The sequence below is a fragment of the Cibotium barometz genome, chromosome 16 (genome assembly GCF_041138505.1).
Source record: "Cibotium barometz isolate CiBa-2024 chromosome 16, ASM4113850v1, whole genome shotgun sequence".
Classification (NCBI taxonomy): Eukaryota; Viridiplantae; Streptophyta; class Polypodiopsida; order Cyatheales; family Cibotiaceae; genus Cibotium; species Cibotium barometz.
The window spans coordinates 48,162,541-48,234,629 of NC_141061.1; the positions used below are offsets into that span (position 1 = coordinate 48,162,541).

At 38.7% G+C, this 72,089-nt stretch overlaps 1 protein-coding gene and 1 long non-coding RNA gene across 4 annotated transcripts; both read left to right on the forward strand.

Annotated features, from left to right (window-relative positions):
* Window positions 1–12,546: 12,546 nt before the first annotated feature.
* LOC147630680 (uncharacterized) lies at window positions 12,547–20,848 on the forward strand. 3 transcript variants are annotated; one of them, XR_015267689.1, is made up of 2 exons: window positions 12,547–13,083; window positions 20,065–20,848. It is a non-coding gene; the product is annotated as an uncharacterized LOC147630680 (long non-coding RNA). The 3 variants fall into 3 exon arrangements; XR_015267687.1 differs by having other exon boundaries at window positions 20,072–20,799; XR_015267688.1 differs by lacking the exon at window positions 20,065–20,848 and adding an exon at window positions 18,776–20,010.
* Window positions 20,849–27,015: 6,167 nt separating this feature from the next.
* On the forward strand, window positions 27,016–28,165 carry LOC147630681 (thylakoid lumenal protein (Mog1/PsbP/DUF1795-like photosystem II reaction center PsbP family protein)). The gene is made up of 2 exons (XM_086810624.1): window positions 27,016–27,906; window positions 28,097–28,165. The coding sequence occupies exon 1, from the start codon at window positions 27,091–27,093 to the stop codon at window positions 27,895–27,897; it is 807 nt and encodes a 268-aa protein (XP_086666750.1). The 5' UTR covers window positions 27,016–27,090; the 3' UTR covers window positions 27,898–27,906; window positions 28,097–28,165.
* Window positions 28,166–72,089: the final 43,924 nt, after the last annotated feature.

Genomic DNA, 72,089 nt, shown 5'->3' on the forward strand with positions numbered 1-72,089 from the left:
TTCAACATTTTGTATGTGAATCCATGGAATGCGTGCATGAAGGATCCCCTTCTTCTTTTGACCTTGTATCCAGGTAAGAGATGGGAATGTGTCGGTCATGAGCATCACTGTCTATGTAATTATTCTCTATGTGGCCAATTTAATAAGTATTACAATCAACTTGGTGGTAGCTAGCTTGATGCTTTTTACATGGTTCAAGGGTATTTGGTTTCTCAATAATTATTTTATTTGGTTTCTAATTCAATGTTAATGGCCTTGTCATTTGGTCAGTGGAGACAATATATGTTGGAAGAGTTTAACATCTTTACTTCAACAAGCTTGCCTGATTTTTGGGTACCCTCACATGCATTTTGTTGATCCAAACTAGGCAAGAAGGAGCTCTCCATGTAGCCGATGAAATGAGCTATCCACTGGTGTGAAGAGCGTTGGCTTCTATGAGCCAAGTGTGCAAACTTGTTCCATCCTCGATCATGCACATGAGTGTCATTCGATCAGAGGAATAGATTCTTATTAGAATGACTACATTCCCCATGTGAGATAGAGTTAGGTCCCTCCATTTACTCATATCCTTGTATTTCCAAGAAATCGAGGCGTCATCCATCAGAAGCCAAGGGACTTAGCCGCCTAATCAAAAGGATTCCCTATTTCTAGCTAGGGAAAGGACCTTACAATTTATCTACTGCTACATATCAAAGAGCTAAAAAATCTCTTCCACCTACCTTAATACCATCGTGCAGGCACCTTTCACCCATAGATGGCTTTTCCTCAAAGTTTGTATGGAGTTAAAAGAAACTAAAATTTCACAAGATTAGACTTATGCATCTCATATTTGTGTGGAATAAGAAGATATTAATTTTTTTAGAAACAGTAAATATATATATTAATATTAACAAAGAAAACCCTTTATAAAAAGTTCTCTTACAATTCTTCTCTTAGATACTTCAGATTTTAGAGCCAAAAAAATCCTCATCCATACAAAGATCTTCCAATTTACAATTAAGTAATCTGCATATGAGGTCCCACCTTTTATCTTCCCAAACAAAGGAAGATTGACCCCAAGAAATGTGATATCCTAGCTGCATATAGGCAATCCTCATAGCTTCAAAAGTGCAGCCCTTAGGAGACTACTTCTCCAAGACCTCTCCACTTGATCAGATCTTCACAACTAGTTTGGGTTCCAGAGGGTTCTCAATAAAAGCCACAAAGGTGTAGACATGTTGCTTCTCCTTTAGGTACCATCTTCTTGTCTTTGCCCCAAACTTAGGCTGCTTTGCTCTCATATCACACCTTGAGTATCCCTGCATAATGTCAATAGTTAGGGTAACCTAGTATGTACAAGGGTCTTCCAATCTATGGAGCATATCATCTAATCCCAGCCTGTAGGGCCTGAATTAACTAAAACACATCAGCATCATTTAATTTATTAACATACAAAGAAAACCCTTTATAAAAAGTTCTCTTGCAATTCTTCTCTTAGATACATCAGATTTTAGAGCCAGAAAAATCCTCATCCATACAAAGATCTTCCAATTTACAATTAAGTAATCTGCATATAAGGTCCCATCTTTTATCTTCCCAAACAAAGGAATATTGACCCCAAGAAATGTGATATCCTAGTTGCATATAGGCAATCCTCATAGCTTCAAAAGCACAGCCCTTAGGAGACTGCTTCTCCAACACCTCTCCACTTGATCAAATCTTCACGACTAGTTTGGGTTCCAGAGTGTTCTCAATAAAAGCCACAAAGGTGTAGACATGTTGCTTCTCCTTTAGGTACCATCTTCTTGTCTTTGCCCCAAACTTAGGCTGCTTTGCTCTCACATCACACCTTGAGTATCCTGCATAATGTCAACAGTTAGGGTAACCTAGTATGTACAAGGGTCTTCTAGTCTGTGGAGCATATCATCTAATCCCAGCTTGTAGGGCCTGAATTAACTAAAACACGTTAGCATCATTTAATTTATTAACATAATATATTAACCAACACATGTGAATACATTAGCTCTAGGACATCTACTTCCATGTTAATCTCTTTCTGAAAAACTATAATGTTCCTTGAATTCTAGATCTCCCATAAACAACAAAATCTAATAACGTTAAATACTAAATCTATAACTCTCTCAACAGTTGCCAATCTGCCAAGGGCCCAATCTCCCCAAATTCCTTGAACCCCTATGCTATTTGAGACCCATTTCCTAATTCTACCCCATACCCCTCTAATAGTAGGACATTCCTAGAAGGCATGCCTCCCATCCTCTAAAGCAATTGTACTAGGGCAATAGCCAAAATTGAAGTTTCTTTGTAATGGCTTGAGTCCTATAGGCAGGGCCCACATACACACCGTCCATATAAGAATACCTGAGCTTTCATTGGGATGCTTGCTTCCCACATATTTTCCACCTCTTCCTCCAGATACTAGCATTCCATCCTACCTTCCAGATTCTATTTTGAAATATTCTACATTCACCTCACTCTTTCTAACTCCAGATATAGAGCCTTAGCTGCCCCTTTATCCAACATGACTCCATTATACCACACCTAGTCATTTATCTAGAAGGACTCATCAAAGGCTGTAGAAACCCAATCTTTTTGCACTTTTTCCAACACTTGCCCTACCAACTACCTCTCCCTTAGTAGTAATCCAAACTCTTCTACCATCTGGTCTAGCTCTTTCCATCCCACCATGACCAATCCCATCAATCAGCCAATCTTCTTAGACCTTTGTTGTTCAATTTTTTGACTAGAATAATGTCCAGAAATGCTAGAGTAGGGTTAAATTTATGAGTCCACAATAGTCCCAAGCTAAAAAAAAGTGTTTCCTATAGTTATAGGCATCCATCTCAAAACATCGGCCTCAGCACTTCCTTCCATCTACCACATAGAAAGTTGCAAAAGGAAGAACTTGTAATTTTCAGAGGAGCATAGGATAGCAGCTTGTCTTTCTAGTTTAGCCATAGCCATCTGCCTTTTACAAGGACTTGAAACTCTTTCACTAATTCCTTGTATCATTTTGGCCCATGACTCTTCCTGATGTAAACACTTGGGAAGGTATAGAGCTGCTCTGGCTATATAGCATGGGTGGGAAGATGCATGATCAAATTATTATTCTCTTCTCTCAGAAAGAGCAACAAATCATCAGCAAAGCATTGAATTACCAGTTGTTCACCACTCCTCAGCTTTAGTCCAATCACCCTCCCTTTTCCACTTGCATCTTCAAGGGCCACAATGAGGGGATGAGAGGAAATAGCAAAAAGCAAAGGGGCAAGAGGGCATCCTTATCTCATAGACCTCAAACCCTCCCACAAGTCTTCCATTCAAAAGCAAATTAGAGTGAGTGTCCCCCAAGAGTAAGTGTGTAAATATAGGATGCCATATTAAATCCAAAGCCCAGTTTCTCCATTACCCTTGCCACAAAAGACCAATGGATCCTATCATACGCTTTCTTCAAATCCAAGTGAAGTAGAATGCATTTCTGATCAGTCCTTTGGGCCAAATCCCTCTCTAACATAGCAGCAAATATGTTATCATATATGGATCTACCTTTTATGAAACCATATTATTTTCTAGTCATAATCTCTTGGAGAACATGAGAGATCCTCAAGGCAATGACTTTGGCTAGAATTTTGTAGATTATAGTTAGCAAAGTTATGGGTCTCCAATGATTAAACCTGTTGCATGTAGCCTATTAGGGGATAAGTTTCACCACTACATCTTTCAGATCTTTATCCAGGATGCTAGTGTTAAATGCCTCTTTGTAAATGTTCCATACACTAGTTCCTTTAATGAAGGCCAAAAGGCAATGAAGAACTCAACAAATATCCCATCCCAGTCAGGGGACTTCTCTTTCCCCAGTTTAATTAGGGCCAGCCAACATTCATCCAATTCTCTCTCTCTCTCTCTCTCTCTCTCTCTCTCTCTCTCTCTCTCCATCTAGCCTTGTCTGCATCAACCCTTTGATTGATCAAACCTAAGAGGTTGAACCTTCTTTTTGAACCATTTTCTTGAACCATTTTCTTTTAGGCTTAAGGTAGAACCTAGGAACTCCACCCATCTCTTTGCTACCTAGTCAATCTCCCATAAGTTCTGCCCCCTTTTCATCCATGATCAGTCCCACCAATTCCTTATTCCTTTAGCTTCTACTAGTGTGAATAAGTATCTATCAGGTTTCTCCCTCGTGTTATAGATTCTCCATCTTTGACCTCCAAGGCCCTCATTGGGGTGGCAAGCTTGTCATCTTCATTTTTGAGGCATGCTTGACATCTGGTATAGAGGCTAATCTCTTCCTCAATCAATTTCCTAACCTGTCTTTTCCTTTAAAAGAGCCTCTAATTGTTCACTCCACCTTCATGCATTCCCTCATTGGCTCTCAATTTTCCAACCCTTCTGATAAGGCCCTGCATATCATTAGCAAAGGATCTCTATGATCCTTCCTTGTTTCCTCTTTCTCTTTATCTACCAATGGCCTCTTCAGTGTAGGCAGTAAACAAATCATCCTTGAGCACGGAAAACTCAAGAAATATAGATTATGGTCCACCGAGTAAAATATCTTGGATAAGAAATCATGCGAAGATGCGTTGATATGGATAAAGATAGTGATAAATCATTGATAGGATGAAACTGTTTTAAGTGAGTAATCACACAATGAATCGTAATTCAATTATATATATAGGATAAGGTTATTGATGACTAAAGACTTGAGGGTGTTCAACAAATTTATAAGGACTATGAGGAATATTATTTTCCTCTGAGATTTAATAATGATGTTTGCATTCTTTAATGATAATTAGAACTATATAACAAAAGTGACAGGGATGATGAGGATGAGGATGTTGTATTACACACACACACATCATGATATTGATGTATTGTACATACATGCACATGGTCATAGTGATATGAATGCACATGATGCCACTAACACACATATGCACATGATGATGATGTATGTGATAGTGCTTTGGGTGAGTCAGATCATGTGGGCATAATCTCAAGGGTAGAGATGGTAGGTGAGCATACCAAGCATTGACACTTTCATGCCTATCATCTTTCCCAACTGATTATGTGGACACTCTAGTTGATTAGTGGTGACATTCTAGAGGATAGTGTGCATTTGATTAGTGATGCATCCATTAGCACACTTGGGATGAGTGTATCCATCAGCACACTTGAGGTTAGTGATACTCTACATATGAGTGACAGAGACACCTATGAGCATAGAACTAAATTCCTAGTGTTAGATACATCAGGCTATTCTTCTAAGATTTCTATTTGTGGAGATATCACTGATACGACCACTACTCTTAGTATTAATAGCATTCCTAGAAGCATTTTGGTGGATAAACTTTATGTATTTGAGCAATCAAGGATAGTGCATGAGAGTAGTGATGATTTTTCTAAGATTAGACCTCATAGGAGAGCTAGGATTATGTATATGGATCTAGAGAGCTAGAAGGTACACTATAGATAAGCTAAGTGTAGTAGTACTAGCCTTCTTTTAGTTCGTGGAAGCTTGTGTCATTTGTATTCCCCTTCTTGATACAAATGAATACTTTGGGACTTAAGATTATTTGATATGTTGTCACCATTAAAATGTTTAAAATTAAAAATTTCATTATAATTATCTTGTTATGTTTGTGCTGGGGTCAGCCTCGTAAAACACACACTCACACAACCTTAGGCGATTACACATAGGACACTTATGTCACTTTCTTTATTTTACTTGTTATGGTTCCATTATCACTTTATTGTCACTTTCTTTATTTTACTTGTTATGGTTCCATTATCACTTTATTGTCACTTTCTTTATCTTGCTCATTATAATTCCTCAATCACTTTATTGTCACTTATAATGTATTGTGTCTGATTTCTTATTATACACAGTAGTGTGACCTTTGACATATCCTGTAATCTTTCAACCTTCTTGAGCTTTCTTAAGTACTCATGCCATTCTCTCTTATATCAAAAGGCCCCGACTTTCATGCTTTTGAGTCTATCCAATGACAAACTCTTGATAATACGTGTTTCTTAGTGCCCTTCTCTACTCAATCATCACATGCCTTTCTGTGTAACCCCTCTAGTAACGAGGTTGAACAATGCAAACAAGGATTTTTCCTCATTGATAATTTTCTCTTCCTACTCCTATACATTACTAAGGTAGGCAACATGATCTAGAACCAATCTAAATAAAAAATCTAGCCAAGCTTGGAGGAAATGAGTTAGTAGAATTCTTGGTGCATTCTTTTCATTGACATCTACTTCATCAACTATCCTCTCATTTCTCCCTTCAGTTTATTAAAAAGTTAGCCACGCTTGGAAGAAATTAGTTATTACAACTCTTCTTGCATTATTTTTGTTATAATGATGATGTATGCTTCATTAAATAATCATCCCATTTCTCAATGATGGCATGTGCTTCATTAGTTATCCTCTCATTTCTTAATTCTTAGATCCTCTTGAACTCATGGGTGATCATAATTCCTTGTAGATTTACATATCGCATAGAACTACAAAATAGCAATGTTAATTTCATGACTCAAAGAGCCACATCATTAGTACCTATGTTGGAAATTAGGTGTGGGGGGCCAAGTCCCGAGAGATCACCCATCCTAGTTGTGTTCACACCAATGCGCACTTAACTAGCAGTTTTTACAAATTGGTTTAGCCATCCAGACTCCAAAACCTAAGGTGATGGAGGACCTCCAGTCTATCCATTTTATGGAAATCTCCTAGTTCTAAGCGTTGGTACCGCTTTTCTCAACACCCCCCCCGGTGGTGTTATTTGTCCACTTTTTATTAGCTCAAAGGTTGAACTTGTCCATGTCTTCCGGCTCAGAGGCTCAACTTGGCTTCTTTTGTGGCTCAAAGGTTACACTTCAACCCATGGCTTTGATACCATGTTGAAAATTGGGTGTGGGGGGCCAAGTTGCGGGAGGTTACCCATCCCAGTTGTGTTCACACCAATGCACACTTAACTAGAGGTTTCCACAAAATGATGGAGGACCTCCAATTTATCCATTTTGTGGAAATATCCTAATGCTACGCTTTGACACCACTTTTCTCAACAACCTCTCCCACATGCGTTAGTACCACTTTGCCTTCCATGACTATTAAAAGGTGACTTTTCCTCAAAGTTTGTGTGGAAAAAGAAGAAATTGAAATTTCACATGGTTGGACTTACACATGACTATAGTAATAGACCCAAAGTCTTTTGTCTCACAGGGTTTGTCTAACTTTCATCATTTCTCATCATCTATTCTTCTTTCAGTGATCCTACTCTAAAATTTTTCTAGGGTTTATGCTCCTATCATGGTTTAAATAATTTTTAATGAAAAATATTATTTTTGATTACCTAGGAAAATACCATTTTGTGGCCTAAGATGGCTTATTCAAGGCCTTCTTATGAACTTAGCTAGATAGTAGCTACTATCTCACCTAGTGTATGTCCATACTATGTGTAAACACACACAAACACACTTGTCCCTTCGATACCCCTTTTTTACCAAACATGACCTTTCTCTAATGTTATCATTCATCACACTACTATAAAGTTGAACTGTTGAATTCAACCACCATTATCATATGGGCTCCTTCATACTCATTCATGCACACAGGTCACCTTGACATAACTTATAATCGCTTTCTTTTTGCTACCTTTAACTTGCGAGCTCTAACACTACTGTGAGAAGGCGATTCACATTCAGGGTCCTTACTAAACATGACCTTTCTCTAATGTTATCATTCATCACACTACTATAAAGTTGAACTGTTGAATTCAACCACCATTATCATATGGGCTCCTTCATACTCATTCATGCACATAGGTCACCTTGACATAACTTATAATCGCTTTCTTTTTGCTACCTTTAACTTGCGAGCTCTAACACTACTGTGAGAAGGCGATTCACATTCAGGGTTTAGCCACCTGTGTGTGCGCATAAGAGGAGAGAAAGAGGGAAGATCCGCCACCATCCTAGAGCTCTTTGAGCTCTCATCGTTTGGCTGCCTGTGTGTGCAGAAGATGAGAGAAACCACCAACATTAGAGGAAACAAATAATAGTTTTTTTTCTTACCTTTAATCTTTATTTATTTTTTTCCTTTAGTCTCTTCACACTTTTAGTCCAAACCACATTACCCACTTGGCCACCCACACCCAAATACTTGGCCATTTCCATTAACACTTGGAGATTTCTTTTGATCTACCCATTCTAGTCATTAAAGTTTGTTTTGTCGTCCGCTACTGCTAATTAGTCATTCAAAATTTGTTTAGCTTGTTTGTTAGAAATTCTTATGTTGTGGTTCAATAAAGAATTTGTGTGTGCGTATGTGGGTGTGTGTGATTTAGTTAAGTATTTGTCTTGTTTTGTAAGTTATTATTATTATTATTATTATTTCTTCTCGGGTATTCTATATTAAGCTTTTCTAATTTTGATTTGTTTGTTTTTAGTGATTCTCTTCTTTCTTTTAAAATTATTTGTAAGTTCATATTCAGATGGCCTTATGATAGTATATAAAACTCTTGGATTGATTAATTAATCGCAAGGCTTTGCTTAGAAGTTATCATTGTTATCCTTATGTGGAAAAGTTACTATTTGGCAAGGTAGCCCATGACAAGACAATTATAAATATATTTGGCGATTTGGCTTAGATGTATGCAGAGAACCCCAAAGATTTAGTGTATCGATACTTATGGGAGAACAAGGATATTGAGGTAAACCCGATTAATCAGCACTTGATCCCATATCCTCCTCCGCAATATAGAAATAAGCGACCGGGTAGCTTGGATTCTCACTCATGTTATGAAAAGAAGAGACCTTGGCTTTCTTCGGTGATACCTCCGATTGAGAATGAAGATTTGGACAAGACCCTTGACTTACACCTTAGTTTTGGGAATCGGCCTCGTGGTACAAAGCCCAAGTGCAGCATCAAATGCAATGTTCGGTTTCATCTATTTTTGACAGCCGCCACAAGCCCGCGAGTTGTAGGCTTCACATCTAGTTTGTTAGAATTGTGCTTCTCTTGAACACATAATGGTGTTCTGCAATCTGTTAATTCTGAGTAGGATGAAATTGTTGGAGTATCTCGGGACATTTGAGATTTGATATTATCAGGAGCATGTAAGAGGATGATTTTGGCATAGCTTTATGCTATGAATATGTTCAAAACCTATGATATTTATTATTGATTTTAAGCTACGTACTAAAGTCGATATAAGTTGTACTTTTTTGTTGAACTCATATATATATATATATATATATATATAAGAATGATAACCATTCAATTGTGCTTCACATAAGTTTGGAACTTATCGTGCTTCATAGAATTCTCGAACCTCTTTATATTTCTCATTGGACAATACCATTTTTCCTATTTTCTCGATCATTTGGTTAGCCCTCTCATAAACCTTGCCATTAAGCGCATGATCGGCTTCATCACCGCATTGATAGTGTTGACTTCATCCTAAAATGCGAAGTCTTTTATGGTTCTTGCAACCTCTATGCCAACTCTTGACCAAGAAGGAGCCCATCCCATCTACTCATTACATACAACCAACGACTTCAAAGGCACATTCACTTTGGATAACCTCTTCATCGTGAGAAAGTTATAACCAAAGCGTGTCTCTGAGTACTTGAAGAGATCCTTTTGGGGAGATCTCTTGCAGAATTCATTTAAAATAAACTAATAGTTTTGAATAAAGCTTATTATCTCCTTGCCTTTTGAATGTGTGGATCAACCCATGGCAAGCTGCCAAATATCCTTTAGTAAGTTACTCAAACAATGAGCAAAGTATGGACTAATTGTGATATGTAGATACCTCTCTTCAAGCTTTAGGACCAACTACTCTATTCGTTGCCAAATATCCTTTAGTAAGTTACTCAAACAATGAGCAAAGTATGGACTAATTGTGATATGTAGATACCTCTCTTCAAGCTTTAGGACCAAGTACTCTATTCGTTGCCTCACCCCATCAGTTAAGAACTGAATAACATTATGTGGGCCAACTTTCACAATACCTTGGGCCCACTCTTCCACAAGTCGATCTACAGTTTTTTTAGTCCTAGAAGCATTATGTGAGGAAATGAATTGCTTTCTTCCTTGAGAATAAGCAACCATGCCATGAATGGACCATTTTTTCGAGTGTCACACCAGCCATTTGCACAATAAGTGACACCATTCTTTGCCCAACTTTCATGCACAGATTCTGAAGCACATTCAATTGCAGCTTTCTCCTTTTGCAACAAGGTGGTGCGTAGTGTCTCATAGGAAGGAGGCTTGTATGTTGGGCGCCATACCATGCAATCTCCTGGACCATTTCAATAAAATACGGGCTACATGATCATGATAAAAGAACCAGCATCTACCCTCTCTTTCTTGCGGGGATCCCAAGCTGCTCCCAAGGTTTGCTGCTTTGCTGGAGTTCGCACACACCCATAGGCTACGAATTGTGGGAAAATGCAAAGCTCCCAAGTTTCCCACACTGCAATCCATCTCCCGTGCTTACATCGTCCCCATGTGCATGGTTTCTTTCATGCACACGCTTTCTCATCTTCACTTGGGTACTTTGCTGCACACTCTCTACACATTTGCAAAGCTCCCAAGTTTCCCACACTGCAATCCATCTCCCGTGCTTACATCGTCCCCATGTGCATGGTTTCTTTCATGCACACGCTTTCTCATCTTCACTTGGGTACTCTGCTACACACTCTCTACACATTTCAGGTCTTGTCCCTGGACATTTGTTCACTTGTACTTTTTGCATTGTCAACATGGCATAGATGTGCTCTCACACAATTTGCTCCTCGTGACTTCTTTTTGTCACATTGCTTACATTTCCATTGTATTGCACCTCCCTTCTTAGATGAATAGCGTTCTAGTGTTTCAACCTTATCCCACCAAGTAGCATTTGAAGGCGAACGTTTCTAAGCCTAAGGAAGCCATGATTTTTACAAATTTAGGCAACAAATTGATCAACCTTTCAAAGCTATCCATGAGAGAGAGAGAGAGAGAGAGAGAGAGAGAGAGAGAGAGAGAGAGAGAGAGAAATTGAGTTCTTGTTTGTCTACTGTATAAGAGGAGATGCTTGAGAGGGAGAGAGGCTTGAGAGGAAGAGAACAAGAGGAGTTTTAATGTTTTTTGTAGACTGTAAAAGTTTCAAATTGAGAGAGAGAGAGAGAGAGAGAGAGAGAGAGAGAGAGAGAGTAGCCTTGCTTCCTTGCCTTGGAAAGTTGGAGTCGAAGAGACTTGAGAGAGGAGCCCACTTAGAGCTCTCAAGCACGCATGGGCCTAGGAAGTGGAGTATACTTAGGGGACCGTCGAGCACACGGGGAACAAAAGGTACACGTTTTCCTTTTTTATCCCCTGGCGCCAAACGTCAAGCCAACAAGGGGTTTTTAAAACGTTCCCTAAAGGGTGAATGGCAGCCACGACATTCCCTTGGCCATTCTCTAGTAGGGGAATGCCGTTTTCATCCCTTGGGAACGGTGGAACGCATTTCCCCAAGGCTCAGATTCCTAAACCACTTTGCTTGAAGTGTCTTTTTCTAGAATGCGCCAGGTCCAAAAAATAATGACCCATGCTTTCTTCCTTCCAAAAGTGGCTTGCTTGTTGCTAAAAATATTCAAACTTATACTGTCTTTAGTTAAAGATATTATAAGTGATAAAAGTTGGCCATCTTAAGTATCCATGCTAAAAGAATATGTTGCAGAGATGGGTGCATAGCTTTTATTGTCCTTGAAAGACCAAAAAGCTAGCCCACATGTCCACGCATTGCCCAGACCTCAAATATCGGTGTGAACACCTAACACCTTCTAAAGAGAAATGCTTTTATCCTTTGGTATCTGTAGCATACGCCAAGCTAGGATCGTGTGAAACAACGAGCCCTTCTTTAAACTTGAGTTTAGTGAGTCTTTAGCAATCCTTTAAACAACATACTCTTTGGCCTTGCATTTGGCTTTCTCTGCCAACTACTCGGCCAGTCTTGCTTCACGGTCTCGCTTTTCTTTTTCATTTATCCATCGACACCATTGTTCCATTGAGGAAATTTTTTATTTGGGTGTCTCTTTTTGCTGGGACAAGGTTTCCTGTAATTCTGCCAATTTTTTTTCCCATTTGGACTCTTTCTAGTTGCATCTAGAGTTGCCTTATCTACTCCTTTAACTCTGGTTGTCTTTGTCTTCTTTTTGTGGAAGCGTTTCTTCGAATGGTTCTTCTTTAGTAATGTCTTTGGAGCTTGATGCCATGGTAGATGGGCGAGTGGTTTTTCCCAATCTCAGCTTTACCATCCACAGGATGCTCTCACCCTAGGTTGCCAGGTTGAATCATGTCCCAAGCTCTGATACCAATGTAATAGCATACGCTAAGCTAGGACCGTGTGAAACAACAAGGTCTTCTTTAAACCTGAATTTAGGGAGCCTTTAGCAATCCTTTAAACAACATACATGAATCTAGAAGCGGTTGTCGAGACATCAGCAGATGGGGTCCCAAATTACCCACTAAAGAGGCTTCCTGCAAACAAGCAGAAGTATTTGCTTTATTTTCTTTTAAAGAACTAAATACAAGCTGAACTATGTTCGCAAGACTAAGTGGACGACTGAGTGGACATACTGACTGATTGGACAAAGCGACCAAACTCTGGGCATAACTATGCATAACCTGTAGGCAACTGCTGTGAAGCTATCTTCTAGAGAATACACGGGCCCGAGACTAAGGGTTGGTGTGCTGAAAACTCTGGAAGAGACTCAGCTTCATTTACCTTGGGCTGAAAGCACAAGAATGCTGCAAGTATGCAAAGGCAGTTCTTCTTGAACGCCCTGGCAGAGTGGGTGGAAGCGACCTTGGTAAACCGTGTACTTCGAAACTTTGGCGGGAAAACTCTATAATTTTTAGGGTTACAGGTACCGTCCTGCAGTGGAGGACACCACGAGTGAGAATGGCAAGGTGAGGCCCCTGAAAAGGCGCGCCCCGTTTGATGGTGATTACCTTTCATAGTACAAATGGAAGGCGGAAACAAGCAAACATATGTTGTGACACTGCAGCCCAGGGGACTATTCCAGGTCTTCCAGGAGTTGGCGAGAATCGCCACAGAAGGTAAGAAGATATTCAAAACTTGCAAAGAACTCTCCTTGGGGAAAACTCTTTTTGACATGCACAAAGCCCTTACATGTGGGCTCTTCTTCTGTTTTATGGGGAAACCTCCAACAGAAGAGGTCTTCGTTAAGTGGTTCCAAGAGTTGTATGGCACAAAAGCTAGGCTGGCTAGATTCTATTTTGCAGGCAAAGGATTCTTTCAAGCCATGGTGGAAACAGAGCAACAACAGAGAGATTATATGCTTAATATTGTGGCTACCTTCAAAGGAAATGTTGTGTTTGCTCTGCCTTGGTCCCCAAGTTTGTTCTACCTTGGTCCCCAGGTTTCAAACCTGATGATGTCCTCCAATACCAATGCCCTGTGTGGGTGGACTTCCTAGGCCTGCCTTACTTCGTCTGGGATTAAATGAAGGATATTGCAGCAGCTTCGGGCAGGGTTCTTCATGTTCCCAAACATGCTATCCATGAAGGAAGAGCCTCAGGAAAGCATGTATCCTCTGGGATTGGAGACAAGAAATACCAGAGTTCTTGGAATTTGATCTGCATGGATGCCATGTGGTCATTAAAGTTCATTTCCATCCTTTCCCAAACTCCTGCTACAAGTGTAAAGCTCTTGGACATTTTGCAAAGGACTGCCAGGCTGACTATTCTGAACCTAAACAAGTGGTTGAGCAAAGCCCGGGTAATGACCCTAACTTCAAGGCCCAGCCCTCTGATCAGGACAATGAGCAAAGCCCTACTAAGGATAGCATCTCTTACAGAAGAGCCCTAATTCTCAAGCAAAGGCAGCCAAGGCTGCGAGAGCTGGTGAGGGCTCAAGCAACTCTGCCAAACAAAAAGGAAAAGAGTCAGATGACTGGAAGACACCCACTCAAAAGTGGGGTGAGAAAGGCAAGATTCTACCCCAAAGAAACCCTTTTGCAAGAAATCACTAATAAAGTGGGAACAAAGAGTAACATCAAAAGGAAGCTAGGAACAGGGCCAAAGAGTTTGTTGTCCTGTTGGAGGGAGGGAATCAAGACATTGTCAAAGAACTGGATGGGAACCACTGATGCCTTCTCACAGATCATCGGGGCGGCCTCATGGAATATAAGAGGCCTATGCTCTTGTAGTAGGCAGATGTATGTAAGGAAATTCATCTTAGAAGAGAAAGCCTGGACATCCTCATGCTCCAGGAGACCAAGACGGGGGAAGAACCTCTGAACATTAGAGGCTATGATTGCATCACTAGTAATGCTAGTTAGACTATTGAAATGCCAGATCAGTTTTGATAACACCCAGTTGGGTTTGGTCTGTGTATATGCTCCAAACACAGAGATTGAAAGGAGCCTATTGTGGGAAGATATCTCTACACTACAATCTGACACACCTTTGCTTTTTGGTGGAGATTGGAACTGTGTAGATGTAGCTGATGACCCCCAAAATGGTATCAGCAATTTAGCTCAATGGAATGAGTGGAGGAATAAGTGGGATGCTGTGGATTTGGGGGAATGTGATGGCTGCAATGAACTCCAGCATCATACATGGAGTAATAAAAAACTCAATGCAAACTTTGTATCCAAGAGGCTGGACAGAATGTACGTGTCAGACTAAGGCTCCTAGTTAGGACATGACACTGAAGGTAGAGTGATGTACGGGCATGTAGTCTCAGATCATTTTCCAATCTTTGTAAGCTTCAGATGTAAGGTAGTGAGAAGAACCTCTGCACCCCCACCCTTCAAGTTCAATGTCTCTTTTTGTAGGACAAGACATTTTGTGAAAAGATGAAGGAGGCTTGGCTCTGCGCCAAGGATACCTCTTCTGACCCATATGTGGTCAGGCCTGGAAGCAGTAATTGCTTTAGCTAAGCAAGAAGATAAGAGGAGGGCTAGAGCCAAAAGATACGTAGAAAACAGGGCAGAATATGCTCTCAAATGTGTCAAACACCTATGTTCTGAAAATAAGCAAGATTGCATCATGATGCAGACTATGAAAGATCTCGAGGAATACATAAGAAGAACAGAATTTTAGAAAGCTGAAGCAGCTAGGATACAAACTGGTTTGTACTGGCTTAAGGTGGAGGTACTCCTAGCAAGATCTTCTTCAGAGCTCTAAGAACCAAGAAGGACCTAGACTTCATAGCAGCAGTTAAAACCCCTGAGGGGGAATGACAACCTCTGAAGAAGAGATCAGGAACTCTTTTGTGAGCATTCTATCAAGCATAGTGGGCAGCCCTCCTGCAGCTGGGACTGAATATGAGAGTAAGCTTCAAAAGTTTCTGGAGCCTGTGGACAACTCCATAACAGAAGAGAAGAGATTGTTGCTTGGTAGACCCTTCTCAGTCAATGAGATAGAGTATGTGATTAGGTCCCTCAAAAGAGAAAAAGCCCCTTGGCCTAATGGTATCCAAGCTGAAGTTTTGCAAACAATGAGTTCTCAAGATCTATGTAATCTACTCAATGCCTGTAGAAGAGACATGGCCATGCCTGAATCAGTCAATACAGGTGTTATCAAGCTCATCCACAAGGGAGGGGATAAAACAGATGTAAAGAACTACAGACCTCTGACAATGCTGAACACATAGTACAAAATCATGGCTAAAGCACTTGCCCTAAGAATTAGATCCCTGGTCAGCCAGAAAGTGCACCCGAGGCAGTATGGCTTTGTGCATGGCAGAAGCATCCATGAAGCCATTCTAAATGCTATCTCAATTATAGACTGGGCTGCATAATAACATGATGACTTAATATGGATTTTAAAAAGGCATATGACAGGGTAAGCTGGCAGTTCATACTGGTAGTTATAGAGAAGATAGGATTTGGTGTGATCTGTAGAATTGTTAAAACACTCTTCTCCAATGCTTATGCTACAGTCCAAATCAATGGGTATGCCTCTGGCAAGTTTCAGTTAAAAAGGTCAGTGAGGCAAGGGTGCCCCCTTGCACCTCTCCTATTTGCCATCACCACTGACCCCCTTCTGAGAAACCTAGATCTGCTAGTCCAGAAAGCCTCACTCAGACCCTTACTGCTCCCACAAGGTAGACCCTTTGTATGCCAAATGCTTGCTGATGACAACTGCAATGTCATCAAATGTTACAGGCAAGGTATTGGTAGCCTTATGAGTGTGTATAACAGTTTTTGTGAAGTATCTGGCTCAAAGCAAGCAAGACTGAATGTCTGGTGTTAAGCCATAGACAAAAACAACATGTACTAGAAGAGTTTGAACTAAAGGACATTGGTCCTGGTAAGGTTATCAGATACCTTGGATGCCGAATTGGTCTGGGCCTTACAGCCCATCAATCCTTTGATTGGCTGTGCAGCAAAGAATTGTCCAGAAGGTTAAGGCAAGAGCTAAGCTAAGGCAGAGCCTGGCTGGCAGAATAATTTCTTTGAAGCACATCTTGCTGGCCCTACCAGTGTATGTGGCCACCTTGGTGAAATTCTCAAAAGCTGACTGGAGCAATCTCTACAAAAGCTTCAGTGAGTTCTTGTGGTCTTTTGCAGACACTAAGACTTGGAACTTTGTCTCATGGGAGTAGGTGTGCTCTAGGAAAGAGGATGGGGGCTGGGGAATCCCAGATATCACCAAGCAGGCAAGTGATCTCCTAGCCAAGTGGATCACAAGAGTGCAATCAGATCAGCCATGGATCACAAGAATGAAACTAGGTGAAGCTGAAGTATTGGGGCAAAAGTGGACCGGCATCCACTGGCTAGACAAATTAATCTTCCCAGGCAACATCAAAATCAAAGGCTCTGAACACCTTCAGAGACTAGTTCAGAGCTGGAAAGAATCTCTCTTGAATGTTGAGTGGAATGGCTCTCTCTTTGGAACAATGCATCAGGGAATGGAAAGCTAAGGATTCAAGGCTTGATAAGAAGACCAAGAACACTGTCAGGTTTGATAAGTGGATTGAGAAGCTAGCAAGGAGTTGGCATAAACAAGGCATTCACCTTACCCCACAATAATGTAGGAAAAGGACTACCAAGGTGTGGAAATCTTTAGGCTCCACAAGACTGGATTTGATGCTTTGGAGAGTCCATCTGAAGCTTCCAGTAAGGAAAGTTACAGCAAAATGGGGGGATGGCAACCCTTGGTGCCCTATGTGCAGATGTAAAAAAGAATCAATTTATCATGCACTGTGGGAATGTTTGGCTATCCACCTGATCTGCAAAAAAGCAAGTAGATTGCTGAGAGATTGTGGAGTGATTGATCACATCAACTGGAGACAAGCCCTAATTGGATGCAAAGGCAGGATGAACCCAGCTATCTATAGTGTTTGGCACTCAATTAGAGCCCTTATCATCTTTGAAATTTGGAAATGCAGGAATCTAGCAGCACATTATGGCCCCAGTACAGCTCCCTCTCTCACTTCAGGACCAGTCAAAGATATTCTCTTGCAAGCTATACGCTGAAGAGTAACACTGGTGCTTCCATTAGGAAGGAAGCAGCTAAGACAATCTTTAGGAAGCTTCTTAAGCTTAAAGCTTAACCTTTGGGTGATGTATCTTTTTTGATACTAATATAATAATCTCTTTGCATTAAAAAAAAGTATGCAAAGGCTGAGGCCGAAGCACATATGCTTGACTGTTTTACTTGTTAACTTGATTTGTTTTCTGATGATTTGATGGACTGATGATGGCTTGCCTTTTATATGACCTCACGGTGTAGATTGGCTGGCAGAAGGGCTGTCTGCCTGTATTTAATCTGCCACGACTTGATTTAATCAGCATTTAATGCTCGCTGGGTCGTGTTGTTCTGTTGGCTGGCCGACTAGAGTCAGCCCTGGTTGATTACAGTCTGGGTTGGCCGACTGCAGTCTGGGCCTGGCTGACTGTTGCCCAAGCCCCTCAAAGGCTGCCGACTGAGCATAGGGGGTGGCTAGGGATACTTAATACCCCTTGCAAGACTTCCCCCTCCTTGGGGCTGGCCTTAGGGCTGGCCCCTACTATCTACATGAATGCAACTGATGCAATCTAACCCTATGCCTGACATCTACATGAGGAATTGCTTTGCTGAATTTTCCAAAGTGGGTTAAGAGGACTGACTTGGCAGACCTCTAAAGTTGGGAGACTAACCTACGTAGCTCATGCCTGACATTTCTTGGATTGGGGCTCACAAAGGAGTCACGACATATGACAAAATATCCTAAAAAGGTACTACTTTTGTACATGATTCTTGCACTGTTGATGAGTCACTGTGTACCACAGTGCATGGGTGCACGTGACATCATCTCTCATCATCTGTGGAAAATCCCCGTTCTCACCTTGGTTTCGTTTTGTGTGGACTTCCCCTAAAATATTGGTCAGACAAAATAGTGACATCTAATGTTTTCTCACGCACAGGGGATCCAAGCCGGTAGTAGTGATCTCCTTGCTTTTTAGTAGCGTTGCTCGTCTCTCTACTGGCTGTATAGTAGCAGTGTTGTTTTCTCTCTACTGGTTGTCCACAATACTGGTTGGCTGGAGCAAGTTGTTCTACTTTCACACGCACATTACCGGCCGTACAACACTATTTTAGTTCTCTATTGGTTGCCTATAGACAGGCCGTACAATGGCAACTTATCATACTCCTCTACTCGGCTGCTCTACATGGCGATCTGGACTGGCTAGCTACAGAGTCTTTCTTTCTCTGTCTTGTATGAACACAAACCGACAGCAGCTTCTGTGTGTGCCTCTCGCCCTCAGTATTGGCTATAAACAGTGGACTATTGCAGGGCAGATTTGGAGCTGTTCGGGGCTGTTTCATGTATTGATTTGGCTTGGTGATTGGGCTATCTTGAAGTTTTCATGGACTGCCTTATGGAGCAGATTCTGGTCTGTGTTGATGGCTGAAGGTTGAAACTCTTAGTCTTGTGAAGAGGGCTTATATAGAGTCTCATATGAGCTTTGAGGAAAGTTGCCTCGGACATGTGGAAAATTTGGTGCTGGAAGCACCCTCACCTTGGATTTTTTGTAACAACTTTTGAGTAAAAAAGAAGTTACCTTTGGGGCCGGTCGTTCTGGCTCAGTGTGTTGCCCACCTATTTTGTGGCTTTCTGTTGTTATACTCTGTTTGCACTTGAAGTGTTTTTCTACTCCAGGCTTTGGTTACAAATGTCATCCACTTAGTTAACCTGCATCACCCACCCCTATCTCTGATTCAAGGTAAGGACCTTGAGAATGGCTCCCTCTTTGAGGGTCTGAAATCCCATTTCCATACTCAAATCCGTTACAGCTTTATGTATGCCCCAATAAGATGGTTTTCTCATTTCTGACAACGAAGCCCAAAGCAACTGAGAAAACTGTGAGACAGTTCCATGCCTCTCGAAATTTGTCATCACTGCCACCTAATGTCAGGTTTGTTTCTTCTGCAAACTCCTCAAGAAAATTTTCTTTTCCAGAGAGCAATTGTAATACTTAAACCAATTCTTTTCCTTTGCAAATCCCATGCCAAAACATTCATGGCAATGTCAACACTAGGGGTGGACAGGGGCATCCTTGGCATACACTACAACTGAACGGGATAGGATCCATCCAATGTTTGTTAACATCCACAACTGGCTGTGCTCTGATCAAAAGCATATTGACTATTTTGATGTAGTGGTCCCCAAACCCTGAGACTTTGAGCATGAACATGATAAATCCCAAGTTCATTCTATCATATGCTTTATCCAAATCCACCTTTAAGAACATGCTAGCTTTACCTTGATTTGCCATGAAATTCTGGCCTTCCCACAAGCTAATGATGGAATCGAGAATCCATCGTCCTCTAATGAACCCCTTTTGCTCTGGCTAGTGGACTGCGTCCTTCATCCAATCTTTTAACCGGCAATACCAATGCTTTGGCTATGATTTTGTATGATACATTTAAGAGGCTAATGGGCCCACCGATTGCCATTAGTTTGTTTTTCCCCTCCTTTGTCCAACAATTTAATCACCCCTAGGTTAAGTGTTCATGCATTACTGATTACAGTAGTGGACTTTTGGGTACTTCCAATTTATCCCCCCTGCGCTTTTTGTGCAGGAAACAGTGTTTGCCATGCTTGTGGAGATAACTGAAAGGGCAATGGTTCATAGTCCTTTCAGTTGTGAGAAGAAGGATGTTTTCATTGTTGTAGGTGTAGACTAAAATATAACGCTTCAAGAGATGATGCAAATTATGTGCAGTGAGCGAGGTGGCAATCTCTACTCTACTGATGATCGCTATTGCATGGACAATGGTGCTATGATTGCTTATACCGGTCTACTTGCTTTTTCTCATGGAATCACTAACCCAATGAATGAGGCAACATTCACCCAACTCTTTAGGACCGATGAAGTTTACGCATTATGGAGAGAGAATTTCATCACAGCTTCTACAGGAAAAGAAGAGAATGGCATCACTGCGTGGTAATGTAAGTTATCTAGGAGAAGCATGCTTTAGACACTTGTTATAACATGATAATGCTAGATTTGCATTGTACCTTACCCTCTCTATATTTTAATTCACACAATGAGGGAGCATATTCCATGGCATAGAAGGCTTGAATGTTGAAGCTCTTTATGTTTTGTTTTACTATAGGCTGCATTTGTGGATAGTTTGAGTACTTGGTTTGAAATAGAGATGATGTAGGCTGTCAAGGACTATCTTTGTAATTATGACCCCATTCCTGAAAGGTCCATGAGGCTGGTCCTCCTTGCCCTAACAAAGTCAACCTTTTCAGAGGAGGTAAGCATTTTTTTCTGATACATGTGACTTCAGTTCAGCATTATGAATTCCTACCATGTCAAATTGGGACGATTCTTTGTGTTGACATGAAGTAGATGAATGCAACTTCTTTAAAAGCCTCACTTTACCATGTCGTATCTTTTATTTTCTTTCTTTGATGTACATCTTTGAGCCAGTCACTTAACATCTCTACACTATTATTTTCACTATTCTTGCCTTTGCCACAACATTCATCCACAAGAGTTAAAGAGTGAAGGACAATCTTTATTCCCATTTGTAAAGAGGGGACAATGTTGTAGGGTGGTCACGTATATGATGAAAACATCTCTGTCTCTCTCTCTCTCTCTCTCTCTCTTCATCATGGTTTAAAAATTGAACATCCCATCATTATATGTAAGGTGCATGACTATTGGAGGATATAGTAAGTGAGCACATCTTACCACACATCTCCACCAATGAAAAAAAGAAAGCAATAACCATTTCTATTTGTAGAAAAAAAATCTTAACTAAAATTCTACATGCATGCATATATACACATACACACTCTTGCACGTGCATGCACTCACACGCAAGCATACATGTACAGTCATACACTTGTATATGCACATTCACACACGATTGCACATGCACGTAAAGTTACACGCATGCACGTGTGTGCACACAAAATCAACACACCCAATCACCCACATGTATGTGCGTGCCACATTTATGCACGTGCACATGACTACATACACACTCGTATGCTTGCATAGACACAAAAACACAGATGCACACACGTGTGCACATATAGATACTCACACACACTCATGCACATCCATATACACGTTTAGACACAAGCATACATGCACATAGTCATACACTTGCATATGTACATGTGCACACATGACTACACGTCCACAGTTAGACACTCACGCTTGCATAAACAAACTTGCACTTACACGTACAACACATGCATACACATATAAATACATATGCATGCACACTTGAGTGTACACATGTACACGCAAGCAATTAGTATAGCCAATCAGTAACATGTACGTGCACTACGCACATGTATTCGTACGCTTGCACAAACACACTTGCACTTACACGTACAACACATGCGCACACATATACAAATACATATGCATGCACACACTTGAGTGTACACATGTACATGTATGCACACAGAAGCATACGTGCACGTGCACACGTACCCATGCACACATGCACATATACACGTGTGCATCCACACAAGCACATAGGTGTACACACAATCTTGCGTGTGTGCACATAGATTATAATGGAGTTGTTGCTTCATTACACAGACACATGCGCGCACACATAAGCACACATTGTGCACTGCGTACAGGTGATTGGTCGACACATATAGTCTCAATGTGGGTAATTTGTCACCTTCATGAAGGCTTTAATAGATGAGGGTGCACTCACACAAACATGTGCGTGCACACACTATTGACACATAAAGGTACACATGCACGCACTTGCATACACACAGACTTAGCGCACACACACTCAACACACATGCACATATACACACATACACTTTCACACGTGTGCACACACACACAAAATTGATACATAATTTGCACGTGCACATAGAATGAATGGACATGTACATCATCACATCCACATGTGTGCGCACACCCACACGTGTGCACATAATGCACATAGACATACACATGTATACACACTCTTGCATGCACACTTACATACACACTTGCACAACACACGTACATAATATGCACATACAAGTGCATGAAAACTCGAGTGTGCACACGTGTATGTATGCAAGCGTACACATGCACACAAATGCACATGCATGAATAGACATGTACATATGCACACATGCATCCACACTTAACAAGTGCCTATTGGTACACAGTTTACCTTGTGTTTTGATTTTTGAACTCAATAATACTCTCTGGGTCATGTGGAAGTAATGATGGCTCCAATAACTTCGCCAAAACTTAGGACAAACTATGTTGTCTTGATGGACCACTGTTCTTCGTAGTCTAATACTATGAAAACTGGATGCACTCGAGAGTTTTCCAACAATTCAAGTATGTAGGATATGCTACCAACGTGTTGAACCTTCTTCTTATATAGCTCTACAACCATAGGAGATGTAGACTAGAATCCATACATGAACCTAAATGGAGTAATCTAGTTAGTGAATGTTTGAATAGAAAAAAAGCAAATTCCATCGGTGATAGGTATTCCTCCCAAACTAGGTTACTTTTACTCCCATATGCACAAAGCTATAGCGCTTGGTTGACTTTTTTTAATTTGACCATCAAACTCTCGATGGTCCGACCGTACTCATATACTCAGAGTAATATCCAACTTTTTGAAGATTTCCCTTTAGAAGTGACTATCAAACTTCCTATCTTTATCCAACACTATATCTGCGAGTAAGCCATATAGTTGTAGAGATTTTCGATAAAGAGCTTAGCAAGCTCGGATGTTTTCACATCCTTTTAAGTTGGAAAAAGCTTCGCCATCTTAGTCAATCTATTCATTTTTTCCTTCAAGAAGAGTTTTTTGTCTGCAAAAACGATCAAGAAAGCTATAAGCAAGTGTATGTGTGTAGACATACGATCATCTATGCCTAACTTCCCTAAGAACTATGATAAGGGAAACATGAAGTACAACTTGTATTTTTCTTAAGTACTACGACAAAGGAAACATACAACGTACTGCATTGGGTACTATGTGGTATCAAAGGATATATAAATATAGCTTTACACAATAACTAATAGAACCAAGCATAGATTCCACATAAGAACAAGATGGAAAAAAGGGTCACATAATTTAGGGTCATACACTAGCCATAAAGTGGACCTAATTTTTTGGTTAAAAAGGTGAGATATAGAAAAAAACCGAACCTCCTAGAGTGTTAGGGGCACCATGATATGTTTTATTGCAACCTTAGCTATATATTATCGTTAATGTAGTCAATTATTTACACTTGAAGTCCAAACATAGAACATTTACTAGGTCGAGGGATCCGAATCCTCTTGCGAGTTTAGAAAAGGTTGCTTAAGGCACATTTTTAGGCTTTATGGTTAGATTAATTTCATAGAGTCCTTATATCCTTGTGGAGTGGATTGGCCGTGATGAAGAGAAACATTAAAACACATAGGAGTAAAACTGGTAGTTTAAAATCTAATAACCTGGGATCCTTAATCAAGGATAAGCTAAGGCGCGGAGGCTGAATCAAAAGACTTAACCTTACTTTTTCTAGTATTACCTGAACTAGAGGCTTTGTAGAAGATATGGAGACATGACCAAAATTATTTTTATAGGCTAAATCTAGTTTATGGAGTGACACATTAGTGTCACTCCATAACTACATTAGTGTCATTAACAATGTGCTATAGGATTTACTACCTTTGGCCAGGTTAAATAGTCCAATTAAGACCATTTGCAACTATGGTATCAACCTCTTAACTTAAACATCATTACAATTGAGGAAGGTTATCTCAAGTGAAATGGCAAAGTGTGCATTACTATTAATTGGTTTTGTTGAATAGTCTAAATAAGACCATTTGCATCTATGGCATACATCAACCTCTTGACTTAAACATCATTATACTTGAGGAAGGTTGTCTAAAGTGAAATGGAAAAGTGTGCATTTCTATTAATTGGTTTTGTTGAATAGTACAGATAAGACCATTTGCATCTATGGCATACATCAACCTCTTGACTTAAACATCATTATACTTGAGGAAGGTTGTCTAAAGTGAAATGGCATTCATCGACCTTGACTTAAACATCATTACACTTGAGGAAGGTTGTTTAAAGTGAAATAGGAAAGTCTATATTTATGATCCAAAGGAGTTGAGAAACCAAGTGATTATGGATTATAATTGCCAAAAAGCAGGAAAGATAGACTTTTTTTTAGTTATGTTGCCGTTTTGTCTCTTTTCTACCCTCTCTCCCCTTGGTTGAGGGTCCTGTTATGTCTCTTTTCTAAGAGCTCTCCCCGCTTCTCTCAACTATGTCTTGCACCACCCACTTCTCCTGTTGATTGAGAGTCCCCTTTTGTCTCTTTTCTAACAATTATCCCTGTTCCTTCTCAACTAAATCTTTATGAGTTTTGCATCCTCTCCACAAACTTCTCCCAAACCTCTAAATCTATGCACAACCTCTCTTTTATGAGTTCTACATCCTCTCCTCACAACCTCTCCCAAACATCTAAGTCTATGCACAACCTCTCTTTCAAGAAGTCTAGGGTCCGTGAGAAACCTCTCTTTTAAGAAATCTTTATGAGTTCTACATCCTCTCCACAACCTCTCCCAAACCTCTAGCTCTATGCACAATCTCTAACTCTCCACAACCTCTCCCAAACCTCTAGCTCTATGCACAATCTCTAACTCTCCACAACCTCTTCCAAACCTCTAACTCTATGCACAACCTCTCTTTCAAGAAGTCTAGGGCCGGTAAGAATGATATTATCCACAATTGATTTCCTCCTAAGAAATAGACCACCACTAGATAACTTGCCTTTCGAACCTTCCCACCTCCACCTAAGCATGAACATGTAAAGAAGAACAAGGGTCAACCCACACCTTTAAAGTATGAGGGATTCACTCAACCTCACAACCAAAACAAATTATATATAACTTAGAGGAATGTCATCAAAAAATGTGTGCCCCATGGTAGAAGCTTAGTCCCCTACCTTCCATGCATCCACCAAAGCTTTCAATTCCTACCATTGTCTCTTTCCAGACCCCATTAATATATAACACTACCTCCCCTCCTATCCTTATACTCTTCAACCATGTTAAAGCCCCCCATTAACATGGAAGGAGTCTGAGATTTCTTTGTGTCAAGCCACTCCTAGAGTTCTCTACTCTGATTATAACAGTGTGTACTCCATATACATTGATAACCCACAGCCTCCTCTCCCCCTCGAGACACCTCTACAATTAAAGCCCTCTCATTAGGATGGTTGGACCCAAAGATTTATGTACTAAGGCAATTACTCCACTATACCCTTTCCATTACACCCCTTTATCAATACCCCCATAAAATATCAACCAGTCCTAAAAGCATTTCTTCGTCTTCACCCCATTACCAAATAGGTTAGCAACCTATATAAATGCCTTCTTCTTAGCTAACAAGTCCCCAAAAGGCATCTTTCCCCCTTTTTGGGACAGCAACTCCCCCTCACTATCATCAAACATATCCACTTGCTTATTTCCTAGGGCATTAGCTAACTTAACTTGATGATTGAAAAGCTCCAAAGAGCTTCGAAGGATCACGATCTTCATCTCTTAGGGCATCAAAAGAGTTCTTAGAATAAAGAGGAGAGGATAGAGGGGTCACACTCACTCCCTTTACTTCTGGAGAAAGATCTACCAAAAACATGATAGGAGAACATGTGGGCAAAGGTGACATGCCACTTCAATCACTATTTTTGGCTACTACTATTGCTTGTGGGAGATGTGGAATTCCAGAAATTGCATTGTTTTTCAGAAAAAGCTTGTGACATAGGAATTGGTGTGAGTGGGTTGATGCATAAATGTATATGTATGTGCTGGTCTATATGCTTGGCTAATAAGTTGAGTGGGGCTGTACTGTTTCAGTTGATTCAGACTCTACAATCTGCTATCATCTGATCCTTCTCCTCTAGGGGACACTTGTAGACATACTGGGTTGTGCCTAATGACGTGGTGTGCTGGATTGCAGGGCCTTAGAAAGCAGAAGATGGATGCTAAACCAGCCAGATATTGACCTAAAACAAAGAGATGGTACAAGAAGGTCAAGCAAGCAAGTTACATCTTTGTTGCCTTTATTGAGAATCCAGTAGAGGGACTAGACCAACAGTCAAAATCTGGTTCCAAAAAGGGGATGTGAAGGGTGATGTGCTGGAGAAGCAGGCCCCTAGGGGTTGTTCTACTAAAGCTATGGTTGGAGCTTGCTTGGGTACCGGTTTTCTTGGGATGAATCATCTTATGTCTTTGAGGATGATAGATGGGATTTAGTGTGTAGCTTGCTTAATAGAGGTTGTTAAATCTGATGATACTGGCTGGGGTTGGAAGGATGCAATCTAAAGTTTATCCCTTTTTATTATATATATTGGTAAAAGAAAAAAGAAATGTATGAACAATAGCTTTTTCCCATGACATAATTAAGTGTGACAAAAAGATGGCAGTTAACTATAACTATATGACATGGTGTTTCACATAGTTGATATATTGCTCCACCCTCGGTACCCTAATGAAAAGTCTCCCTTTAATTAAAGATAAAAGGAAATGTGAGACGGAGAGGGTCACCCGTTTCGTGTGATCTGGATAAACCTCTCTCTTGTTGGTCGCACAAAGCCAGCACGCTATGGCATCTTTGTTGAGCACATATGCTTGTTTGTTTAACCCCTTGAAGCCAGCACGAAATCCTGATCCTGTGCCGCGGCGATCTCTCGCACCCTTGTGCTACTACTCTGGCATTAGAGCTTCAGCGTCCTCCTCTTCCTCCTCCTCCAATAGCCATTCCCCAGCTAGCCCCCCCTCCTGGACGGGTCACTTGGCCGCGGTCGCCGCCGCCGCCTTCCTAGTCAGCTCCTCATGCCCGGTTGCTTCAGCCGACCCGGCAGTTGCTACTTTCCATCAGTACTTCGGCACTGCGGCCAGCGCTTCCAGTTATGGCGGCTACGGCGGTAACGCCAGCAAGCGCGACACCGCGGAGTATGTGTACGACGTGCCGGAGGGGTGGAAAGAGCGACTAATCTCCAAGGTCGAGAAGGGCACCAATGGGACGGACAGCGAGTTCTACAACCCTCGCCGAAAGTCCGAGAGGGTGTACCTCACCTTCCTCCCGGGCTTCCGCCGCCTGGCCCCCCGTGACACCGTTCTCGGCAATCTCGCCCTGTCAGACGTCAACCTCCAGGACATCATCGCCTCTGCTGACAACATCCAGGCCGCCGACCGCACCGACCCTGCCTCTGGCCAGCTCTACTACGACTTCGAGATCGACAGCCCTGTCGCCCATTCTCTCATCTCCGTCACCTGCGCCAAAAACAAGCTCTACGCCCATTTCGTTAACGCCCCTTCCCTTGACTGGCCCAAGGACGCGCCGATGCTCCGCCGCATCCACCAGTCCTTCGCGACCGTGGGAGGTGCTCCCCTCGAGGCAGTCCTCTGAAAATAATAGGTCAGGTCATCCTGCGAGTGTTCCTTCGAACCTTGTTGTTGTTGTTGTTGTAACCTGGCACTGAATGAAGATCATTTAGGGGCTCTTTGATCCATTAACATAACCTGTACATAAATTGTATACTGATTGTTTTACTTAGATCGTTCCCACTTTATACCTAGATTTCCCAATACGAGTCTTCTGTTTGCAGAGGCTGGAGTCGAAGGATTATGCAGGAATATCCCCAAATCATATCAAATGGAATTTGTGATTTTCTTGATTTTCCCTCTTCTTGCACATGAAAAAAACCCTAGAAATCTTCATCATGTGGATTGAATCTCTTCACATTGGCTATTTAGGGCTTCATAACATTGATGCTAAGCACCTTTAGCACACTATTCACCATCTCAAACCCTAAAAAACGTGCTGTGGAGCATAGGCACAGAAATCATAAATTTTTGTGAAGTGTAGGGTTATGGGAGCTTGATTGGAGACATAAAAGCCTCTTTCTTGTCATTTTAAGAGAGTTAAGCTTGATTGGAGACATTAAAGCCTCTTTCTTGTCATTTTAAGAGAGTTAAGCTTTCTTATGCTTGAATCTAAGCATTAGAAGCCTCACATGGTCTCCTACAAGCCTAGAGAAGACAAAAAATGGATTTATGAAGCTGAAAATGGTGCCTATTATCTTGGTTCCAAAGAGTCCTTTCTCATCAAGTTTCATGCATTGGTACTTTCCTCTTGCTTCCTGTGAGTTGCTACATCAATTCTTGCAAGATTGGGTGGATTCCTCATGCCTATGACATGATTTGGGGATTTCCTAAAAGAAACCCTAATTTCCAATGACATTGGCCTTTTACATATGCTATTGGCCATGCCTATGAACTATGGAATGCTTTAATAATGTCATAATGCATGCCCATGCACTCATACTTGGCATTGAGTTAACCCTAGTGACATAAATTGGGAGTTTTAATCTTGTCATGCCATTTGATAGCATTGAATGTCATACATAACTTCTTATATGACATTTCATATCATTCGTGGCCATTCACATGCCATTTGAGTGATATCGATACCATTGGATGCTTGATGCTATTTGGAGCAATTATCATCATTTTGGTGCAAACATGAGCCATTACATGGATGATCGGGCCATCCACATGCATTATGTGGCTATGTTGGGAATACATGTAATACTTTTAGAATGGTTCTTATTGATGGATTTGAGCTTACTTATGCCAATGGAAGCATACCACATGCTTATGGACAACAAGCTATTGGATAGTATGATGGAATATGAAAAATGTGATTCTATAAGCATGAGCCCATGCTTGAATTTGTAAGTGGTTTAACTCTCATTGTATTCTAGCATTCATCGTATTGAATTTGTAAGTGGTTTAACTCATCGTATTCTAGCATTCATCTATTTCTTGTACAAGTGTTGATGCTAGATATGTGGTGAGGATACCTTGGCAATAAGGAGAAGAGACCAAGGGGAGTATGACTTGAACTTTTCGTGACGTGAATACTATTATGAAAAGGGATTAGGTAACTAGAGGCGAAAAAATGGTCCCAACTCTTACCTCCTTGGAGTGAAACTTGGTAAGAGGGTGAGAAGGTGTGGGCAGGAGATTAACAAGCAAGAGCACAATATCAAATCACACTTGGTAATTGGCAAATACAGTTAATGAACAATTTGTGCTTGAGTTGATATTTGATATTGGATACATTGGATGCACTTTTTGATTCGAAATTCAGTTGCAAATACAAAGGAGGCTATGCCATTTGATATTGGATACATTGGATGCACTTTTTGATTCAAAATTCAGTTTGCAAATACAAAGGAGGCTATGCCAAAAGTTTTGCAAAGTAAATATATATTGCTTATAGATTGAGTTTGGACACTTTGACTATGTTTTGTAGAATCACAAAACATTACTTTAGTCAGAAATAGTTGGGGTTGTTTGATAGTGTGTGCATAGCCTTTTACTACTCTCTAAGGGCTACATCTAACACCATTAAACTCCCAATTCTGACATCGTTTGCTATCCCAATCGACAAGGTCAAGCTGTTAAGAAAAAACTCTAATTCAGTCAAAATCTACTTTGAATCTTATCAAGGTGTTTATATATTTAGAGAGTACTCCCTTAGAGTCTTGAGAAGAGGCATTGAACTCCTTGATCCATTAATTTGACTAGTCAACGAGCATAGTTGACTTTTCTTTTAAAAAAAGTCAAAACAAAATATGCTTATCTATTTGCAAATGACTGTTTTATGTCAAAGATGCTGGGGAAGCATTTTGACTGTCCTGAGTATGTGGTCGTGGAGATCTACTTGATAAAGTTGCAACAGCTGACGGAGAGTCAACGGAGGACATCTCGCGTAGCAAGGTCGACCGAGGTCTTGACCAGCCTCAGTTCGATTTAAATGGTGAGCTTCCGGTATGAAGGATGAGGGACCAAGGAAACGGCCTATGAGTGAAGTGCTAGGTGACTTGCGAAGGATCCTAGAGGGTGCTGACCATACGGTGCTTGGGCTCTGGGTCGCCGAAGATACCCACACGTGCGTCGTGAAAGATATTGGAACAAGGAGTAAGAGTTGTTTTCTGAAACCGAGTATGGATCTTGTTGATTGACCTTGCTGGTCCTCAACTGATGAGTCCATAGCTCTCTTATATGGATCTGTTGGTTGATCTTGCTAATCTTCAACTAGGATTCCATCTTGATCTTTATATGTGAAAATATTACCGGTTACTATGAGCTAGGAACTATTGAAAAGGCCCCTGAGTGAATAGGTGGTGAGCGTTCTGGTTGCCAATGATGCCATAAGTATGCCGATGAAGGATTGATTGAAAATAAGGATTCAACCAGAGATTTTGAGGATTGTGATCAGTGACACAATGGTTTCATTAAAGGATTGTTTTAAAGATAGCTGATACTGAGAAAAAGGCAATTTCATATTGGGTGTGTAAGTGATGTGACTAGTTTTATGTTTGCATGAATATCTGGCTAGGGAGCCCGGGAACTCTTTTCCCTGGTACCCGGGACAAAACCTAACAAAATTCCTAATTGGATCCCATCACTACAGTGGTTGGGCGGTTGGCTAACCCATGGGACTGGATGGGGTTAGGCTGGACTGATGGATCCATAAATCCAGACTCAATTTCTGTTTAATTTGATAGATGAAGTAAATCCTTGACAAAAATTGTTCTATGGAAAAGAATCAACGACTGTGCCTCTCAATGAGGAAAAAAGCGTTGGTCTCTATGATCCAAGTACAGTCTTTTTCCCTGATCTCACTATGGGACTTACGGGTTCAGTCAGATGAGCTCAGTTAGTTAAGGCTTTTGACTACGTTAGGGAAAAAGTTATCCTGGCGGAATCGCCCGTGTTGCTTTCCGGGCAAAGGAAGTTTTTTCGGGTTCGGTTTTGGAAAAACCGACGGATTAGTCTCTTGTCCGAATATCTGTGGTGGTGGGCGAGGCCCCGAGTGTGGGACCCTGCCCCGCGCAAGAAGTGCTACTTTTGCTGCTAGCACCCAGAATTCGTTGTGCAGTGGGATCAGGAATCTTACAGTTGGTATGAGAGCAATTTGGCTAATGAGGATCAATCGAGAAGCCAAATATGTCAAAAATTTATCAAGAAGCACTAAAAGATTGTAATTGTGTGATAAAATTCATACAATTTGATATTCAAATTGAAATTCGTAAATTGGTAACTGGGTCTTTAGATGGAAGTACCGCAATTGTATGGAATCCCTGACTTGCTTGAGGCCTAGACATGATGGTATTTACCTTATAGTTCCAAGAACCATGACTACCCGTATATACCGAGGGTATAACTGCAGCTCCTTACTGACAGTATATACGAGTAAATCTAAGACTTGAAATTATAAGCATTAATGCTATCCAGTTGATGAATTTGAATGTGATTGATATGATTTTTAAATTCTGGTTGTTGAGAATTGATGAGTTGATTCGGATTCTGATTGAAAAAAATGATGATTCCTGAAATTTGGTTGAAATGTAATAAGCTGAGCGAAACCACAATGAGGATGAATGGGGCGAGTCCCTGTGATGATGTTCTTAATTGGAATGATGTTAATGACTTCAGCCAATCACTATGAGATTAGTGGATTGTGCTGGCAGATTACTACTGTTAACTTTTGTCCAGTGAATCAAGTTAAGGGATGATAAATTAAAAATCTAAAAAATCGAAATCCCCATGAAGGACTATTCAGATGGAGAAAATTAGTTTGACGATGGACCAATATTGTGTTAAAGATATGAATGAGATATTCTCAATGAATTATTACTGATAATGCGTTCTATATGAGTATCTTATCCCTTGATTTTGTGGGGAGCTGACCTATTTAGAGAACCCCGGAATCAGTTGAATCAAAAATCGGATTGAATCATAAACTTAACAAGAATTTTCGTATTGATAGGAACATGGATCGAGGTCGTCGTGGTAGAAATGTTAACCCCCAACTCGATGAAGAAGAGCTCGACCTGGATGTTCGTAAAACTCTTCATGGTTCACTGCCTGGTCCCTTCAAGGGTGAAGGGGAACAGTTAGGTGAAGTTGTAGAAAAGTGGATTGAGGCAATGGAGGAATATTTTGATATAACTGGCTACAATGAGAGAAGCAAGATGGCTCTCGCCAGGTGAAAGATTGTGAAAACGACAAGGGTTGCGTGGAGGAATCACTATGAGACAAACCATCTCGACTGAAATACCCAAACCTCGACTGATCTCGAGGCTTATCTCAGAAAGAGGTTTTATCCCCCAGGCTTTCTTGAAACTAAGATGAATGAGTTCTTGGGACTAAAGCAGGAAAATCGGACAATTGAAGCGTACCATCAGGCTTTTACCCCTCGATTGGATGAAGAGCAGCTGATGGCCAGGTTCATTCGGGGAATGAACGAGCCATTAGATACTTTAGTCAAGAATGCCAAACCTATTTCCATGGCCGAAGCAGTTCGGATGGCGAAGGATTTCGCCAAAGCCTTTGATGTCAAAGTCCCGCAAAAGCAGGCACCATCACCTTTTAAAAGGTTTTTATTCCCAGAAAGTGATTCCCAACCTTCTTCCACCTAAGAGATATCAAGGTCAAACCCAGGATATGGGAAGTTCCAAAATGGAAGAAATGTCCTTTTCCCGAAACTCAATCCCCTGGAATTCAACTTCAGAAGTTTCACCCTTGAACAAGAGAGTGAAATGCTTTAACTATCAAGGATTTGGACATCGCAGTATGGATTGCCCGACTTTTTTTGGATCAAGGTTTTTAGGGCAGGGAAATCAGGGGTCAAGATTCCAGACTCCAGCCCCTTCCTTCCATAGTAATCAGGGTTTTTAGGGCAGGGAAATCAGGGGTCAAGATTCCAGACTCCAGCCCCTTCCATAGTAATCAGGGTTCTATCCGCCAAAATCAGGGAAATCCCAAAGGTAGACCCTCTATCCAACTTGCAGTTTCAATCCAAAGTAATGCAAGACCTCCACCTCAGAATAGGGAAAGTCAAAGAGAGTTGTTTCCGAATCGGCCGTCCACTTCCAAGGCAGTAACGCTGGAAGTGATTGATTGAAGAAGAAGAAGAAGAAGAAAAAGATCATACTCCACCTGCGAGATGAGGACATCTCGCATTTTTTAAGTGGGGTAGAATGTAAGATTCCTCCCCCAGCCCCTCATGATGTCCAGTATCTTCCCCTGTAATCAATTTCCTCTTCAGAAATATAAAAGATCTTGTTTCTATCAGTTTTGGCCTAGAGAGAGAAAATCTTCTAGAGAGTGGCTAGTCAGATTTTAAATATTTTTGGATAGAAAAATACCTCATCTTATTAAAATAAGTTCCTCTGAAACAGAAGTTCAAAAAGATTTTCAGAAGGTGCATTAGAAATTAAGTATAATCTGTTCAAGAGGCATTATTCTAGGGGTGAAGATTTTTTTGAAATTTTAAATTAAGGTTCCTATGGACCAATAAGATTCATCCCTTATCATATTTGATTTTCATGCATAAAAGTATGCAAAAAAGATTTTTTTTATATAAAAGTGTTACTTTTATCATAGATGTTTTTTTATGCATAAATGGGTGCATAAAAGATATTTTTTATAAAGTGTGATTTTTATCATAAATGAATTGTATGCATAAACATATGCATAAAAGATATTTTTTATATTAAAAGTGTGATTTCCATCATAAATGATTTTATGCTTAAACTAGATGCATAAAAGAAATTCTTTTATATTAAAAGTGTGATTTTTATCATAAATGATTTTATGCATAAATAGGATGCATAAGAAAAATTCTTTCATTTTAAAAGTGTAATTCCTACTAAATTGATTTTATGCATAGAAAGATGCATAAAGAAATCTATTTTTTAAGTTCAAAAGAGTTATTTTCATCAATTTTGATTTTATGCATGAGAAGATATATAAAAGATTGAATTATAATTCAAAAGTGTCATTCTCATTTAAATGAATTTATGCATAGGAAGATGCATAAAAATTTCAAAAGTGTTATTCTCCTTAAAATGGAATTATGCATAAAAAGGTGCGTAAAAAAAAATTATATACAAAATAAGAATTCTCTTGTATTCTATACGAGGATGTGAAACAAATCAGATAGATGAAAATGAACGAGGAATAGATGGAGATGTATGTATGTGAAAGAATGGACGTAGTTATATGTATGTGAAAGAAATGATGTAAATGTATGTATGTGAAGGGAAAGATGTATGTGGAAATGGATATATGGATGTGAATGTGAATGTGAATGTGGATATGGATGTGAATGTGAATGTGGATATGGATGTGAATGTGAATGTGGATATGGATGTATGAATGTGGAATGTGGGTATGGATGTATGGATGTGAATGTGAATGTAGATGTATGAATGTAGATGTGGATGTGGATGTATGAATATGGATGTGGATGTGGATGTATGAATGTGGATGTGAAAATGGATGTATGGATGTAGATGTGAATGTGTGGAATAAGGAATGCAAATATGAATGTGAATGGTTATGAAGTTGATACGAGCGAATGGATGAGATGAGATGTCATGTGATTCAGAATGTGAATGAATAATATAAGATCTGAACGAATGAGATATAATGAGAAATGGATGTGATGAGATGTAATGTAAATTAAGAAAGATAAGAATGGATGTTATGTGAAGTGAATGAATCTGATGTGATGGAATGGAAAATGATGTATCTGGTCAAGAATGGATACACATATGATTTGGATTTGGATGAAGTAATATGGATTGATGTGGAACAATCTGGAAAGATATGAGTTCATTATTGAAACTGTATTTGTGAACTATTTACAAATGACTGTTTTATGTCAAAGATGCTGGGGAAGCATCTTTGACTGTCTTGTGTATGTGGTCGTGGAGATCTACTTGATAAAGTTGATGGAGAGTTAACGGAGGACGTCTCACGTAGCAAGGTTGGCCGAGGTCTTGACCAGCCTCAGTGCGATTTAAATGATAAGCGTCCGGTACGGTGGATGAGGGACCAAGGAAGCGGCCTATGAGTGAAGTGCTAGGTGACCTGCGAAGGATCTTAGAGGGTGCTGATTATACAGTGCTTGGGCTCTGGGTTGTCGAAGATACCCACACATGTGTCGTGGAAGATATTGGAACAAGGAGTAAGAGTTGTTTTCTGAAACCGAGTATGGATCCGGTTGATTGACCTTGCTGGTCCTCAACTGATGAGTCCATAGCTCTCTTATATGGATATGTTGGTTGATCTTGCTGATCTTCAACTAGGATTCCATCTTGATCTTTATATGTAAAAATATTGCCGGTTATATGAGCTAGGAACTATTGAAAAGGTCCCTGAGTGAACAGGTGGTGAGCGTTCTGGTTGCCAATGATGCCATAAGTATGTCGATGAAGAATTGATTGAAAATAAGGATTCAACCAGAGATTTTGAGGATTGTGATCAGTGACACAATGGTTTCATTAAAGGATTGTTTTAAAGATAGCTGATACTGAGAAAAAGGTAATTTCATATTGGGTGTGTAAGTGGTGTGACTAGTTTTATGTTTGCATGAATATCCGGCTAGGGGGCCTGGGAACTCTTTTCCCTGGTACCCGGGACAAAACCTAACCAAATTCCTAATTGGATCCCATCACTATAGTGGTTGGGCAGTTGGCTAACCCATGGGACTGGATGGGGTTAGGCTGGACTGATGGATTCGTAAATCGAGACTCAATTTTTGTTTAATTCGATAGATGAAGTAAATCCCTGACAAAAATTGTTCTATGGAAAAGAATCAACGACTGTGCCTCTCAATGAGGAAAAAAGCGTTGGTCTCTATGATCCAAGTACAGTCTTTTTCCCTGATCTGACTATGGGACTTACGGGTTCGGTCAGATGAGCTTAGTTAGTTAAGGCTTTTGACTACCTTTGGAAAAAAGTTATCTTGGCGAAATTGCCCGTGCTTTCCGGGCAAAGGAAGTTTTTCCGGGTTCGGTTTTGGAAAAACCGACGGATTAGTCTCTTGTCCGGATATCGATGGGCGAGGCCCCGAGTGTGGGACCCTGCCGCGTGTAAGAAGTGCTCCTTTCACTGCTAGCACCCAGAATTCGTTGTGCAGTGGGGTCAGAGATCTTACAGTTGGTATCAGAGCAATTTGGCTAATGAGGATCAATCGAGAAGCCAAATATGTCAAAAATTTATCAAGAAGCACTAAAAGATTGTAATTGTGTGATAAAATTCATATAATTTGATATTGAAACTGAAATTTGTAAATTGGTAACTGGGTCTTCAGATGGAAGTACCGCAATTGTATGGAATCCTTGACTTGCTTGAGGCCTAGACATGATGGTATTTACCTTATAGTTCTAAGAACCATGACTACCCGTATATACCGAGGGTATAACTGTAGCTCTATATACGAGTAAATCTAAGACTTGAAATTATAAGCATTAATGCTATCCAGTTGATGAATTTGAATGTGATTGATATGATTTTTAAATTCTGGTTATTGAGAACTGATGAGTTGATTTAGATTTTGATTGAAAAAAATGATGATTCCTGAAATTTGGTTGAAATGTAATAAGCTGAGCGAAACCACAATGAGGATGAATGGGGCGAGTCCCTGTGATGATGTTCTTAATTGGAATGACGTTAATGACTTCAGCCAATCACTATGAAATTAGTGGATTATGCTGGCAGATTACTACTGTTAACTTTTGTCCAGTGAATCAAGTTAAGGGATGATAAATTAAAAATCTGAAAAATCGAAATCCCCATGAAGGACTGTTCAGATGGAGAAAATTAGTTTGACGATGGATCATTATTGTGTTAAAGATATGAATGAGATATTCTGAATGAATTATTACTGATAATGCGTTCTATATGAGTATCTTATCCCTTGATTCTGTGTGGGGAGCTGACCTATTTAGAGAACCCCGGAATCAGTTGAATCAAAAATCGGATTGTATCATAAACTTAACAAGAATTTTCGTATTGATAGGAACATGGATGGAGGTCGTCATGGTAGAAATGTTAACCCCCAACTCGATGAAGAAGAGCTCGACCTGGATGTTCGTAAAACTCTTCATAGTTCACAGCCTGGTCCCTTCAAGGGTGAAGGGGAACAGTTAGGTGAAGTTAATTTCATATTGGGTGTGTAAGTGGTGTGACTAGTTTTATGTTTGCATGAATATCCGGCTAGGGGGCCTGGGAACTCTTTTCCTTGGTACTCGGGACAAAACCTAACTAAATTTTTAATTGGATTCCATCACTATAGTGGTTGGGCGGTTGGCTAACCCATGGGACTGGATGGGGTTAGGCTGGACTGATAGATCCGTAAATCGAGACTCAATTTCTGTTTAATTCGATAGATGAAGTAAATCCCTGACAAAAATTGTTCTATGGAAAAGAATCAACAACTGTGCCTCTCAATGAGGAAATAAGCGTTGGTCTCTATGATCGAAGTACATTCTTTTTCCCTGATCTGACTATGGGACTTACGGGTTCGGTCAGATGAGCTCAGTTAGTTAAGGTTTTTGACTATGTTAGGGAGAAAGTTATCCTGGCAGAATTGCCCGTGCTTTCGGGCAAAGGAAGTTTTTTCGGGTTCGATTTTGGAAAAACCGACGGATTAGTCTCTTGTCCGGATATCCATGGACGAGGCCCCGAGTGTGGGACCTTGCCCCGCGCAAGAAGTGCTACTTTTGCTGCTAGCACCCAGAATTCGTTGTGCAGTGGGGTCAGGGATCTTACAGTTGGTATCAGAGCAATTTGGCTAATGAGGATCAATCGAGAAGCCAAATATGTCAAAAATCAATTAAGAAGCACTAAAAGATTGTAATTGTGTGATAAAATTCATACAATTTGATATTCAAACTGAAATTCGTAAATTGGTAACTGGGTCTTTAGATGGAAGTACCGCAATTGTATGGAATCCCTGACTTGCTTGAGGCCTAGACATGATGGTATTTACCTTATAGTTCCAAGAACCATGACTACCCGTATATACCGAGGGTATAACTGCAGCTCTTTACTGACAGTATATACGAGTAAATCTAAGACTTGAAATTATAAGCATTAATGCTATCCAGTTGATGAATTTGAATGTGATTGATATGATTTTTAAATTCTGGTTGTTGAGAATTGATGAGTTGATTCGGATTTTGATTGAAAAAAATGATGATTCCTGAAATTTGGTTGAAATGTAATAAGCTGAGCGAAACCACAATGAGGATGAATGGGGCGAGTCCCTGTGATGATGTTCTTAATTGGAATGACGTTAATGACTTCAACCAATCACTATGAGATTAGTGGATTGTGTTGGTAGATTACTACTGTTAACTTTTATCCAGTGAATCAAGTTAAGGGATGATAAATTAAAAATCTGAAAAATTGAAATCACCATGGACTATTCACATGGAGAAAATTAGTCTGACAATGGACCATTATTGTGTTAAAGATATGAATGAGATATTCTGAATGAATTATTACTGATAATGCGTTCTATATGAGTATCTTATCGCTTGATTCTGTGGGGAGCTGACCTATTTAGAGAACCCCGGAATCAGTTGAATCAAAAATCGGATTGAATCATAAACTTAACAAGAATTTTCGTATTGATAGGAACATGGATCGAGGTTGTTGTGGTAGAAATGTTAACCCCCAACTCGATGAAGAAGAACTCGACCTAGATGTTCGTAAAACTCTTCATAGTTCACAGCCTTGTCCCTTCAAGGGTGAAGAGGAACAGTTAGGTGAAGAGGAACAATTAGGTGAAGTTGTAGAAAAGTGGATTGAGGCCATGGAGGAATATTTTGATGTAACTAGCTACAATGAGAGAAGCAAGATGGCTCTCGCCAGGTTAAAGATTATGGAAACGGCAAGGGTTGTGTGGAGGAATCACTGTGAGACAAACCATCTCGACTAAAATACCCAAACCTCGACCGATCTCAAGGCTTACCTCAGAAAGAGGTTTTGTTCCCCAGGCTTTCTTGAAACTAAGATGAATGAGTTCTTGGAACTAAAGCAGGAAAATCACACAATTGAAGCGTATTATCAGGCTTTTACCCTTCTCCTTAAATATTCCCCTCGATTGGATGAAGAGCAGCTGATGGCCAGGTTCATTCGGGGAATGAACGAGCCATTAGATACTTTAGTCAAGAATGCCAAACCTATTTCCATGGCCGAAGCAGTTCGGATGGCGAAGGATTTCCCCAAAGCCTTTGATGTCAAAGTCCCGCAAAAGCCAGCACCATCACTTTTCAAAAGGTTTTTATTCCCAAAAAGTGATTCCAACTTTCCTCCACCTAAGAGATATCAAGGTCAAACCCAGGATATGGGAAGTTCCAAAATGGAAGAAATGTCTTTTTCTCGAAACTCAATCCCCTGGAATTCAACTTCAGAAGTTCCACCCTTGAACAAGAGAGTGAAATGCTTTAACTATCGAGGATTTGGACATCGCAGTATGGATTGCCCAACTCCTTTTGGATCAAGGTTTTTAGGGCAGGGAAATCAGGGGTCAAGATTCCAGACTCCAGTCCCTTCCTTTTAGAGTAATCAGGGTTCTATCCACCAAAATTAGGGAAATCCCAAAGGCAGACCCTCTATCCAACCTGCAGTTTCAATCCAAAGTAATGCAAGACCTCCACCTCAGAATAGGGAAAGTGAAAGAGAGTTGTTTCCAAATCGGCCGTCCACTTCCAAGGCAGTAACGCTGGAAGTGATTGAAGAAGAAGAAGAAGAAGAAAAAGATCATACTCCACCTACGAGATGAAGACATCTTGCGTTTTTTAAGTGGGGTAGAATGTAAGATTCCTCCCCCAGTCCCGCATGATGTCCAATATCTTCCCCTGTAATCAATTTCCTCTTCAGAAATATAAAAGATCTTGTTTCCTATCACAGCAGTTTTGGCCTAGAGAGAGAAAATCTTCTAGAGAGTGGTTATTCAGATTTTAAATATTTTTGGATAGAAAAATACCTCATCTTATTAAAATAAGTTCCCCTGAAACAAAAGTTCAAAAAGATTTTCAGAAGGTGCATTAGAAATTAAGTATAATCTGTTCAAGAGGCATTATCTTGGGGGTGAAGTTTTTTGGAAATTTTAAATTAAGGTTCCTATGGACCAATAAGATTCATCCAAATGTAGAGAGGAGATAAATGAAGAAATAAAAGAAAAATCTCCCAAAAATGAGTAAATACTCAGATAAGATGAAGAGTTGACTAAGGACAAGGTTAATAGTTAAAAAAGAGAGATATTTAGGGAAAATGATGCATTTTTGACACCTCTGCATGGGGGAATTCCCCTCATGAAGAGGGCGCCTATTTCACATGCTTGAATGAGTTTTAAACTCCCAAATAATGAGATATTTTTATCTCTCCTCTCTCCTGTTTCAACTAGATCCAAAAAGTGAGCAAAACTGACCTAAAAATGGTCAAAAATTGACCAAACTGATTCGAAAAATTCTAGAATCAGTTTGCTTGGTTATGTTGCCATATACATAGGCAGTGATGTGTGTGAACACACTTAGGACCGCCGGGGTACTTTTTCCCTCTTTAGGAGGTTTTTTCCCCCGGCTTGTAGATACGCCCATCATTCTAGGGCTAACTTATCTTTTGTACATTGACACAATCTAATACACTTTGTGTTGTGTGCATTCTTGCTTCTTCTTCTCCAAGCTTTGTGTGCTTTCCTGCAACCCTAATTCCAACAATTGGTATTAGAGTAGGCATCGGCTCTCAAGGCTACGCCACCAGCACCCTCCGACTCACATTCTCCGATTGAGGTGAGCTTTCACGAGCGCTTGGCAGGTCCCTATACTCTACATCGGAGGTCACATCGGAGGTCGTTTCGGGCTCCATTTTTGCATTTCAAGTTTTGCACAGGTGTTTTCGTCATTTTATGCAGAAATTTTGACAGTGGACCGTGCTACATAGCATGAGTTGTTCTCTATTCAGTCTTTGCTTCATTACAGGTAGCTTTTGCATCAGTTTCAATCAGTGGCCATGGCTGATAACAACAATGATGTATTTCGCATGTTGTCTGCTGAAGACAAACTGGATGGAGACAGCAACTACCCACTTTAGGCATACATGATGCAGCATGTTTTGGTTGCAAAAGGAGTGTGGAACATTGTGCAGGGTATGGATATACGTCCAGGTTCTGTGGATGTAGGATCTGTTGAGGATGTTGCAGGTTCTAGCAGCTCTACTGTTGCTGCTGTTTTACCCATTGCTGATGAACAAGCTCGTTGGGATGGTAAAGATGCGCAGGCTCATGCCTTGATTGCACTTTCGGTCAAATGTAACATGATCCCACATATTTGTTCAGCTAAAATAGCAAAACAGGCTTGGGATATTCTATCTGGTTTGTATGTAGGTCGTAACGAGGCAAAAATCTCTTACCTGCGTAAAGAGCTAGAATTGAAGATTATGCAGGAAGATGATGACATGAATGTTTTTCTTGCTAAGATTAAAGATCTCAAAGAAGTGCTACTTCCGCTGCCAGCACCCAGAATTCGTTGTGCAGTGGGGTTAGGGATCTTACAGTTGGTATCAAAGCAATTCATCCAAATGTAGAGAGGAGATAAATGAAGAAATAAAAGAAAAATCTCCCAAAAATGAGTAAATACTCACATAAGATGAAGAGTTGACTAAGGACAAGGTTAATAGTTAAAAAAGAGAGATATTTACGTGAAATGATGCATTTTTGACACCTCTGCATGGGGGAATTCCCCTCATGAAGAGGGTGCCTATTTCACATGCTTGAATGAGTTTTAAACTCCCAAATAATGAGATTTTTATCTCTCCTCTCTCCTGTTTTAACTAGATCCAAAAAGTGAGCAAAAATGACCTAAAAATGGTCAAAAATTGAACAAATTGATTCGAAAAAATCTAGAATCAGTTTGCTTGGTTAGAAGCTTGTTTTTTCCTATAAATAAAAGCCCTCCCCTTTGTTGAAACTCAATAGTGTTTTATGCATTGTTACTCTGCTCCTCCCACGCCAAGAACTATGAATTTATTAATAATTCACTAGTTTTTGACATTTCCCTCTTCCAAAGATTGGTGGCCACTCTTGCTACAAACAAGAGTTGAACCCTCAAACCATCAAGCCAAAGGAAAGCTCCCAAAGTCATTAGTAAGTTGGTGATTCTTCTCTTTCCATTTATTTTATGGTTTTTATGGTTTTTATGCTTTATGTCTTCTCTAAAATTGCAAATAATGTTATGCCTCATTGCAAAAGGCTTTCCCCTCTCTTCTCTAGTAAATCCAACCATTCTCTATCCTAGGTGAATGATTAATGATTAAAGTCAAGTTTTTATAATGTTTGTCTTAAATAAGTAGAAAAATATTAACTTTAGAATAAATTCAATACTCTTGGTACACTTTTAATTAATTTTTGAGACTTAAAAATTAAAAAATGGTCAGCCATACAAAGGAGGTTATGGCAAAATTTTTTAGAAATTAGTGAAATAAAATTTCATCTTTTATTATTCTAAAAGAGTAATCCTTATGGTTTCTATATTCTAAAGTGTCATTTTCATGCATAAAAGATGCATTTTGATTATTTGTATAAAAGAAATTTAGTTTGATTATAAAAGTATTACTTTCATTATTATTTGATTTTTATGCACAAAAGCATGCATAAAAGATTATTATTTTATTATAAAAGTGTTACTTTTATCTTATTTAATTTTTATGCATAAAAGATTATTTTTTATTATAAAAGTGTTACTTTTATCATATTTGATTTTCATGCATAAAGGTATGCATAAAAAATTATTATTTTATTATAAAAGTGTTACTTTTATCATATTTGATTTTCATGCATAGAGGTATGCATAAAAGATTATTTTATTATTATAAAAGTGTTACTTTTATCATATTTGATTTTCATGCATAAAGGTATGCATAAAGGTATGCATAAAAGATTATTTTTTATTATAAAAGTGTTACTTTTATCATATTTGATTTTCATGCATAAAGGTATGCATAAAAGATTATTATTTTATTGTAAAAGTGTTACTTTTATCATATTTGATTTTCATGCATAGAGGTATGCATAAAAGATTATTATTTTTATTATAAAAGTGTTACTTTTATCATATTTGACTTTTATGCATAAAAGATTAATTTCTTATTATAAAAGTGTTACTTTTATCATATTTGATTTTCATGCATAAAGGTATGCATAAAAGATTATTATTTTATTGTAAAAGTGTTACTTTTATCATATTTGATTTTCATGCATAAAAGTATGCATAAAAGATTATTTTTTTATTATAAAAGTGTTACTTTTATCATAGATGATTTTTATGCATAAATAGGTGCATAAAAGATATTTTTTTATAAAGTGTGATTTTCATCATAAATGAATTGTATGCATAAACATATGCATAAAAGATATTTTTTTAATATTAAAAGTGTGATTTCCATCATAAATGATTTTATGCTTAAATTAGATGCATAAAAGAAATTCTTTTATATTAAAAGTGTGATTTTCATCATAAATGATTTTATGCATGAACAGGATGGATAAGAAAAATTCTTTTATTTTAAAAGTGTAATTCCTACTAAATTGATTTTATGCATAGAAAGATGCATAATGAAATCTATTTTTTTAGTTCAAAAGAGTTGTTTTCATCAATTTTGATTTTATGCATGAGAAGATATATAAAAGATTGAATTATAATTCACAGGTGTCATTCTCAGTAAAATGAATTTATGCATAGGAAGATGCATAAAAGATTGATTTTTATTTCGAAAGTGTTATTCTCCTTAAAATGAAATTATGCATAAATAGATGCGTAAAAAAAATTTATATAAAAAATAAGAATTCTCTTGTATTCTATACAAGGATGTGAAACAAATCAGATAGATGAAAATGAACGAGGAATAGATGAAGATGTATGTATGTGAAAGAATGGACGTAGTTATATGTATGTGAAAGAAATGATGTAGATGTATGTATGTGAAAGATGTATGTGAAGGGAAAGATGTATGTGGAAATGGATGTATGGATGTGAATGTGAATGTGGATATGGATGTATGGATGTGAATGTGAATGTGGATATGGATGTGAATGTGAATGTGGATATGGATGTATGAATGTGGAATGTGGGTATGGATGTATAGATGTGAATGTGGATGTAGATGTATGAATGTAGATGTGGATGTGGATGTATGAATATGGATGTGGTGTGGATGTATGAATGTGGATGTGAAAATGGATGTATGGATGTAGATGTGAATGTGGATGTACGAATGTGGATGTGTGTGTGGAATAAGGAATGCAAATATGAATGTGAATGGTTATGAAGTCGATACGAGCGAATGGATGAGATGAGATGTCATGTGATTCAGAATGTAAATGAATAATATAAGATCTGCACGAATGAGATATAATGGTTATGAAGTCGATACGAGCGAATGGATGAGATGAGATGTCATGTGATTCAGAATGTAAATGAATAATATAAGATCTGCACGAATGAGATATAATGAGAAATGGATGTGATGAGATGTAATGTAAATTAAGAAAGATAAGAATGGATGTTATGTGAAGTGAATGAATCTGATGTGATGGAATGGAAAATGATGTATCTGGTCAAGAATGGATACACATATGATTTGGATTTGGATGAAGTAATATGGATTGATGTGGAACAATCTGGAAAGATACGAGTTCATTATTGAAACTGTATTTGTGAACTATTTACAAATGACTATTTTATGTCAAAGATACTGGGGAAGCATTTTGACTGTCCTGAGTATGTGGTCGTGGAGATCTACTTGATAAAGTTGCAACAGCTGACGGAGAGTCAACGGAGGACATCTCGCGTAGCAAGGTCGACCGAGGTCTTGATCAGCCTCAGTTCGATTTAAATGGTGAGCTTCCGGTATGGAGGATGAGGGACCAAGGAAACGGCCTATGTGAGTGAAGTGCTAGGTGACTTGCGAAGGATCCTAGAGGGTGCTGACCATACGGTGCTTGGGCTCTGGGTCACCAAAGATACCCACACGTGCGTTGTGGAAGATATTGGAACAAGGAGTAAGAGTTGTTTTCTGAAACCGAGTATGGATCTGGTTGATTGACCTTGCTGGTCCTCAACTGATGAGTCCATAGCTCTCTTATATGGATCTGTTGGTTGATCTTGCTGATCTTCAACTAGGATTCCATCTTGATCTTTATATGTGAAAATGTTGCCGGTTACTATGAGCTAGGAACTATTGAAAAGGCCCCTGAGTGAACAGGTGGTGAGTGTTCTGGTTGCCAATGATGCCATAAGTATGCCGATGAAGGATTGATTGAAAATAAGGATTCAACCAGAGATTTTGAGGATTGTGAGATCAGTGACACAATGGTTTCATTAAAGGATTGTTTTAAAGATAGCTGATACTGAGAAAAAGGCAATTTTATATTGGGTGTGTAAGTGGTGTGACTAGTTTTATGTTTGCATGAATATCTGGCTAGGGGGCCTAGGAACTCTTTTCCTTGGTACCCGGGACAAAACCTAACTAAATTCCTAATTGGATCCCATCACTACAGTGCTTGGGTGGTTGGCTAACCCATGGTACTAGATGGGGTTAGGCTGGACTGATGGATCCATAAATCGAGACTCAATTTCTGTTTAGTTCGATAGATGAAGTAAATCCCTGACAAAAATTGTTCTATGGAAAAGAATCAACGATTGTGCCTCTCAATGAGGAAAAAAGCGTTGGTCTTTATGATCCAAGTACAGTCTTTTTTCCTGATCTGACTATGGGACTTACGGGTACGGTCAGATGAGCTCAGTTAGTTAAGGCTTTTGACTACGTTAGGGAAAAAGTTATCTTGGTAGAATCGCCCGTGCTTTTTGGGCAAAGGAAGTTTTTTCGGGTTCGGTTTTGGAAAAACCGACGGATTAGTCTCTTGTTTGGATATCTGTGGGTGAGGCCCCGAGTGTGGGACCCTGCCCCGTGCAAGAAGTGCTACTTTCGCTGCTAGCACCCAAAATTCGTTGTGCAGTGGGGTCAGGGATCTTACAGTTGGTATCAGAGCAATTTGGCAAATGAGGATCAACCAAGAAGCCAAATATGTCAAAAATTTATCAAGAAGCACTAAAAGATTGTAATTGTGTGATAAAATTCATACAATTTGATATTCAAATTGAAATTCGTAAATTTGTAACTGGGTCTTCAGATGGAAGTACCGCAATTGTATGGAATCCCTGACTTGCTTGAGGCCTAGACATGATGGTATTTACCTTATAGTTCCAAGAACCATGACTACCCGTATATACCGAGGGTATAACTGCAGCTCTTTATTGATAGTATATACGAGTAAATCTAAGACTTAAAATTATAAGCATTAATGCTATCCAGTTGATGAATTTGAATGTGATTGATATGATTTTTAAATTCTGGTTGTTGATAATAAGTGATGAGTTGATTTGGATTCTAATTGAAAAAAATGATGATTCCTGAAATTTGGTTGAAATGTAATAAGCTAAGCGAAACCAGAATGAGGATGAATGGGGCGAGTCCCTGTGATGATGTTCTTAATTGGAATGACGTTAATGACTTCAGCCAATCACTATGAGATTAGTGGATTGTGCTGGCAGATTACTACTGTTAACTTTTATCCAATGAATCAAGTTAAGGGATGATAAATTAAAAATCTGAAAAATCGAAATTCCCATGAAGGACTGTTCAGATGGAGAAAATTAGTCCGATGATGGACCATTATTGTGTTAAAGATATGAATGAGATATTTTGAATGAATTATTACTGATAATGCGTTCTATATGAGTATCTTATCCCTTGATTTTGTGGGGAGCTGACCTATTTAAAGTTCCCCGGAATCAGTTGAATCAAAAATCGGATTGAATCATAAACTTAACAAGAATTTTCGTATTGATAGGAACATGGATCGAGGTCGTCGTGGTAGAAATGTTAACCTCCAACTCGATGAAGAAGAGCTCGACCTGGATGTTCATAAAACTCTTCATGGTTCACTGCTTGGTCCCTTCAAGGGTGAAGGGGAACAGTTAGGTGAAGTTGTAGAAAAGTGGATTGAGGCCATGGAGGAATATTTTGATGTAACTGGCTACAATGAGAGAAGCAAGATGGCTCTCACCAGGTTAAAGATTGTGGAAAAACGGCAAGGGTTGCGTGGAGGAATCACTGTGAGACAAACCATCTCGACTGAAATACCCAAACCTGCACTGATCTCAAGGCTTATCTCAGAAAGAGGTTTTGTCCCCCAGGCTTTCTTGAAACTAAGATGAATGAGTTCTTGGAACTAAAGCAAGAAAACCGGATAATTGAAGCATACCATCACGCTTTTACCCTTCTCCTTAAATAGTCCCCTCGATTGGATGAAGAGCAGCTGTTGATGGCCAGGTTTATTCGGGGAATGAACGAGCCATTAGATACTTTAGTCAAGAATGCCAAACCTATTTCCATGGCCGAAGCAGTTCGGCGGATGGAGAAGGATTTCGCCAAGGCCTTTGATGTCAAAGTCCCGCAAAAGCCAGCACCATCACCTTTTAAAAGGTTTTTATTCCCAGAAAGTGATTCCAACCTTCCTCCACCTAAGAGATATCAAGGTCAAACCTTGGATATGGGAAGTTCCAAAATGGAAGAAATGTCCTTTTCTCGAAACTCAATCCCCTGGAATTCAACTTCAGAAGTTCCACCCTTGAACAAGAGAGTGAAATGCTTTAACTGTCAAGGATTTGGACATCGCAGTATGGATTGCCCAACTCCTTTTGGATCAAGGTTTTTAGGGCAGGGAAATCAGGGGTCAAGATTCCAGACTCCAGCCCCTTCCTTCCATAGTAATCAGGGTTCTATCCGCCAAAATCAGGGAAATCCCAGAGGTAGACCCTCTATCCAACTTGCAATTTCAATCCAAAGTAATGCAAGACCTCCACCTCAGAATAGGGGAAGTCAAATAGAGTTGTTCCCAAATCGGCCGTCCATTTCCAAGGCAGTAACGCTGGAAGTGATTGAAGAAGAAGAAGAAGAAGAAAAAGATCATACTCTACCTACGAGATGAGGACATCTCGCGTTTTTTAAGTGGGGTAGAATGTAAGATTCCTCCCCCAATCCCCCATGATGTCCAGTATCTTCCCCTGTAATCAATTTCCTCTTCAGAAATATAAAAGATCTTGTTTCTATTAGTTTTGGCCTAGAGAGAGAAAATCTTCTAGAGAGTCGTTATTCAGATTTTAAATATTTCTGGATAGAAAAATACCTCATCTTATTAAAATAAGTTCCCCTGAAACAAAAGTTCAAAAAGATTTTCAGAAGGTGCATTAGAAATTAAGTATAATCTGTTCAAGAGGCATTATCTTGGGAGTGAAGATTTTTTTGAAATTTTAAATTAAGGTTCCTATGGACCAATAAGATTCATCCAAATGTAGGGAGCAGATAAATGAAGAAATAAAAGAAAAATCCCCCAAAAATGAGTAAATACTCACATAAGATGAAGAGTTGACTAAGGACAAGGTTAATAGTTTAAAAAGAGAGATATTTACGTGAAATGATGCATTTTTGACACCTCTGCATGGGGGAATTCCCCTCATGAAGAGGGTGCCTATTTCACATGCTTGAATGAGTTTTAAACTCCTAAATCATAAGATATTTTTATCTCTCCTCTCTCCTGTTTCAACTAGATCCAAAAAGTGAGCAAAATTGACCTAAAAATGGTCAAAAATTGACCAAACTGATTCGGAAAATTCTAGAATCAGTTTGCTTGGTTAGAGGCTCATTTTTTCCTATAAATAGAAGCCCTCCTCTTTGTTGAAACTTAATAGTGTTTTATGCTCTGTTACTCTGCTCCTCTCAAGCAAGGAACTGTGAATTTATTAATAATTCACTAGTTTTTGACATTTCCCTCTTCTAAAGATTGGTGGCCACTCTTGTTACAAACAAGAGTTGAACCCTCAAACCATCAAGCCAAAGGAAAGCTCCCAAAGTCATTAGTAAGTTGGTGATTCTTCTCTTTCCATTTATTTTATGGTTTTTATGCTTTATGTCTTCTCTAAAATTGCAAATAATGTTATGCCTCATTGCAAAAGGCATTCCCCTCTCTCCTCGTCGTGAGAAGTTCGAAGCTTTCCGAAAAGCTTTGGGCTTGCTCCCCTTTGTGGATTGATCTACTTCGGGTATGGCACTCCCCTATACATGAGTGCCAGCTCTCGTTCACACCATCACTCCCAGGGGGGATTTGTTGCCATATACATAGGCAGTGATGTGTGTGAACACACTTAGGACCGCCGGGGCACTTTTTCCCTCTTTAGGAGGTTTTTTTCCCCGGCTTGTAGATACGCCCATCATTCTAGGGCTAACTTATCTTTAGGAGGTTTTTTCCCTCGGCTTGTAGATACGCCCATCATTCTAGGGCTAACTTATCTTTTGTACATTGACACAATCTAATACACTTTGTGTTGTGTGCATTCTTGCTTCTTCTTCTCCAAGCTTTGTGTGCTTTCCTGCAACCCTAATTCCAACAAGTTAGAGGCTCGCTTTTTCCTATAAATAGAAGCCCTTCCCTTTGTTGAAACTCAATAGTGTTTTATGCACTGTTACTCTGCTCCTCCCAAGCCAAGAACTGTGAATTTATTAATTCACTAGTTTTTAACATTTTCCTCTTCCAAAGATTGGTGGCCACTCTTGTTATAAACAAGAGTTGAACCCTCAAACCATCAAGCCAAAGGAAAGCTCCCAAAGTCATTAGTAAGTTGGTGATTCTTCTCTTTCCATTTATTTTATGGTTTTTATGGTTTTTATGCTTTATGTCTTCTCTAAAATTGAAAATAATGTTATGCCTCATTGCAAAAGGCATTCCCCTCTCTTCTCTAGTAAATCCAACCATTCTCTATCCTAGGTGAATGATTAATGATTAAAGTCAAGTTTTTATAATGTTTGTCTTAAATAAGTAGAAAAATGTTTACTTTAGAATAAATTCAATACTCTTGGTACACTTTTAATTAATTTTTGAGACTTAAAAATTGAAAAATGGTCAGCCATACAAAGCAGGTTATGGCGAAATTTTTTAGAAATTAGTGAAATGAAATTTCATCTTTTATTATTCTAAAAGAGTAATCCTTATGGTTTCTATATTATAAAAGTGTTACTTTTATCATATTTGATTTTTATGCATAAAAGTTTATTTTTTTATTATAAAAGTGTTACTTTTATCATATTTGATTTTCATGCATAAAGGTATGCATAAAAGATTATTATTTTATTGTAAAAATGTTACTTTTATCATATTTGATTTTCAGGCATAGAGGTATGCATAAAAGATTTTTTTATTATAAAAGTGTTACTTTTATCATATTTGATTTTCATGCATAAAAGTATGCATAAAAGATTATTTTTTTATTATAAAAGTGTTACTTTTATCATATTTGATTTTCATGCATAAAGGTATGCATAAAGGATTATTATTTTATTGTAAAAGTGTTACTTTTATCATATTTGATTTTCATGCATAGAGGTATGCATAAAAGATTATTATTTTTATTATAAAAGTGTTACTTTTATCATATTTGATTTTTATGCATAAAAGTATGCATAAAAGATTAATTTTTTATTATAAAAGTGTTACTTTTATCATATTTGATTTTCATGCATAAAGGTATGCATAAAAGATTATTATTTTATTGTAAAAGTGTTACTTTTATCGTATTTGATTTTCATGCATAAAAGTATGCAGAAAATATTATTTTTTTATTATAAAAGTGTTACTTTTATCATAGATGATTTTTATGCATAAATGGATGCATAAAAGATATTTTTTTTATAAAGTGTGATTTTCATCATAAATAAATTGTATGCATAAACATATGCATAAAAGATATTTTTTTATATTAAAAGTGTGATTTCCATCATAAATGATTTTATGCTTAAATTAGATGCATAAAAGAAATTCTTTTATATTAAAAGTGTGATCATAAATGATTTTATGCATAAACACGATGCATAAGAAAAATTCTTTTATTTTAAAAGTGTAATTCCTACTAACTTGATTTTATGCATAGAAAGATGCATAAAGAAATCTATTTTTTTAAGTTCAAAAGAGTTATTCTCATCAATTTTGATTTTATGCATGAGAAGATATATAAAAGATTGAATTATAATTCACAGGTGTCATTCTCATTTAAATGAATTTATGCATAGGAAGATGCATAAAAGATTGTTTTTTATTTCGAAAGTGTTATTCTCCTTAAAATGAATTTATGCATAAATAGATGCGTAAAAAAAATTATATCAAAAATAAGAATTCTCTTGTATTTTATAAATAGATACGAGGATGTGAAACAAATCAGATAGATGAAAATGAATGAGGAATAGATGGAGATGTATGTATGTGAAAGAATGGACGTAGTTATATGTATGTAAAAGAAATGATGTAGATGTATGTATGTGAAGGGAAAGATGTATGTGGAAACGGATGTATGGATGTGAATGTGAATGTGGATATGGATGTATGGATGTGAATGTGAATGTGGATATGGATGTGAATGTGAATGTGGATATGGATGTATGAATGTGGAATGTGGGTATGGATGTATGGATGTGAATGTGAATGTAGATATATGAATGTAGATGTGGATGTGGATGTATAAATATGGATGTGGATGTGGATGTGAAAATGGATGTATGGATGTAGATGTGAATGTGGATGTACGAATGTGGATGTGTGTGTGGAATAAGGAATGCAAATATGAATGTGAATGGTTATGAAGTCGATACGAGTGAATGGATGAGATGAGATGTCATGTGATTCAGAATGTGAATGAATAATATAAGATCTGAATGAATGAGATATAATGAGAAATGGATGTGATGAGATGTAATGTAAATTAAGAAAGATAAGAATGGATGTTATGTGAAGTGAATGAATATGATGTGATGGAATGGAAAATGATGTATCTGGTCAAGAATGGATACACATATGATTTGGATTTGGATGAAGTAATATGGATTGATGTGGAACAATCTGGAAAGATATGAGTTCATTATTGAAACTGTATTTGTGAATTGTTTGCAAATGACTGTTTTATGTCAAAGATGCTGGGGAAGCATTTTGACTGTCCTGAGTATGTGGTTGTGTTGATAAAGTTGCCAACAGCTGACGGAGAGTCAACGGAGGACGTCTCGCGTAGCAAGGTCGGCCGAGGTCTTGACTAGCCTCAGTTCGATTTAAATGGTGAGCTTCGGGTACGGTGGATGAGGAACCAAGGAAGCGGCCTATGAGTGAAGCGCTAGGTGACCTGCGAAGGATCCTAGAGGGTGCTGACCATACGGTGCTCGGGCTTTGGGTCGCCAAAGATACCCACACGTGCATCGTGGAAGATATTGGAACAAGGAGTAAGAGTTGTTTTCTAAAACCAAGTATGGATCTGGTTGATTGACCTTGCTGGTTCTCAACTGATGAGTCCATAGCTCTCTTATATGGATATGTTGGTTGATCTTGCTGATCTTCAACTAGGATTCCATCTTGATCTTTATATGTGAAAATATTGCCGGTTACTATGAGCTAGGAACTATTGAAAAGGCCCCTGAGTAAACAGGTGGTGAGCGTCCTGGTTGCCAATGATGCCATAAGTATGCCGATGAAGGATTGATTGGAAATAAGGATTCAACCAGAGATTTTGAGGATTGTGATCAGTGACACAATGGTTTCATTAAAGGATTGTTTTAAAGATAGCTGATACTGAGAAAAAGGCAATTTCATATTGGGTGTGTAAGTGGTGTGACTAGTTTTATGTTTGCATGAATATCCGGCTAGGGAGCCTAGGAACTCTTTTCCCTAGTACCCAGGACAAAACCTAACCAAATTCCTAATTGGATTCCATCACTACAGTGGTTGGGTGGTTGGCTAACTTATGGGACTGGATGGGGTTAGGCTGGACTGATGGATCCATAATTCGAGACTCAATTTCTGTTTAATTCGATAGATGAAGTAAATCTTGGATAAAAATTGTTCAATGGAAAAGAATCAACGGGGCTAGGCCTCTCAATGAGGAAAAAAGCGTTGGTCTCTATGATCCAAGTACAGTCTTTTTCCCTAATCTAACTATAGGACTTACGGGTTCGGACAGATGAGTTCAATTAGTTAAGGCTTTTGACTACGTTAGGAAAAAAGTTATCCTGGCGGAATCGCCCGTGCTTTCGGAGCAAAGGAAAATTTCCCGAGTTCAGTTTTGGAAAAACCGACGGATTAGTCTCCTGTATGGATATCTGTGGACGAGGCCCCGAGTGTGGGACTCTGCCCCGTGGAAGAAGTGCTACTTAAACTACTAGCACCCAGAATTCGTTGCGCAGTGGGGTCAGGGATCTTATAGGTTGTGACTTGGATTGACCATTTTCGTAGGGGGAATATATGGATTAGAATTCCTCTCGAAATCTTATGGGTTCTGACTAGGCTTGGTCATTTGCCTATGGGGGACAATATATTGGGGAATTTTTGTGCACGACCATGTGCTGTTCCATCAGTTTCCTTATCACCTCATTTAGGAAGTGGGTGTCTTGATCACTTTACTAGCTTAATTGGGAGACCCAAACCTTGTCATGGGAAAACCTCATAAGAACTTGGCAATTGAGTCATCTTTGCATTCCCTCATTGTTTTTGCCTCCACCCATTTGGTGCAATAATGTGTTGCTATCGAGACGTGCTTGTTTCCTATTTTTGGGCTACAGGTTTGAATGGTCACCCAAAGTCCAAGCCCCACTTCTAGAATAGGTCTTAACGCAATACAGTTTGGTGAGGCATCTTATCTATTACACTGGGTCGCCCATCCTCATGAAACCGTATCGGTGTAATCGGCATCCTCAAGAACATAATCATGATGACACAAAAGTGTGGGACATTCAATCATGTCATCAAAATAAAAATCAACCCATGCAAACAGTGCCAAACCATCTTTGTCGATGTAACAAAGCAATGAAGTCTCCATATGCCGTTCACCTGGACCATTTGGCACACATCTCCTCCTCATTGAACAAAGGCCCCAGATGACTAGGCATCAAACTCTGAAGCTTGAACAACTAATACTGACATGAATATGTCACCTCATCACAACAAGAAATCGTCGGAGAGTGAGATGTAGTGGTCTAAGCCTCAAAGTGCCAAAGGCATATGCGAATGCAGCAAAAGAGAATTGATACATGACTAGAGATGGCAAATCAAACTAGCAGTTGTAGAGCCATGACGATAATGCATGAACAATGCTCTTCTTCCAATCACAAGTAGAAATGCTATCAAAATGATGTCAATGATGAGTGAACTCGCACCATGGGGATCAAATGAAGGATAGAAGTAGTAAGCCAAAACACGATGCACAATGCGTGTGAAAAACCACAATCAATGCTCAAAGTGTGAACAAGCTCTATAAAACCCCCAAAGTGTGCCTCAATGCCCAAAGTGTGTGAATAAAGGCTAGCAATGCACAAGGACTCGCACTACATGTGAATAAAACTAGGAATGTGGAAATTCCTGTAAACAAGCCCCAAGAATACTCAATTACACTCACGTTTGAATGACTCAATCACACCCAAGCGTGTGAATAACCCCAACCTAAATAGGCAAGGTAGATGGGTAGTGTAAATGCACAAGGTCCAGGTTTCAATTGTGAATTGGGAAAAAGTGCGGAGAGGTTTCAGATAGAGAGGGTTAGGGTGGACAAGATGTGTGAAAGATTAAAAAAGGAACCCCTAGGATTTCCAAAAGTTATCAAAAAAATGAAACCCTTCTCTCTTTTTCTCTCACACTAGCAACCTTCCTTGTTTTTGTGTGTAGGCTATTCCCCCTTAACCAACCTCTCTCAAGTGAAATATGCCCTCAAACACATATCCTCTCTCTCTCTCTCTCTCTCTCTCTCTCTCTCTCTCTCTCTCTCTCTCTCTCTCTCTCTCTCTCACCACCCAATGGCCAATTTTAAAGACATCAAGAGAAGTTTGAGGATTTTTGAGATTAACAGGTTGGTGTAGGATATTTGTCAAATGATTCTGCCAAAGTTACTGCCCCGCTCACAAGAATATTCACTCAAGAAGGATCTGTGTTTCAACTGGACCCATGATTTGTAAAGTAGCTTTTAATCCAAGATAGCCATCCCATGGCTTATGAATCCAAGAAGCTTTGACCACACAAAAAAATTATCCCATCCTACACATGATTTAGAATGACTAGCTATGTCAACATTTAGAGACGTTATCTTTTAGAAAGTAAATTTTAATTAATGCCTGACCACAAAAGTTTAAAAATGGATCTTTACTCAACCACAATTAAACATGAGACAAAGATGATGGATCCAAATTTTGTATGGATATGATTTTGAGATAAAGTATAGGCTAGAAAAAGAAAATGGATCTTTACTCAACCACAATTAAACATGAGACAAAGATGATGGATCCAAATTTTGTATGGATATGATTTTGAGATAAAGTATACTCTAGAAAAAGAAAATGTAGTTGCTAATGCTAGGAAAAGGAAATGTAGCTGTTGGTGCTGTTTAGCAAAAAATCATTTGTTGTTGTTATTTTTATTATGCCTTCAACTACTATCTAAAAAGGTATCGAAAAATCAAGTAGCCGTAAAACAAGAAAGGTTACCAATATAGCCGTTAGCTTATCAAAGCTACTCTAAAAATCATGGGTACCATTATTGCCATCTTTGGGCTTTATGTTTTGTAGGTATTAGTCCACCTCATTTTCAGCTTGCCGATATGCATCCCTATTCTTGAATTGAATAATAGGACATCATCTCCTTCTTCAAATATTTTTTTAACTTGTTGTTCGTGTTCACCCATATCTTCTTCATCTTTTGCATTATCTTGGTGCTAAGTCCTCTTTCTTCATCCAGTTCAATCAACCAAATTCTATGGTTCTCTGAGTCTTTTGGACTTGACCTTTCTGTGATATTTTTTCTAAGACTAGTCACTAAGAATTATATGGGTACTACTGCCTTTCCATACCATAATGAAAGGTGTGTGAGGCTAGTTGTGTCCTTGTGGGCTATTCAAAAATCCCATAATGTAGAGTGTAGTTTCCTATCCCAATAGTTCTTATTCTCATTCACCGTTTTGATTAGAATTTCTTTTCCAATATGAGTGGTTGTGACTTGGATTGGCCATTTTCGTAGGGGGAATATATAGATTAGAATTCCTCTCGAAATCTTATGGGTTCTAACTAGGCTTGGCCATTTGCCTACGGGGGACAATATATTGGGGAATTTTTGTGCACGACCATGTGCTGTTCCATCAGTTTCCTGATCACCTCATTTAGGAAGTGGGTGTCTTGATCACTTTACTAGCTTAATTGGGAGACCCAAACCTTGTCATGAGATAACCTCATATAAGAACTTGGCAATTGAGTCTACTTTGCATTCCCTCATTGTCTTTGCCTCCATTCATTTGGTGCAATAATGTGTTGCTACCGAGACGTGCTTGTTTTCTATTTTTGGGCTACAGGTTTGAATGGTCACCCAAAGTCCAAGCCCCACTTCTAGAATAGGTCTAGACGCCGCAATACAGTTTGGTGAGGCATCTTATCTATTACACTGGGTCGTCCATCCTCATGAAACCGTATCGGTGTAGTCGGCATCCTCAAGGACATAATCATGATGACACAAAAGTGTGGGACACTCAATCATGTCATCAAAATAAAAATCAGCCCATGCAAAGAGTGCCGAACCGTCTTTGTCGATGTAACAAACCATCTTTGTCGATGTAACAAAGCAATGAAGTCTCCATGTGCCGTTCACTTGGACCATTTGGCACACATCTCCTCCTCATTGAACAAAGGCCCCAAATGACTAGGCATCAAACTCTTAAGCTTGAATAACTAATACTAACATGAATATGTCACCTCATCCCACAGCAAGAAATCGGTGAGTGAGATGTAGAGGTCTAAGCCTCAAAGTGCCAAAGACATGTCTGAATGTAGCAAAAGAGAATTGATACATGACACGAGATGGCAAATCAAACTAGCAATTGTAGAGCCATGACGATAATCCATGAACAATGCTCTTCTACCAATCACAAGTAGAAATGCTATTAAAATGATGTCAATGATGAGTGAACTCGCACCATGGGGATCAGATGAAGGATAAAAGTAGTAAGCCAAAACACGATGTATAATGTAAGATTCCTCGCTAGCCTCTCAAGATGTCTTCCCCTGTAATCAATTCCCTCTTCAGAAATATAAAAGATCTTGTTTCTACCTAGCCTAGAGAGAGAAAATATTCTAGAAAGAGAATATTCAGATTTTGAATATTTTTGGATGGAAAAATAAATCTCCTTATTAAAATAAGTTTCCCCAAAATAGAAGTTCAAAAAGATTTTCAGAAGGTGTATTAGAAATTAAGTATAATCTGTTCAAGAGACATTATCCTGGGGGTGAAGATTTTTTTAAAATTTTAAATTAAGGTTCCTATGGACCAATAAGATTCATCCAAATGTAGGGAGGAGATAAATGAAGAAATAAAAGAAGAATCCCCCAAAAATGAGTAAATACTCACATAAGATGCTAAGGACAAGGTTAATAGTTAAAAAGGGGAGATATTTAGAAGTAATGATGCATTTTTGACACCTTTGCATGGGGGATTCCCCCCTCATGAATGAGGCGCCTACTTCACATGTGCAATTGAGTTTTAAATCTTCAAAAATTGAGATATTTCATCTCTCCTCTCTCCTAATTCAAGTCTAGCTCCAAAAAGTTAGCTCAATTGACCTAAAAATGGTAAAAAATTGACCAAACTGATTTGGAAAATTTTAGAATCAGTTTGTTTGGTTAGGAGCTCAATTTTTCCTATAAATAGAAGGCTCCCCCTTTGTTGAAACCAATAGTATTTATGCACTATTACTCTACTCCTCCCAAGCCAAGAACTGTGAATTTATTAATAATTCACTAGTTTTGATTTCCCTCTTCCTCCAAAGATTGGTGGCCACTCTTGTTACAAACAAGAGTTGAACCCTCAAACCATCAAGCCAAAGGAAAGCTCCAAGAAATTATGTAAGTAGAGATTCTTGTAATTTTCTTTATTGATTTTATGTTTTTCTAATGTTTATGATTGTTTGAAGAGATAAATGGATGCTATGCCTTGATCAAAAGGCTTTTCCCCTCTCTCTTCTTAGAATCAACCCTTCTTTATCCTAGTTAAGTGATAATTGTTGGAATTAAACTTTTTATAATGATTTCTCTTTTATAAATGAATTTTGATTAGTATAGATTACTTTAAATCAAATAGAGTTAATTTTTAAGACAAAATTAAGTAGAAAAAATTAAAAAATGGTCAGCCATACAAACGAGGTTATGGCAAATTTTTTGGAAATAAGTATTATCTTTTATTATGCTAAAAAAGTAATTCCTATCAATTCTATACTCTAAAAGTGTCATTTTCATGCATAAAAGATGCACATTAATTTTTATTATTATTGTTTTATGCATAAAAGAATAATCATTTTATTATGAAAGTGTTACTTTCATAATAAAAGAATAATTTTTTATTATGAAAGTGTTACTTTCATCAAAATAGATTTTTATGCATAAAGGAATAATTTCTTTTTATTAATTATGAAAGTGTTACTTTCATCAAAATAGATTTTTATGCATAAAGGAATAATTTTCTTCTTATTATGAAAGTGTTACTTTCATCAAAATAGATTTTTGTGCATAAGAAATGTTTTTTAATTATAAAAGTGTTACTTTTATCATTATTGAATTCTATGCATAAAAGTATGCAAAAGATTATTTTTTTATTATAAAAATGTTACTTTTATCATAATTGATTTTCATGCATAAAAGTATGCATAAAAGATTATTTTTTTAATTATAAAAGTGTTACTTTTATCATAATTGAATTCTATGCATAAAAGTATGCATAAAAGATTATTTTTTATTATAAAAATGTTACTTTTATCATAATTGATTTTCATGCATAAAAGAATAATTTTTTTATTAAAAGTGTGATTTTCATCATAAATGATTTTTATGCATAAACATATGCATAAAAGATATTTTTTTATATCAAAAGTGTGATTTTTGTCATAAATGATTTTTATGCATAAAAAATATTTTTTTATATCAAAAGAGTGAATTTCATTATAAATGATTTTATGCATAAAAGAAATTCTTTTATATTAAAAGAGTGATTTTTATCATAAATGATTTATATGCATAAAAGAAACTCTTTCATGATAAAAGAGCAATTTTCAACATAAATGATTTTTATGGTGATAAAAGTGTGACTTTCATGAGAAATAGATTTTATGCATAAACAGATGCATATAGAATCTTTATAAAATAAGGGTTCTCCTTAATCCTCTGTTTAATTTCCACAAAAATTAGAAAAAAGAATAAGTAGATAATCTGTGAGAAGAAATGCTACCGTTTCATAATCACTAAGATGGTAATGAGAAAGTTCAATTAAGCTATCGAAGTCAGAGATCGAGATAAATGATTATTTTATTCCTCATAAGAAATTCATGTTTTAGAAATCTCTATGTAAATATTCGTCGAATGAATTTTAGAAAAGGAGAAATTGAAATAGTACCTTTCGAGAAAGATAGCTTAGGAGGAACCTTTACAGACCCAAACTCTGATTTAGACCATTGACCAAGACCTAATTCCTTCGTCAATTTCAATCAATGACGATGTGCCCAGTTTAGGAAAAATGTACTCAAATCCCCCTCCGAATCTAAAAGTAAGTTAAGACTTTGATTTTGATCTGAGAATCAAGTTAACAGAATTCGAGGAATTCTGTTTGAAATTCAGACTTGGATCTAGAAGTATTGGGATACGGATTTAAGATTTATTCATGGTATTCAAATAAATTCAAAATTGAAAACTTGCATAGAAACCCTGTTTTCTTAAAAGGACTGTCTTACGCTAGAATGCTGGAGGAAGCATTTGGCATTTATGTTTTCTAAGGGAAGTTTGGTTGCAACAGCTGGCGGGGAGTGTTCAAGGGATAGCTCACGCGGCAAAGCCTGCCCAGGTCTTGACCAGCCTCGGTATGGTTAAAATGGTGCGCTTCTGGTACAATGGACGAGGGCCGACGAAGCGGTCCCTGAGTGAAGTGCCAGGACACCTAAGGAGGATCCTGGAGGATTCTGACCAAGAGATGCACGGGCTCGCAGTGCCGAGGACATCCATGCATATGTCGAGGAAGATATTATATGATGGACCTATGTTTATTGTAATCTATCACTGGATCTCGTTGTTGACTCGCTGGTCTCAACGGAGAGTCCAGAGTGATACTGTTTTGTGAGAAACAAAGACTCAATGGAAATTTTGAAGTATGACATGTGTAACCCGTAAATTATTTATCAATGGAGTGTTTTATAGATTAAAGTTTTAAAGAGGAGTGTGTACGTATCTATTTTCTAAAGCTAAAGTTAAGAATGGCATTTCAATTATGGGTGGGTGAGTACTTGTTTGGATCTACTGATTCTAGTGTGGCAGGGTGGTGGCTAACCCATGGGCCGGATGGGGTTAGGCTGGAATTAGTGGAGTTTTAATAATCAAACTGAAAAATCTTAGGATTACGCTAGGATTCGAGTAGCTAGTCAATTCCCTGATAAATTTCTCAAATGAGTGGATCAATGGCTGTGCCTGATCTTGATCAGGAAAAAAGCATTGAATTTACTAAAATGATCAAATTATATCAGTGATAGTTTCCTTCTATCTGGTTTATTCAGTTGAAGGAAAGCTTAGAATTGATCATGTTAGAAAAATTCGTTTAGAAAATTCAAAAAGGTGGAATCGTCCACGCTTTCTGGGCATGGGAAATTTTCCCGGTTTTGGTTTTCGGAGTGACCACCAGCCTCGTCTCGTGCCCGGACATTCGTGGGCGAGGCCTCGAGTGAGAAACCCTGCCCCGCGCATGAGGGGACTGCTTTCGCTCTGTCAGCTATACCGGGAGTCCGCCGGTGCATGGAGGGGGCAGAGGGATCTCACAGTTGGTATCAGAGTGCTGTTGTAAAATTTACATAACAATAGCAGAAATTGCTTAAAATTTTGAGAAATAATGTTTTTCGCTTGCTAATATTATGTTGAATAAACTTCAAAAAAAATGAAAACTTATAAATTGAATTGGAAATTATAGATGGAAGTTCCATACTTATCCGGTATTCCCGACCTCACCCAGTCTCAAGATATGACTGCGTTCGCCTTCGAGCATCTCTTCCGCTTCAACTCGAACAAGCCGAGGAAGACTCGCAAGCCATTTCGAGGAATTATATTTTCCTGACCCAACGGAGAGACGATAGCATAAGTGGTTTGCAGGGCAGTATGTCCATGCCTCTTGTGATCGGCGTGCAATGTTAAGGCAGAACCTCTCATTGGCAATGATTCTGTTAAAGCTGAAAATGGTGCGTGGTGTCATTCTATATCAGTCGACGCCTCGAAATTTCAGACTTTCATGTCAAGTCTACAGAATCTTTAGTTGCTTTATTCCTAAGTGGAAGATAATAGCTCCCTTGTCAGTAAAGTGGACGTTTGTATCAGGGCATGGCTATGACCCAGTACCGATGTCATATGCATCTACCGAGGAGATTTTGAATTTTGGAGTCGAGTTGCTCTATGTACATATTGCAACGTATATATAAATAAAGAAATGTTTTCTGGAGAAAAAATTCCTTGTTGTATAAGTGATTGTTTATAGACGATCTGATAAAAAAAAATTTGTTATCGGACATATGTCATAGATCTCCAATAAGATCATTGTCTTGTTTAAGAAATTGATTTCCAAACCTCTTAAGTCTTAGGATCTCATGACGATATCAATATAAAAATTTAATAATATATAATTTTTGGCAAAATCATGAGACGAGGAAACCGTGGCCGTCAGCCAGACCCTCTCTCTGATGATGACGAGCTTGACCCTGATGTTCATCATAAGGCTCTTCATAGGACTTAGCCCCAGGACCCTTCAAAGGAGAAGGGGAGAACCTAGGCGAGGCTGTCGAGAAATGGGTGGATCGTATTCAGTTCAATCTAGATGGGAATTTAACTGACTGTCGATTCATAGTTATACCTTTAGGAGTTTTTGATGGGATCCTTGGAATGGATTGGCTCCACAAAAATCAACCTGACATTCACTGTCATAATGGAACCATTTCCTTCCATGAAGTTCACAAAAACAAAGTTCAAGGAACCGGAATTTCAGGATCCCCAAGTCTGCAGTTAGTAAAAGGCTTCTAAGTTAGTAAAAGGACTTAGAAAAAAACAGCACATTTATCTTGTCAAAATGAATCCGGTAGACTCAAAGTTAAAAGCTAAAGAACCTGAATGGTTAAGTGAATATGATGATTTATTCCCAGCAGTGCTAATAGAGATGCCTCCAATACGGGAAGTAGATCATGTGATAGAATTGATCCCAGGAGCTCAGCCACCATAGTAGCCCTGCGCACGTATAAAATGCCAGTTCTTGAAGCCATCAAACTCAAGGAATAGCTTAGACAGTTGTTGGAACAAGGGTTTGTAAGACCCAGTGTTTCACCTTGGGGTGTGCCAGTTCTCTTTCAGAAAAATAAAGATGGTACGCTAAGACTCTGTGTGGACTACAAAGGTCTAAATCAACTGACAGTTAAGAATAAGTATCCTATCCCCAGAATTAATGAGCTTCTAGACAGGCTAAGTGGAGTCCAGATCTTCACAAAGATAGATCTCAAATCGGGGTATTATCAGATCAGGATTAATGAGCAAGATATCCCGAAGGCAACCATCAATACTCGGTATGGGCATTATGAATTCACTGTCATGCCGTTTGGATTGACAAATGCCCCAGCTACATTCAATTGCTTAATGCAGGACATTCTCAGAGAATACTTGGATGATTTTGTTCTTGTTTTCTTTGATGATATTCTGATTTACTCAAAGAATGCAGCTGACCATGAAGCTCATGTCAGAAAAGTTCTTGAGATTCTAAGGAAGCACCAACTCTTTGCCAAAAAGAGCAAATGCACTTTCTCTGCCGACCATGTTGAATACTTGGGCTTTCTGGTATCAAAAGATGGAATTTCTCCAGATTCCGCAAAAGTCTAAGCAGTCATAGATTGGCTTGAACCAAAGACAATGAAAGAACTCAGAGGATTCTTGGGATTGACTGGTTGGTATAGAATTTTTATACCAAAGTATGCTCTCATAACTTCCCCCTAACTAATCTTCCTCAAGAAGAATATTCCGTTTCAATGGTCTGCCAGGTGCCAAAGTGCTTTTGATAAGCTAAAGACTGCCTTGGTAACTAATCCCGTTCTGAAGCTGCCAAATTTCTCTCTACCCTTTGAGGTAGTATAACTGATGCTAGTGGTTTTGCCCTGGGAGGTGCACTCATGCAGGAAGGTTATGCAGTGGCTTATGAATCCCGAAAACTCAGAACGCATGAGAGGAATTATGCTGTCCCACAACTTGGAACTACTTTCAGTAGTATATGCCCTGAAGTTGTGGAGACATTACCTACTAGGTCAAAGATTCACTTTGATGATAGATCATCAGAGCTTAAAGTGGATCTTCACTTAGAAGGATCTCAACATGCGCCAAAGAAGGTGGATGCAGACCCTGAATGAATTTGATTTTGAAATCAAGTATCGCCCAAGCAAAGAAAATGTGGTAGCAGATGCCCTTAGCAGGAAAGCCTCCTTGCTTGCAATTATTGTAGTGTCAAATCCTTTGATTATTGAAGCAAGAGAGAAGATCATGTAGGATAGATTCTTTGGCACCCTACTTATGCAGGAAAGCAAAACTCCATAGGAGTTGAGCCGAGTTCAAGGGTACAGCCTCGATGATGGAATTATGTATTATAATCGCAGGCTATGCATTCCCAATGATGAGAGAACCAAAGGACAAATTCTGAATGAAGCCCATGACAGCCTTATAGCGGGACATCCAGGTTTCATCAAGACCTACATGTCTGTAAAGAAAAGCTTCTTTTGGCCTGGTCTGAAAAAGGATGTATTGAATCATGTACGTCAATGTCTGACATGCCAGAAAGTCAAAGCTGAAAGAGTAAAAATGCCTGGGAAGTTACATCCATTAGACATCCCCCAGATGAAGTGGGAATGTATCAGTATGGACTTTATTACTGAATTACCTTCAGTGCAATCAGGTTACAACTCCATTTTCGTGGTAGTTGATAGACTAACCAAAGTTGCCCATTTGACCCCAGTAAAAGAAACCTACACTACAGTGGATGTGGCTAGAGTGTTCCTCAAAGAAATCTTCAGATTGCATGGCCTACCCAAGAGAATAGTAAGTGATCGAGATCCCAAGTTTACTTCAAGGTTCTAGACTGCATTTTTCGAAGCAGTGGGAACTTTCTTGGATCTCAGCACAGCTTACCACCCTGAGACCGATGGTCAAACAGAAAGGGTAAACCAAGTAATCAAAGATATACTTTGGTCATGCTGTGGTAGGGAACCCAAGAAGTGGCTAAGCTATCTGCACCTAGTCGAGTTTGCCTACAATGCTTCTTATCACATAAGTATCGGGATGAGCCCTTTTAAAGCTCTGTATGGACAAGATTGCTTAACTCCATTAACTTGGTCCGACCCATTGATTAGGGTCAAGATGTCTAGACAGATGCTTGACGACTTGGAGCAGCAGATGCAGGCAATTCGTAAAGATATAAAAGCTACCCAGGATCGACAGAAGCAATATGCGGATAAGAAGAGGACAGACAGAGAATTCAAAGAAGCAAATATGGTCTTCATCCGAGTACGGCCCACAAGATGTTCTTTATCTCTTGGGAAGTACAAGAAGTTATCCCCCAAATATTGTGGGCCATATCTGATTACAAAGAAAGTAGGTGACTTAGCCTACGAGCTTCTTCTACCTCCTCATCTCAAAGTACATAATGTATTTCATGTCAACCTTCTTAAAAAGTATATACCAAGCCCGAATCATGTGCTTGATGATGAAATCTTAACTTCTTAAACCCAAGGGCAGATGGAACTCCAACCTGAAGAAATCCTTGATGTGGGTGGCAACAATGACTGTGCAATTAGGCAATAAAGAAAATTTCCCACCAAAATCATTATATCTTGGGAGTTTGCCTTCACATATTCTGTTTACATCACGCGGTGATGTAAAAGGGAAGCGTGTGGCTTTCAATTTTACACATGTGGATGAGTCTTAGGAACATGGTGATCCACCCAAAAGGCCATGCATGCGTAATTCCCAAGAAGATGATAATGAGTTCAAAGGCATCAAGGATAAGGTTGTCTTCTCAAGAGTCAAAGGAGAAGGATCAAGAAATGAATGTATAGCCACACCATGGATGGACAAGCTCAAGAAGGAAATATTCTTTTGGGATGTAATAACAAATAAGAGTTTTGAAAAGCTCAAAAGAATGCTTACGGCAACCCCTATTTTGGTGTTCCCGACTTTTCAAAGCCATTCACAAAATATGGGCAGATGCATGTGGGAGGGAAGAGGCATTAGGATCGTATTATATCAAGATCATGGGGTAATTGGATATGAAAGCCACAAATTAGATGCCAAGGAGATGTAATTGCATGCCTATGATCAAGAGATAATTACCATCTTGCATGTAATTAGAGTGGCACCATTATCTCTATGGGAGTTGTTTCTATGTGAGAAGTGATCATAGGGTGCTCGACTACTTTCTACCACAACCGACTCTATCTCCAAAGAAGGTGGTTGGCTATTTTGCAAAACTATGATTTTGAGATCACTTATACAAAGGGAAAAGATATTGTAGTGGCTGATGCTCTTTCAAATATGTGGGCTTGTTCATTGGAGCTACATAAAGATTTGGTCATGGACATTTAAGAAGAATATCTCTTGGATGAAGAAGTATCACAAGTGGTGTAGAAAATACAACAAGGCACCCATGAATATTTACCTCATTATTATGAGCTCAAGAATGGTCTCTTGTACTATAAGGATAAGATTTATCTTGTATCTTGTTTGTCATATAAGAGCAAGGTGATAGAGGAAATGCATGCAACTCCTATGGTGGGTCATTTGGATTTCTACAAAACCTTTGACAAGAACAGAATGAGTTTCTTTTAGAAAGGGATGTGGAGAGATGTGCATGCATATGTCACAAGGTGTTTGTCGTGTCAATTAGACAAGAATCCAACACATAAGCGGAGGTTTGCTTTAGTCCTTGCCTATTCCCAAGGGAAAGTGGACACATATATCCAAGGAAGGGTTACGAGATAGATTGTTTGTAGTGGTTGATCGATTGACAAAGATGGTGGACTTTATTCCTACCAAGGTCACCCATTTGACATCTATGGCTACAAGGAAATTTGTGGAGTTTGTATTCAAGTTGCATGGAATGCCTCAACAAATTGTGAGTGATAAAGATGCCAAGTTTATGGGTTCATTTTGGAGAACTCTATTTGAGCTCATAGGTGCCAAGTTGACTCCTAGCACCGCCTATTACCCATAAATGGATGGGAAAATGGAGAGAGGAAATAAGTGGGTGGGGATATATTTGAGACACTTTTGCCATGATACTCAACATGCATGGGATGAGTGGTTACCTTTGGTGGAATTTGCTTACAATAGCACAAGTCATGTAAGAATTGGTATGTTGCCTTTTGAGACTGTGGACACAAAGTGAATGTGCCAATGATGATCAATATAGAGGAGATTACAAATCAAAATGCAAAGGATGAGGTGGAAAGAATGCAAACTCTCATACAACAATGCAAGGATAATTTAAAGAATACTCAAAGGAGTATGAAGCAATATGCCAATTTCCATAGGAGATTTGTGCAATTTAATGTGGGTGATTAGGTGCTTATACACATACCAAATTCAAGATATGCATCTCTCAAGGATAATACAAACACCAAATTGTCTCATAGGTACTATGGTCCATATAAGATTGAGAGAAGGGTAGGAAAGTAGCTTATAAGATATTGCTAATGGTAACCACATACATACATGACATACATACATGATGTGTTTTATGTCTCTCAGTTGGTCCATATAAGATTGAGAGAAGGGTAGGAAAGTAGCTTATAAGATATTGCTAATGGTAACCACATACATACATGACATACATACATGATGTGTTTTATGTCTCTCAATTGAAAGCATATATGGGACCCATAATGGAAGTATAAGATGAGTTGCCTCCAATGAATGATAAAGGTATGTTTGAGTATATACTGGAAAAGGTATTGGGCACTAGAGAGAAGGTGTTACGCAACCGTTCTTTGGTGAAATACCTTGTCAAATGGAGAGCTTTACCCAACAATAAAGCTTCATGGCAACTCGCCTCAATCTTAAAAGGTTATGAAGGTATTATGGGTGCTTTTGGCGGACCTAATGAAGAGGCATAACAATGGTTTTGCTTGCTAGAGTTTCCTATAATCATAATTAGAGAGTTGGAGATCATGGAACTTGCATTTAGAAGTGTTGGTAAAGGAGGTACCAGCATGGAGAGTGGCCATTGGAAGCAATTTACATCCTTGAATCATCACTTGGGAATATTCTCACATGAGTCATTCTTTTCCACATACTTGGTGGACATGGATTTGAGCACTTTTATGTGGATACCCAACCCATATGGAAGCCTAAATGTTATAAGGTTTCGAGGACAAATCCTATGGGTGGAGATGATTTGTAATAAAGTACTAAAGAACTATGGGTCTTGGGCATGGCCCAATGTGGAGGCCAAGGTATTAGTAGGTGTGAAAAGGGGCCAAAGGTATATAAGGCAATTATAAGGCCAAGATGTAAGTAATCACTTTTACTCAATCAAGCCTTGCTTATGCAAGCTTCCATGGTGACCTTCACCCATGTATGGACTCCATGCAAATGATGTCTCGTGTTCTTGACTCCACGTTAACGAGTCTCTCTCTCTCTCTTCCTCCCTTCTTTTAGTCATGCAAGAAAAAGCATAACTGTTATGTTTTTGGATGCTATGGCCTATTTTAGTGATTAAAAAAATACTCATGTATGGGGAATAGGCCATACACATAAGGGGGAAACATTGCACCCAATGTTTGTGTCGTACAAGAGCTAAGTACTTTTTATGTATTTTCATGATTTATTTTCTAAATATTGTTGGTTTATGTTGAATATGTAGCAATAGCTTAAGTTGAATGGTTGAATAATTATTCTGCTTGAGAAATTATCTTCCACAAATTCTTAGATGGGGATCCTTTTGTCATTCACTTAAATGCTTTATATTATAATTAAAGATAACCTAATAAGTGTAATAGTGTCCTTATTTCAATTCGTGAAAGCTTGTGTAATTTGTATCCCTTTTTTAATTCAAATGAATTCTTTCGACCTCCTTAAGTGTCTATGATATCTTATAAATTCAAAAGTTTGTAAATTATAAATATAATTATACTATCATTTTCTTGGGGATGAATTTTGGTTAAACAACGGATCCTATGTAACCTTGGTTGATTACATATAGGTCACTTTCTTCATTTTACTTGCCATGTCATCTTCCAACCTTTTCAAGACTTCTCCTACTACTTAGCCTATCCTTCTCTCTTACATTAAAGTCCTTGAATTTCATACTTTTGTGTCTATTCATGTGACATTAATTAATCCCAATATACTAAACCCTACTTATTAAAACTTTATCCTCCAATGACTGGCTAGAAAACTCTTGGATATCTCAAAAGCCAATAATATTAATGAACAACTCTCACCCATCACTCACAAATGACACAAATCCATGGTACCAAGGTAGCAAAATCTATGCTTAGAGCTTAGTCCCTCACCATGAAACCTATAAATTTACTCTCTTACCAAGAAAAACCGCACACACACACACACACACACACACACAAAAGAATCATGGCACACAAAAGATGTCATCAACATCATCACCACTCTCATTATCTCCTTCTTCTTTCATTGATATAACAACAACAAGAAATACAAAGAAAGAGAGCACCAAAACGAGAGAGAGAGAGAGAGAGAGAGAGAGAGAGAGAGAGAGAGAGAGAGAGAGAATAAAGAAGACACAGCTCTCTTTTCATGAGAAAGGAGTCGTGCACAACTTCCTCAACCCCCTCCTTTTTTTCTTGATATTATTAAAAATGAGTACGCTTTGGCCTAAGGTCCAAAGACCCTTCATTTTTGCAAATAAAGAAACTAAAAAGTATCCTCAAACCTTTCAAAAGTTGAAAACTCACACATAAATATTATTTGACCATGTTTTTTAAAATTTATGCAGACCCGGTATTGTTTGTCATGTCAATTAACATTTGATTTTTACAATAAAGGTCATCAAATAAATGCTTTTACTAGCCAAAATGCTAAAAATTTATCAAATGTAGATCCTAACAGTGTGTCAAATTTAGCACAAATTTGCGGGTTAACATTCCTCCTCCACTTAAATGTGAAGCATCCTTGTGAACACTTGAAAAGAAAGCTTTGCCTTGGAATAAGCACCTAATTTTGCAGGGAAAAGAAAAAAGAAAATTTGTATGTGTTTTAATTGGTGACTCACCTTGGCGTGGCGTGAGTCACCAATTCGAGCCTGATTTCTCTAAACTTAATTCAAACGTTTCTTTTCCCATCCCCCTCGATGGATTGGAAGAGGCTTGTGGGATTGACATAAAGCGGTAGGGGCGGATACACTGTGGGTGAGCTTCAAACTAATACGAAATGGAGAAACCCAAGTTGTGCCAAGAGATAGGGGACTACTCTCAATCAGGTCATCTATGGCAATTTCGAATCAGCTTCATCTATGTAGAAAGAAGCTATAATTGATGCAACTACAAATCTCATGGAGAGTTTGATCCTGGCTCAAGATGAACACTGGCGGCATGCCTGACACATGCAAGTCAGACGGGAAGCATCCTCGTGGTGTTTCAAGTAGCGGCTGTCAAATCCTAGGGCTCATAAGTGATATGGGTTGAATTTATTGGCTAGGAGAGAATGTTGAAAAGACAGATTGGTCCAAAGCATGTGACAAGGGATTAGCAAGGAAATAAGTTTTTTTTTTATAATTAGATTTTTGAAAGGTTGTTTTAAACCTTATTTTCTTGCTGTGTTGTAGGTAACATGAAAGAACTGCTTGTTGGCAGATTGTTACAACTTACTATAGAAGCTGCAATCGATTGAAACGAGCATTTATGATAACATTAAGTATGCAAAAGCTGTAGACCAGTGCTCGAAAAAAACTATTTTCTCAAAAATTAGAAAACTTTCATATATAAAATTAAGATATTATCAACGAAGAGTTTTTTTAAAATTTTGAAGGTATTTATACTATATTCCCTCAAATTTTGCAAGTATTGGCACCTTCAAGCTATAAATTTGTAGGTATTTTTTAAAATTTGAAGGTGATATTACACTAAACTTGAGTTTTTTTTAAGCACTGCTATAGACTGTTATGCACAATGAAAGAGGAGCTAACTGTTACAAAGGAGTAGACGTGGCCATATTCACGGGTTTGCAGGTGGTATAACAAACCATGCCATATTTTTCTTCCACAATTTATTTTTCTTTACAAACTTGAAGTCTTGAAGATATATGCAGTCAGCATTGAAATCTCCCTCCTCGTCTCCAACGACTACACACATAATGGTTGGCATAGGCTTTGGCGATGAACAAAATCTCCCCTTTCTCCCCTGTAGAACCACAATTTCCACTTCTTAATCGGTTTACATGATGGCCTCTTCATCTTCTTCTTAGAGCAACAGTCACAGTCTGTTCACCCTACCCAACTCACCATAATGAACTGCTTGCCTTGAAGATTCTATGTAGGATCCAACCCATCTCGATTCACCACCATGGTGAGCCCCAAAAGTTTGGAATGAGTGGCACCTCCTATGCATAGCATTGAAGCCATCTCGATTTCCTTGCTTTTCTAGTTGCCTATGGTAAGCTTCTTTCTACCAGCTCCATGCTTTTCTTGGCTTTGATATGTTGTTGATGGGCTTTGTTTTATCTTCTTATTAGCTTTAAGGCTTGCACCACAACACCATGGCTATGGTGATGGGTGATCATCTCCTATCCATACTAATGCCGCCCTGCTCCTTGTGTACTTTTGATTCGCTCGAGAGTAGTCACCCCATCTTCTCACTTTGGAGCCTTCTCTTTTTCTCCTTTTGAGTTACTTTTTGCATAGTTTGTGATTGTTGTTTCGAGGAGTATTTTGATACCATTAGATTATTATAGAGATAGTATAGCTTGGACATGGTGTCCAAGTATGGTATGAGTAGCTATAAGCCTGTTTCAGTGCCATTTGAATAGAACACAAAGCTTTCCATGGATATAGGTGAGATTTTAAAGGACCCCACTATGTACAAGCGAATAAAGGAGGGTAGCTTGATCTACACTCATCTACACTCGGTCTATATGACCATTGCTAGCCAAACTTGAGAAATGATGCTGAACTTGTGAGTCAGTTTATGTAGGCTCCCCCAGGAAGCCACACTTGGATGTATGCTAGATGGATTCTCGGGTGCATAATTCCACCGTTGATTATGGACTTTTCTATGGGGCTAGCATAACTACATGGGTACATAGATGTTGATTGGGCTGGTAGTGTAGTAGACAACAGATCTACTAGTAGCTTTATGTTTTCTTTTGGAAGTGCTACTATAAGTTGGAGCAATAAGAAATAGTTGACAGTTGCCTTGTCGAGTACAGAGGAAGAGAATATAGGCGTGCTACTATAGCAGCTTGTGTGAGGTAGCTTGGTTTCATAAGCTACTTGTGCTGCTAATATGGGTGAGCTCATGGATAGGGATATTATCATTTATTATG

Coding starts and splice junctions, on each gene's coding strand:
- LOC147630681 (XM_086810624.1), top strand. CDS start 27,091: ATGGCATCTTTGTTGAGCACATATGCTTGTTTGTTTAACCCCTTGAAG.